Genomic DNA, 72089 nt, shown 5'->3' on the forward strand with positions numbered 1-72089 from the left:
CCATCCATAGGAAATCAACATTACATACTGTATCCAACAATGCAACTGGTCAAGGCAATCAGTGCAATTGTGTGGGTTTTCTTGTCATTGTGTGCCCCCTTCACTTTTCACTTACGTAGTGGCTCTCCACCTGCCTTAGCAACTTAATTGCCTATAACACAGAACCCCTGTGCCCCAATACCGAGTACAACCATTTTGCCAAAAGGCCTCCTCTTCCCCAGGCAGGCAACCTCGCTGGGGATAATAAAGGCGGGGATGTACAAAAGAGGAAAAAGCTGAGGGCTGAACTTTCGTGCGTATTTTGGTGACTAGTTTGCGTTTAAAGTCCAGAGGAAAGAAAGGGTTGTGAAGAAAATAGAGGAAAAACCACAGTTGAGACGAGCTTAAGGAGAATAAAGACAGCAAGTACCCTAGGACCCCGCCCCTCAGAGCCAATCCCGCGAGACTGTACCAAATTCCCGGGGATTCCTTCCAACCCCGGGACAACCCCGTAGAGGCGGAGCGAGGGGGGAAGAGTACACGACGGCGCTCTGCTGCTGGCCTTTTGGCGCTTCGGAATCTCCAGAGAGCTGGAAGTCTCGCGATCTTTCCGAAGCCGAACTTCCTCGCGGAGTCCCAGCGCGTGTACCAAGGCAGGAGGGCCGGGAGGGCGGAGACTGTGCGGGAGGGAGAAGCCCCTTGGCTTGCCCTTACAGACGCCTGCGAGGAAGAGTGGTGTCCACTCCCCGATTCAGTGTCTCGATGCCCAGCGCCAGCGCCAGTCGCAAGACTCAGGAGAAGCCGTGGGAGATCATGGACGCGGCGGAAGTGGGTTTCCTTCTCTGGGTTTGGGAGGGCAGAATCTGGGCCGGAACGTGCTGAGGGAGGGAATAGGGTAAGCGGGGCCCTGCTGTCGGGCTCCTTACTTGAGCACTTTGTCTGGATGCTGAGGGCCTAGCGTCCAGGCCTCTGGAACCTCCATGGGGCCGCCAGGGCCTGAGCATCGTGGCCAGACCGCATTTCTCACAGGATCGCCTGGGAGCCCTGGCCTACAAGGAGGGCGCTCCTGGGGTAGGGTGGACGTGAAGCACCCACTGCCATGGAAGGAGGAGCGGCGGTGTCACATTGAGCTAGTGTCTGGGTTAGGCACGTCCTACACGTCATGCACGCCTCACTCCACCCCCGCCTCGGGAATATTTGATGACCTCTAGTAATCGATACGTTCTCAGCTCTCATATTCCTAATGTTTTGCCAAATAATAACAGTACTAAGTAAAACCATTTGCTATTATGTTAAATGACCATTTTTCCATGTGACAGCATTAAAGAACACACGTTATTTTAATTTACTTTCTGTCAGTGACCCAATGAGGTAGGTAATGAAGTTTGTGGAAGATGCATTTGAGATAAACACTCGGCAGTCATTCAGGTTTTTCAGTATCAAAGTTTTAAACCATCCCAAACATCCAGTTATGTGTGCTGTAGTAATAATGAGCTTTAATCAATGCCTGTCTCTTAGTTTCTCTGTTGAGGAATTTTGAGGTTTTGGTAAGGAACATAATAAGGCATATCAGAATAATAAATTGAAGAACGGTTGTTGAAATATGAATAGAACTAATTAGAAGGGGTGACACCTTTATCTTCACTCTCATGTATTTTATGCTGCCTTTAGGCTTCATTGTGTGACAGCATCCTTCCACTGTGGTCCTAGTGATATTTGTCCTTGATGTGTATTTTTTAATATTAAAAAAAGCAGTTGTTCAATACCTTAACATATCTGTTTTGGTATAGACAGAGAATTCAGGATTCTCCAAATCTAAGAGGATTCCAACAAATAGCTGTTGAGTTACAAAAACGAATTGTTTCTTACAGATCTTAAGTTACCTTGCAAAAATCTAAGAAAATTATTTTTGTATTCTTGATCTGATTTATTATATAAACTAGTAGTGCCCCATTGCAAATAGCATGGATCTAGATGTAAGGTAAATATTTTGGAAGAGTTACAGCTAGAAGGATCTTTGAGATCATTTTAGAGGTAAAGTAAGATTAAGAGGACACTTATCTATTTAATGTTTAGTTTGTTAATCACCTGGACCCTTGGTCTGCTATTTTCTGTTCCTAACTCTACATCTACAAGAAATTTGATAAATTGTCACTGTCTAACCTTGTAACCTGTTGTCCTGAAGCTGAAACCAGGAAGCTGGTGAATTTTTTAATGATATTTCATTAAAAGGAAAGTTGTAGTTAGCTTATGTCTTACATCTCAGATTTCTGAAAACTGAAGACACCTGTTACTTGGAAAGCTTACCAAAGCATTGGTTGTCTTTGAACATCTCTTCCTGTAATAGGAAGTTAATAAAACTGGTACTTCATCTTATTCCCTTCACAGAGGAAGTTTATATTCTACTTTGAAGTAGTTTGATCTTTTTGAAGAAGGTAGTTAAGATGTGTTGTACATGTGTGTAAATTTTATCTGAAGGCTATTATATATGTTATTTCCATCCAGGATTGGTGGTCTCTGAAATAAACTAACCAGAAGCTAGATGCTTTTTTTTTCTTCTGTAGATACATATATAAATAAATAACAGATTTCTATATCTAAAAACTGCTGTACCTGAGTTAATGAAATGATTATGAAAGTTAAGACAAGTTCATTTTTTAATCTGTTTTTTTGTGTTTATGTGTTTAAATGAAAAGTCATGATGCAAAACTTTTTTTGTAGGATTATGCTAAAGAAAGATATGGAATATCTTCAATGATACAATCACAGGAAAAACCAGGTTAGTAGCTATGTGAAGTTTTAAGTAGGGTCAGCATAACACTGAAGAAATAATTTTGAAAAACTTTAATGGCATTCATAAACCAAATAGATGTCATGACTGTATGTAAACATTGTTAGTTTAGTGTTTCAAATCTAGATAAGAAAGAAAATATGTCCAATGAGTATTATAATTAGCTTTTATCCAACATGTTGGATTTCTAGAAATTGTGAATGGTGTATTTTATTTTTTTAAATATTTATTTTTTAGTTTTAGGTGGATACAATATCTTTTATTTTTATGAGGTGCTGAGGATCAAACCCAGTGCCTCAGGTGCAAGCAAGCACGCTACCTCTTGAGCCACAACCCAGCCCTGAATGGTGTATTTTAAATGATTTTATTTGATTTTATCAAATTCCTCAGTAATCCAATAAGATTTAACTCTGGACTAGGGGATAGGAGAAGAGTGGTTAATAACTGCTTTTATCACCTGGAGTTTTTGTATGTTTTCATGAAGCTACCTCTATTACTTTCTTCCTAACTTCTCTGTTTTTGTCTACTATTTATTAAATTCCTATTCTGCTTGATTCTTTCCAAGAATTTATTTTCTTAATCCTTAAAGACTCTAAGGAACTGAAGTTGAAAGATAAGGAACTTATCTCATGCAGCCATTATCTACCAGACCTGAGATTAAAACTGAGACCATCTGACCCTAGAGCTCATGATTCTTTCCATACCTAGATCCCTTGACAGTGTTGTAGTTTGAGCTTTAACACTTGTATAAAAATCCTAATACTTAGCTCAAAGTAATTTCCCATCTGCTTCAGTTTCTCCAAACTTCTTCTCTACTGCCAGTGTCTGTTAAACCATATAGAATAGATGGTAATTTTTGAACTGAAACCCTAATACTGTGGATCACTTCCACAGGTAGCCAGTTTTACTGGTGGAGTATAACTTGTGTCTCAAGTATGTTGCAGTATATTAAAAGTTGAAAACCCTCACGCTAATTAATGGGATGCCATAGGACATAGGGCTATTACCCTTTTTTCTTTTCCAAAATACTATTAAAATTATCCTAATTATCACATTCATGTATAAGTTCACTTTTTAAAATGTATGCTTTCTGTTTTGTTTAGTTTTGAGTTTTGTTGGCTAATTAGTCATGTGCTTTTTCAGTCTTGGCATTTTCACATCTGTCTTTTCAAATCTTATGCTGCTTTGTCTCTTGATTTTCTTTTACATGTTTTTTTGGTCTGAGTTTACACAGCAGATTTGGAAGTTGGCATATTCATAAAGACAGTGTTTTGCAGAAATCCTCTTATGATACCCAATGGCTTTGAAATTCCTCTTCCATTCTCTTTGCTTTTAGTCATGAGAACAATGTAAATCATGTTATATTTACAGCTGCATCTTTGCTTTAAGAGACAAATTATATTTAGATAAAACATAAGTAAAATACATTTGTGATTGGATTTTATTATAATGTCCTATAAGGTATTATCTTTGCTATTGTAGTGTCATCTATTACTGTGTTCTTACTTAATATCTCAGGTTTTTCCCCTAATCAATTGATTATATATTTAGAACGATTTCTGAATGTTGGTTTATATTGCTACCTTTATGTAATAGTTATTTTGTCACCATTTTTCTATTAGGGGGACTCTAGATGACTGTAGTTTTTTGTTTAATATCAGGGAGGCATAATAGTTGGGCATAATAGTAGCCAAGAGGTTCACATAACTGTAGGAAACAGTGTGAAATGACCATCAAACATGATTGTATTTCGGGGTTCAAGGATCTTCTCTCTCCATCTCTTGGCTCTCCTTTTTGTAAAATATTAGCTTCATTCTCTCCTCCTGCAAACTCATGCTAGTGAGAAAGCTACTGATGACAGCCTTGGGCCTACACCATCTCAGCTTAGAGAAGAGGGTTATAAGAGCTTTATTCTCAGCATGTGTATTTAAGTTCCAGAGAAATACTATGATTAGTTTGAATGACATATCCTTCCCTGTATCAGGCATTGTTGTAGGCCAGGTAGAGAATCCTCCCTGATGGCTAGCTGACTAACGTACTGTGTATGGTGGGCAGGCAAACTGCCATATTCACTTAGGCATAGGCAGATGAGGACAGGCTGTATTTGACCTTTGAAGTCATAAAGTATTCAGCAGATTTGCATTTTGAAATTATCTCTTTGACTGCAATGTAGAATGAATTAGAAGAGGACCAGTATAGAGGCTGCTACTGTAGTTTAAGCAAGAAATAATAACTTGATTTAGAATGGTGGCAGTAATGATGGTAGAAAATTGGATGGATTTTGGAGATTATTTAGAAAATACAATCACAAAACTTGAAGCAAATTTCATATTGAAGGTGATAAAAAAGGAATTGTTACCAAAGATTGAGAATTGTTTAATATGATACAAAATTTTTAGATTACCTGCCATACAAATAATTAAGATCTCTAAATTCTGAATTTAAAAATTGCTTTACCAATTTTTGCAGATCGAATTTTGGTTTTGGTTAGAGACTTGACAGTACAAAGAGCTGATGAAGTTGTTTGGGTACGTGCAAGAGTTCATACAAGTAGAGCTAAAGGTAAGATTGATATAATGAAAAGGACATTGAACTTTTTGTCTTTCAAATTCCTCACAGACCAAAATGAATTTATCAAAATAAAACTGAACAAAACAACATAATTAATCAGTTTTAAGTTCCTGTGAGCCATCCTTAAAATTAATTTGACCCTGAAGACTTCAATGAAATCTTAGGACTTTAAGTTTCTTCTCTAGCATCTTTCAGAAGTTTAATAATTTAAGTGAAAAGTGTATTTGAGAAGCTTCTCATTTGTTAGTACCCTTATATTTGTAATTATTTTGATGAGGAAAGAAGTAGAAGAGAGACAAGGCTAAGACAGCTGTCCTATATAGCAGCCACTGGCCACATGTAAATGTTCAAATTTAAATTCAGTAGCTTAGTCACACTAGCTGTGTTTTTTAAGTTATATTCCCTTTTGGACAGAAAGCACAAATAGAGTATTTTTATCATTTTAAAAAATTTATTTATTTTGGTGCCAGAGATTAAACCCAGGGTTGTTTAACCACTGAGCCATATCCCCGGCCCTTTTTATATATTTTTTTAAATTTAGAGACAGGGTCTAAAGTTGCTTAGAGCCTCACCAAGTTACTGAGGTTAAAATTGCAACTTTTTTTTTCTTTTTCTTTTTTTTGGTACCAGGGATTGAACCCCAAGGTACTTAACCATTGAGCCACATTCCCAGCTCTTTTAGTTGTACACAATACCTTTATTTTGTTTGTTTATTTTTTAATGTGGTGCTGAGGATCAAACCCAGGGCCTTGCACGTGCTAGGTAAGTGCTCTACTGCTGAGCCACAACCCGAGCCCTCTTTTTATTTTGAGACAAGGTCTTACTGAATTGCTGAGGCTGGTTTTGAACTTGCAATCCTCCTGCCTCTGCTTCCTGATTCATAGGGATTACAGCATATACCACGATGCCTGGTGAATTCTAACCTTTTATACATATATCTCACTCTCTAGGATCACTACTGTATTGTTTATTCTTTCACTGTATGGCTCCAAAACATATGAATACTTGTGAATTTTAAATAGGTACTAGGAGAATTTTAAGTTTTTTTAATAACGTTGATTTGCTTTTCTGAAAGTTTGGGCCATTTATTCTATAAGCAGATAATCACACTGTAATTTTTCATTTACATGTCTTTATCCCATTAGATTGAGATCCTTTTTCCTGTCCATATTGGACACTCTGTTTCCTAAACATAGTTATTTAGCAGTTGAAAAGAATACAGGACACATAATAAGCCTAAATCATGAATACTTTCTTTCTTACCAATATCTGTAATATTTCTCTTCTCCACGAGTTATATTTTCCAGAGATTATAACAGGGATTTTTGAATAAGACAGATCTGTGATTGAATCATGGATTGGTACGTATAATCTGTTACCCTAAGCAATTGCCTAATTCTTCTTCAATGTCTTCTCTTAAAATCAATATGTAATGGGGCTGGGATTGTGGCCCATCGGTAGAGCGCTTGCCTAGCACAGGCGGGACTCGGGTTCAATCCTCAGCACCACATACAAATAAAGGTATTGTGTTGTGTGCACCACATACAAATAAAGGTATTGTGTTGTGTTCATCTACATCTAAAAAAATAAATGTTTTTAAAACATCTGAATGTAATAACACCTAGCTTATAGATATTATACAACAATTTTTGTAAATCTTTTGCATTAAGAATAGCCTTACAGGGGCTGGGGATGTGGCTCAAGCGGTAGTGTGCTCGCCTGGCATGCATGCCGGGTTCGAACCTCAGCACCACATACAAACAAAAGATGTTGTGTCTGCCGATAACTAAAAAATAAATATTAAAATTCTCTCTCTCTCTATCTCTCTAAATATATATATATAGCCTTACAATAATTTGTGAGGACAATGAGTATGATAGTTACTTATTTGTCTTTCATTGTAAGTTTTTAGGTGTCTTATTTCCTCTTGTAAACTGCTGGAAGTTACTATTGCTTATTTTATTTCTTTGGTGCACAACACCTAATAAAACAGTAGTAAATTGGGCTGGGGTTGTAGATCAGTGGTAGAGCGCTTGCCTTGCACGTGTGAGGCACTGAGTTCAATCCTCAGCACCACATAAAAAAAATAAAATATATAAAACAAAAAATAAAGGTATTAAAAAACAGTAGTAAATAATAATTGAATAAATAAGTTCTAAGCTAGGTGTCCTATGCACACGTAATACAGTGTTGTCTTCTAGGTCTTGTGCTTACTGTCTAGTAATTTACTCTAGTTGAAAAGATCATAGTAGTGGCAGTGGTAGCGCATTCGTCTGGTGTGTGTGAGGCACTGGATTCCATCCTCAGCACCACATAAAAATAAATAAATAGGGGTATTATGTCCATCTATAACTAAAAAAATATTAAAAAAAAAGAAGAAAAGATCAAGCATGTATTTTAAGAAACTAAAAGACAATTACAAAGCATCACATAAGTGAAAAAATAGATCATCAGCTAATTTTTTTTTCCATTTGTAACAAACTATTTTGGTTTCCTAATTGATAGTCTCTGCCTAAAATCTAAAACAAATTGCAAGAACTTTGTAGTTGCGCTGTAAGATGATACAGGGAATGTAGTCTTGCCTGTGAATGTCAGTGTAGGAACAGACCAAAGAATTTAAAACTCCCTTGAAAAAGAATTTTCTTGTAGGAATTACTTGTGCAGTTTTTATTTGTGTATTGTCTATCTATATTATAATATATATCAGTAAATAAATCATGGGTAGTGGGAATTCTCCTTTTAATCGAAAACCACTGTATTTTAAAATTGAAACTTTAGAAGCTCAAGAGTAAAACAAGGTGTAATTCTTATTACTCTAAAGAGAATAAAGACACTATAAAGTTCAAAATGATATTTAGAAATCTTTTTAAAGTAAACCTGACATGTTTGTTTCTTTTACAAAAATGGATTTATACTCTATATCAGTTTTCATGTAGTTCTATATCATTCATATTAATTTTAATTCATAAAATAAAAATACTTGTTATTTTGGGTCAAAAAGTAGTAATTGTTATGAAATACTCCAACTATATGGAATTAAATCAGGACTATAGTAGAAAATCATTGTAAACCTTTCAAAAAAATTTTTTTTTTTTGAGAGAGAATTTTTTTAATATTTATTTTTTTAGTTTTTTGACAGACACAACATCTTTGTATGTGGTGCTGAGGATCGAACCCGGGCCGCATACATGCCAGGCGAGGGCGCTACCACTTGAGCCACATCCCCAGCCCTCAGATTTGTTTTCATGAGGTGGTGTGTATATGTGTTTGAGCCAAGAGTTTTATAATATTCAGTTTTATAACCTGCACTTTGTTTTTCATTTTATCTTGGATATCTTTCCATGTCTGTGTGTATATGGTTTTTCTCTGTGTTTTTCTTTGTGGTAGCGCTACCACTACCACAATCTTTTCAATTAAAGTAAATTATTAGACAGTAAGTATAAAACCTAGAAGACAACACTGTATTATATGTGCATAAACTAAACCACTAAAAAAGTGGTTTCACAGATTGTGTTTATTTATTTATTATCCCATTTGTGTAAGGTTTAGTTTTACTCATTGTTGTTCTAATTCGTATTTCACTTCCTGGTTAAATTAGATTTCTTTTCTTGATGTTAGGTGTTTTAATTTTCTTTTGTTTGTTATTTGTTCTTGCCTTGTTTGTATTTTTATTATATAAGAACAAATATTTTTCTGTAAGTCTGATTTGGTTTTTGTTTTTTATTTTAGGTGAGAAAAGCCTTGATAATGCCTACTTTAGAATTTTATATAAATGAATCATTTATTATTCACTCTTTGGTACAAATTATATGTATTGGTAGATTATTCTTTCTTTTTTGCCCAGTACCAGGGATTGAACCCAGGGGCACTTAAACACTGAGCTGCATCCCCATCCCTCATATTTTATTTTGAGATAGGGTCTGGCCAAATTGCTTAAGATCTCACTAAGTTGCTGAGGCTAGCTTTGAACTGGGATTCTCCTGCCTCAGCCTCCCAAGCTACTGGGATTGTAGGTACGCACCACCATGCCCGGCATGATGCGCACTTTAATTATAGAGTGACATCCATCATATGCCTATACTATACTTTATTTATCCAAACATGTATTAATGGACATTCTAGTTAAACATCTCCAAGTTTGGGCTGTTTTGAGTAAAGTTACTGTTATGTAAAATAATCATTGGGCTGGAACTGTAGCTCAGTGGCAGAGCACTTGCCTAGCATAAGTGAGGCACTGGATTCAATCCTTAGCACCACATAGAAAATAAACAAATAAACATTCTGTCCATCTACAACTACAAAAAAAAATTTTTTTTAATATTTATCTACATATATACTTCGATTTCTGTAGGGTGGAATTGTACTCATAGGATGGATAGATATTTGTTTAACTGTTTAAAAAGGTGTCACTTTTTGAAAGCAGTTGCATCATATTGTGATTTTGAAATGCCATCTTCCCCTAAAGGAAACTCAAACTACTTGGAGAAATAGCAGATTTTAGGTTTGAGGCAGGAATTGTACAAGGTAGGCCTGGAATATTTGTCATAATAGGTAGCACAGAAGCTAGAAAAGGTGATTTAGGTTATGTGAAAAGGAGTGGAGACCAACTTTAAGAGGCTACCATGTGCTAAAACTAGTATAATTTGAGTATCAATAAGGCTAATTTGGAATTGATACATGTTAGATATTAAATCCATAAGTTTATAATAATATCTGTAAGGGTCCGGCGAAGCGTCGGAGGAAGAGAACCACCAAGAGACTGACTATGCAATAAGCAAGAGGGAGTTTATTGAGGATCCGATTTCAGCGCGCTGAGTCTCCAGGCAGGCTCGCTCAAAAAGGGAGAGCAGCCCAGAGCCCAGAGCAGAGGTCAGGCAGTGCTTAAGTACACTTTTTGGGGAGGGTGGGGGCTTTGCATACATCAGAACAAATCATTATGAGGCACGGGAAAATTGAACAACAACTCTGAGACCTGATTAGTACATTCATTGGCGGGAACAGATTGGGCATGGGTGATTGGTCACTTCTAAGCCGGGTACACATTCAAACTGATTGGTTTTAGGGCCCAAATGCCTATGTGACATACTACACAGAGTCCCAAGTTATTAGGCAACCCGGGAGTCAGTGGAAATATTTACTGGGCAATTCGGGTATTGTCTTAACAACTACAGGGATTACAGTTTTGGGGGGTAGCAGGGGAACTTAATAATACTTGGTCTTTTACTCTTTAACCCAAGCCTTGTAGCTTTACAATGCCCGGTCTTTTACACTTTAACTCAGGCTTTGTGGCTCAGAAACAGCTTAGAAATTTGACCCTTACATATTAAGGCACACAAAAAAGTTTGGCACCAATGGAACAAGTTCATTGTTTTCAAAATTAACTAACCAGATAGTAGAATTAAGGAAGTTAAGGAAGTATCTGCTCAGAGAAATACTCCAGCTGATTAATAAAAAAAAGGAGTGTTAAAACATCATCATTTGACCCTATGATCTAAGCATTGGGTCATTAATGATTGCTAACATCACAAAAGAATACAATCAGGCATATTTCATGTCTATTCATGGAAGAATATACCACCAAGTAAATAATCGTGCCCCCTAAAAATATGCCCAAATCTCATTAAGCCTTTAAGTCTAGTTACCAACTTACATGAAAAACATAGAGAAAATATATATATATATGTTAAATGACAGTGAGATAAAATCAGTGAAACTCAGACTTACCGGAACCAACTGGGCAAAACCAACCTGAATTATTCAATAAATTGAAAGGGAGAACCTATGGATTAAAACACATCTGAGCCAATTATTCATTTAGATCTTGCTTTAAGTAGTACAGTAATAAACAAAATAGGGAAAGACACTATTGGAAATTTGAACATTGAATATTCGATGTTAAGGAACTTTTTTTGGAGGGCGGATACCGAGGATTGGACATGCGAGGTGGAATGTTCCAAATAAGGCAAAGAGTCAGTTTCAGGGGGTTGAGTCTAGCTTCTTGATGTCTTGTGGTCAGTAGATTGATTTACATCTTGGCAAGTCACACCCATCTCAGATGCTGTGTGGGAATACAGGCAGAGCAAGAGGAAAGTACACAGGTGTATTGTATGGCCCAAAGACCACTCAACATCAGGCCAGTCCTCCCATATGCACAAATGCTCATGGTTCACACACACAGCCCATGGCTGGCCCATGACACTCAGAGGGTACTCCGCCACTGAGTCACATCCCCAGCCCTATTTTGTATTTTATTTAGACACAGGATCTCACTGAGTTGCTTAGCACCTAGCTTTTGCTGAGGCTGGCTTTGAACTTGAGCCCCTGGGATTACTGGCGTGTGCCACCTCGCCCAGCAAGAACTAATTTTTTATTTGAGATAATACTGTGGTATCATTTTTTCCCCTAAAGATCTTATCTTTGGGGCTGGGGATATGGCTCAGCAGTAGAGTGCTCACCTCGCATGTGCAAGGCCCTGGGTTCGATCCTGAGCACCACATAAAAATAAATAAATAAATAAAATAAAGTTGTTATGTCTAACTACAACTACAAAAAATGAATGTTTTGGAAAAATGATCTGATCTTTTAGAGATGAATACTAAAATATGTACAGATGGAACAATATAACTTAGACTCTTTCAGAATAGTATAGGAATTGAAAGATGAGTGGGTTGGAATAAAGTTGAAACAAGAATGGCCATTGGGTGATAATTAGTGAAGAACATGGGATTTAGGTAGAGAGTGGTATCATTTACAAATATTGATTATTTTGTCCTTTTCTTTCAAATGTTTATATCTCATTTCTTGTTTCCTTTTGTAGTAATCAATAGATTCTTTAGTACTGCAGGGATTTACATAGTGAAACATTTTTCAAATAGAAATTTAACATCCTGGGGATTTCAAGAATTTAGGAATTCTACATAGAAAGTTGTTAGAGCTAAATGTGGTAGCACATGCCTGTAATTCCAGCTACTAAAGAGGCTAAGGCAGGAGAACTGCAAATTTCAAGGCCAGCCTGAGCAATTGAAGGAGACCCAGTAAAAATTGCTGGAGATGTAGCTCAGTGGTAAGGTGCTTACTTGCCTAGCATGCTTTAAGCCTGGGTTCAATCCCCCATGTGGCAAATAAAGAGAAGAAAATGTCATTAGAAAACAATGTCAAATTTAAAATACTTCTAAATTTTCTATTTATTGGGAGCAGATGTTTACTTTATCTGTCAGACCTTTGTCCAGAATTTTTTTTTTCAAAATATGTGTTGACTGATGTATATATATACACTCAACCTTCCATGTCTGTGAGTTCTGCATCTGTAGATTCAACCATAGATCAAAACTACTCAGAAAAAAAAAACAAAAATTGCATCTGTATTGAACATGTACATTTTTTTCTTGTCATCATTCCCTAAACAATACAGATTTAATAACTGTATGGCATGTACATTGTATTAGGTGTTATATTCTAGAGATGATTTGAAGTATATGGGAGGATGTACAAAAGGTTATATGCAAATACTGTATATGCCATTTTATGTAAGGGACTTATGCCTCTGTAGATACTCACTTTCACAAGGGTCCTGAAACCAATCGTTCACAGATAGGGAAGAATGACTATGTAGAGGGATGTTTTACTACTCACTCAGTTTTTGTGTTTGAAATTTCCACAAGGTTATTCTGTCTTTTTGTTTCAACTCTTATACTATAAAGTGTCCTTTTCAAAATCTATTTAAATAGATTAATGCCACATTTTTCATGTTCTTGTGCTTTTTAAAAGTTGGTGGTTTTGGGGTGTGGATGTGTATAATCTATATATTTATGATGGCTTTAATGGCAAAAATTTAGAAACACTAAAAACCCAGCAATATAAAAAATTAAATGAATATTGATGTCTCCATATAGTTGTTTGCAGGTTCGTTAGGTAAAATAAAATTTTTCAAAAATATTAAGAACCTGTGCATAATTAAAAGAATTGAAAATTGTATATCGTATGAATAACACAATTTTGTGGTATATACATACCATGGATTAAGAGATAACTAACACTGAATAGAAAAATACAGAATTATTTTTATGTTTTTTAATACTTTTCTGTAATTGTGAAGATTTTTCTTTTTATAATGGTCCCCAATTATACTGCTGAAGTATTTTGTGTGTGTGTGTGTGTCTTTGAGCACAAGAAGGCTATGCTATACCTTCCAAATAAAATACCTGTTAGAAAACTTTCTTCAGCCACGAGTTAAAGTGTTCTTGGCCCTGAGTTAAATGTTAGTGAACCAACAATACTGCTTGGAAGTCCTTCCATGAGCCAGACATGGTGACAGATGCCTATAATCCCAGGAATTTGGGAGGCTGAGGCAGTAGGATTCAAAGTTAAAGACCAGCCTCAGCAAATTAGCAAGGTCCTAAGCAACTTGGTGAGACCCTGTCTCGAAATAAAAAATAAAAAAGGCTGAGAATATGGCTAAGGAGTTAAGCACCCTGGGTTTAATCCCCAGTACCAGGAAAAAAAAAAAAGGAAATCCTTCCATGGTTCTAGTTGTAGATCTCCATGGTTAGCATTTCTCCAAGAAAGTTATCGAAAAGTGAAATTTCAAGGTTAAAGGATATACATATGCTTGATTTTTTCCCCCCTAATTGTGTGAAGAGTTCATTGGTATTTTGTTAAGAGATTGCACTGTAGATCACTTTTGGGAGTATTTTAATGATATTCTTCCAGGCCATGAATATGGAAGGTCTTTCCACCTTTTAGTGTTTTTCAGTTTCTTCCCTATTTTGTAATTTTCATTGAAAAGATCTTTCACTTGCTTAGTGTATTTCCAGGGTTTTATTTGGTTGGTGGGTGGAGTTTGGTGTGTTTTTTTTTTTTTTTGTAGCTGTGCTTTCATGATTTTTGTATGTAGATTTTATATCCTGATAGTTTACTGAATTTGTTTTTCAGTTCCACTAGTCTTTTGGTGAAGTCTTTAGGTTTTTCTTTGTATAGAATTAAGGGGTAATTTGACTTCTTCCTTTCCTATTTATATGCCTTTTGTTTCTTACATTGCCTAATTGCTGTGGTTAAAAATCCTTTTAAATGGACCCTTAAACACTAAAGCTCTAGTATTTGCAAGTGCTTGATGACCCTACCACTTGAATCACATGTAAATGTTTCAGTAATGAAGACTACAAATATATGAAGTGAGTAATAACAGAATTTCCATTCTAGTATATTAATAAAAATGTTACAAAATGTGTTACTATTCCAACTTGGATCTGAGCTGTCTCCCAGAAGAACTGGGTGGTAGATTGAGGGTGTGCCCTGGATAGGTAGGTGTATCTTCTCTAAGACCCCATACTCCCTGCCCTTTTCTCTCTGCTTCCTAGCTGCCCTGAGTGGAGCAGTGCTCTTCGACCTGGCCCTTCTATTTTGATATCCTGCCTCATCTTGGGCCCAGAGAATGGACTTGGCACCTATGGACTTAAACCCTGAGCCCCAAATAAACTTTTCCTCCTTTAGATTGTTGTCAAGGATGTTGGTCACAACAAAAAATGCTAACTAAATAGTAAGACTTTCCATGTTCAGTTACCTTTGTTGGGAAAAGTATAAACGGCAGCCATACCCCAGAGAAAAACAAACCCCAACATGGCGCCTAAGGACCTCTTCTTCCTACCTTCTTCTTCTCTGTAGTGGCGCCAAAAGTTCCCACCCATGTGAACTCTCCCGCCGGCTGCCAATTTCAAACCTCGCTGGCGCCAATTTCAAACCTCACTGGCAGGGAACCTTAGCTCCAATGAGAACTAATTCCTGAGCTTCAAAGCTGATATCTGGAAGAACTTGCCATTAAACGGGTTGTCTGGCACTTATCTAAGCCCTATTATCTCCCCCTTAGTTCTATATAAGCACACAGCTTTTTGCAATAAAATTGGAATTCTCCCGGCAAAGTGTCTTTGCGTGGGGAATTCTTTCACCTTAACATATATTTATAAATTTGTTATATTGAGTCAAGAGAGCGTTTTTAAGGCTTTTTGTTTTTATTTATTTATTTATAGTTGTAGATGCCTTTATTTTATTGGTAAATGTTTGTGTGGTAAGGATTGAATCCAGTGGTGAGGATCAAACCCAGTGCCTCACGCATGCCAGGCAAGCGCTTTGACATTAAGCTACAGACCCAGCCCCATTTTTAAGTCTTTTATGCTCATTGCTCAATTGTTCTCTAGAAGTGTTTTTCAAGTTTACCTTGCAATCAGCAAGTTATGATAGAATGTTTTTACTTAATTCTACCAAGTATTTAATATTATATTTTTAAAGAATCTTTGCTCATTTAAAAGGTAATTAATACAAAATAACTGTTTGCTTCAATTTACATTACTTTTATCACCAGTAACATTTTGTTCCTTTACACATTTACTTGCTATGATTTTCGTCTTTTTCCATCATATTGCCGATTCTGAACTATTGCCCGTTTATTTATTGGGATCTTAATGTTCTTTTGTCATCTTTAAGATCTTCTTATGTAGCTTATATGTCATTTATCAAATGTGTTTTCCAAGTGTTATTTTTCTTTTAACTGTTTTCTGCCTGGGGCCTGGAGATTGAGCCCAGGGCCTCTTATATCTAATAGAAACTATTCTCTGCTCTTTCTTATACTGCATTGACCTGGCTATTTTTTGTGTTTGTACATTTCTACATACTACATAGGCTTTTACTATTGTTACCGCTGTTGACCGGTGACGAGTCCTTGCTTCCCCAATGTTGAAGAATAACACCAAAGAAGCACGCCGAGGCAAGGTCAGAGTAGAAATTAGAAGTTTATTAAAGGACAGCAGAAAAGACTTCTCCCGGAGGAAGAAGGGGACCCAAGAGGTGGAATCCTTGGAAGTGTGGTTGTCTCCCCTTTTTATAGTTTTGGTGATGGAATGTAGGTTGGAAGGCCCGAGGGGTGGGACACAGGTGGGCCAAACAAGTAATCTGGGCAGGAAGGACTTCATTATCACTTCTTGGGATGGGCTATCTCCAAATCTGTTGGGGGCTGTTTCCTGGGTTCCATTAACATTTCTTTGGGGTGGACTTTGGCCTAGGGACTTCATTAACATTCCATGAGTTGTCCTGCATTTCCCAGAATCATTATCAGCATGGCCTCCATTTTAGATTTCACTCAATATGATATTAGACCCGATTTACTTAACTACACTAACTACCTAATTTTAAATCTGGCTTCACTATCATAGGCTCATGGGACTGATCTCAGCTACTTCACTCCCTTTCTCTCCAATACATTACCTTTTTCAAAAATTAATTTTTAGAATTACATGTAATAGACACATAAACATTTAAAGGGAACAGTGATCAGGCTGCACTTCATTCATAATAATTGATTTTATTATTTCTTTTCCCTAGCAGGCATGCTGAATTTGGGGACATTCATTTGTTTCTGCATTAAGCTTCCTAGGACTTCCCAGGTTCTACTTGTGTTGAATCCTGAATGTGGCCAAGATTTCTTGTCAACCCTTACTTTTCTTCTATACCTACTTCTCTGATCGAATAAACTACCAAAAAAAAAATAGAATTTTTGTTTTCTGATTAGGAAACTTTATGTTTATTGTGGAAAGGCCTCAAAATACAGAAAAAGACACACACATACACACACACAAAATAAGTTCCTATAACTTCACCATTAAGTAGATCCATTTTGGTGTTTTTTCCCCTAAATAATCAATCTTAATGTATTTTCTACACAGACAAAATTGGAATTATACTCTACATATGGTTTTGCTGTTGCTGTTGTTTGTTCGGGTATTTGACCGCTGAGCCACACCCCTAGCCCTATTTTGTATTAGACAGGGTCTCACTAAGTTACTTAGTGCCTCGCTAAATTGCTAAGGCTTGCTTTGAACTCACGATCCTCCTTCCCCCGCCTCCTAAGCCACTGGGATTATAGGTGTGCACCCCTGCGCCCTACGTATGGTTTTTATCACTTTTCATATGGTAGCCAGATATTTATTTTACCAGATATTTATTTACTTTTGTGTTCTCAGCATCCTGCATATTTGTGCATTATCCAACTACAAAATAGTGATACTCAATCCTTAAATAACTAACCAGTAGTAGTGATGCTATTAATAATATAACAAGAATTAATTGTTAACATTAATAGGGCTGTGTCTCAGCTTTAAACATACTATATAATCCTCCAAATGTAAAAAGAGACCCTGTGAGCAGTAGACTATTATTTTCTCCATTTTGGAAATGAGGACATTAAATGGTTTGTTTTTGTTTGTTTGTTTATTTATTTATTGTGGTTCTGGGGATTGAACCCAGGGCCTTATGCATGCGAGGCAAGCACCATACCAACTGAGCTATATCCCCAGGCCCAAGTGACTCAATTTTTCCCACAGGCCCTTCATAGGATGTGATAGGATATCCCAAGCCTTTTGATTTCAAAAACTTTATTCTCTACCAGACCATTAAACTAATTGTTACCCCCTTGTGCTAACCCAGAGACATTTTACTGTGCTTATGCCTTGTAAGTCCTATAGAGCTTTCCCCTCCATTCTCCAAAAGGAGGTCTTTTGTGCAGCATTAGAGTTTCTCACTGTATGGCTTTGTAGTGCGGCTAGGCCTGTGGTGGTTCAGTCTGAACCTGTAGAGCAGCTAAAATATTCTGATTAAATTCTGGCTTTGCTTAATAATGTTGTATTACCTGTTACCTTCCATTTTCACTAACATTCTATGCTAAGTGGAATAGTATCTGACTTTGGATTCTATTCTATTGGTTTTTAGTAAGTGTCACTCTAACCCACCCATAAGAGTCCCTGTGATAGTTTTTACTGTATAGTATCTTAAAATTCCTTTGAATTTATTTAAACAACTTTCTTCAAGATTTTGCTTTGTTAATTTTAGTTGCCCAGGAGGCTAAGGCAGGAGGATCATAAATTCAATCCCCAGTAGTGCAAGAGTGGGTGAGGGGGTGGTTGTGAAGATCTTACTTTGTGACTGGATCATACTCCAGAGGAAAAGGGAAAAATAATGTCTTTTTAGAGATAAAAACCTGTCAGTCATATATGACTCCAGAGTCAGTAGATTGTATCCATGTCAGCACTTTGTTTGCAACTTGTCATTTTTATTCATGATTGCTATCTGATTTGCATTTCAAAATACTGTGCAGTGAAAATAATAACTGTAAGTCTGCTTGCATTTTTGCTTTTTCTTTTTGCAAGGATAATTCTTAATGTGAAAGATAATTCTAAACTTAAAAATCAAAATCTTTTGATGTTTTGCAAGACAGTCTAATGAGAAAAGTGGTTTTGAAGAGATTTAACTCATTTTTATAAAAAAGGAGTTTTCTAGTATTTGATCAGAGACTTAAGAAGGATGTCACAAGGATACATAATGACTGAAACCTATTGTGAATAATATTTTTTTAGGTTCAAGATAAGGAATGACAGCTCTTTATGAAAGGAGGGAAAATCAAGAGTTACAGGATAAAAAAATAAATAAAACTGGTTATAGAGCTGGGCATGATAGTGCATGTCTCATCTCAGCTACTCAGGAGACTGAGGCAGGAGAATCACAAGTTTGAGGCCAGCCTGGGCAACCTAGCAAGACCCTGTCTCAAAAAAAAAAAAATAATGGAAAGATAATAAAGGAAATCAGAATATGAAAAATTAACCTATCAATCTAAATGTTCTTTAAAATGCAGATTGATTGGAAGAACTCTTTTAGACAGACCATCCTCGTGGAATGTTTGTATTCTTGTTATTACACACTTTATTAGCATTTTGGTGGTTGTGTCACTGAAGCTTCCATGGTAGTTTGTGCAGTGCCTTTGCTTATAGAATATATTAGCTATTGAATGAATGTTGAAAGTGATCTGAAGTTACTTGAAATTTGTGTAATATAACAAAATAATCTTGGAGATTTGTTTATTTTTTTAATTAGTGATTTGCCTATGTTCTTATAGAAAACATGTTAAAATCATTTTTTGTTACTCATTGGTGAGAACTTTGGTTTCTCTAAAGCTCATTGATTATTTTGACTGTGACTGGAAAACAGGGTGGATACTTATGTGTGTACATGCCTGATGAGTGTAGTAAATTTTGGCCCAATTTTAAAGTAGAGAAGCATTTTCCTTCTTTGTAAAACCTGAAGTAGTATGTCCTTAATGCACTTGTGTTTTTTTCTGTTTTATACAGGGAAGCAATGCTTCTTAGTTCTACGTCAGCAGCAGTTTAATGTCCAGGCTCTTGTGGCTGTGGGAGACCATGCAAGCAAGCAGATGGTTAAATTTGCTGCCAAGTAAGTAAGCAATTATATCCTGTTGTCAGAATAAACAATGGTGGGAACCAAGACTCCCAAGGGTTTGGACCATTTTCATACATTAACATCAATGCTTCGTTTGTTTAAAAATGTAGTTATTTAAATTGTCAGTTCAGTGTTGCTGAATACATTAAACTTACAAAAGAGAAAATATGGAGCACAGGCTTGAAATTCATTTGAAACTGCTGAAGCAGCACTCTTTACAGACAAGTCACATTTACTTTCAAGTAGAGTAACAAAAAGCCTGGCAGCCTCAACATAGCAGAGCAACTTTATTTTGTTGTGTTTGTTGAGCTTCCTTTCCTCCTCCCTCCCTCCCTCAGTTTGAGATGTGCCTACTGAGCAACAAGTTTCCTAACTGAATAATAAAAGTATATAAAATAAAAGAATGTTGTTTGCAAATGATTCCCTCCTGAAGGAAGTAAGCTAATGTCATAATGTGTTACAGCTTTTAACTTTGATACTCAAAGGATTTAGGGCAAAAAATGGTCTACAGGTCTGGCCTTCTTGCTCAGAGTTCCTGCAGAAGCACATTGTTTTTGTGCAAGAGACAGGATATAGAAAGAGAAAAGAATGGTGGTTGTGCATGCTGTGGCTCTGAGGTAATGAGAATAGTTTTATTTGTTATTGGTGACATGGTTAGTTTTGTTTGCATGCTTTTCTCAATTTCATTGGAATTTTATTCCCATGATAATGATCAAAGATGACAGAGGAAAATTGATGGTTGTTACTTTTAAATAGAGTACTTAATAGGTGTAAAAATGTTTTTTTAAAGAAAGAAATTAGGTTTAGAATAAATGCTATATGTTTCCTATTGATTTTTTTTTAAGATGGATGTTCTTTAGATGGATACTTTCAAAGGTGGGTTAATAATATAGATGAATTACAAATTCTAGAATTAGAAAGAAATTTAAAAATGATTTAACTTAGTATTCTAATTTTTGTTTGAGCCTTCCCTGATTCCCTACCATAGTGTTTTACACATAGTGGATGTGAACAACTGGTTGTGGTTTAAAGATTTATTTATCAGATTCAGTTTTATTGTTTCATAGTAATAGTTGCACTCGGGTTTTAAAATTTCAGTGCCATGAATTACATTAACTCACTGATGAATTTAGTAGTTTTAGTGTTACTAGTATGGCAGCTCTACCTGTCCCTTTCCTAGACCTGCTGCCCAGAGACTGCCTCTTCATGTCTTCTGGTCTTCTGCCTGTATTTTCTTGTGGTTAGGCTGGCTTGTTTTGATTTCTTTGTGTGTGTCCCTTTATTTTATTTATTTATTTTTTATGTGGTGCTGGGGATTGAACCCAGAGCCTCACAAGTGCTAGGCAAGTGCTCTACCACTGAGCCATAACCCCATCCCATTATTTTCATTTCTTAGATAGTAAGTGTGCTTGTGAAATCATTTGTCATTCTGACTTAAGATCAGTGTATTTCCTATGAAATAGGACATAAATGAGTTTGGTCACTAGAAATAAACTTTTATCTATAAAAAGAAAAAAAAAGATGGTCATGGAATTCACAGACATATATGCCAAATTATATTTAATATACTAGAAATTTTTAGGGAAAAGTTAACTTGGAACATATAATTTATTAACTTCAAACAAATAGTGTATGTTGGGGTGTGTATGCATGATAGGTACTACAGATTGAACCCAGGGCCCATGCCTGCTAGACAAGTACTGGATCACTGAGCTATATCCCTAGTTCTTCTTTTTAGTTTTGAGACAGAGTCTTACTAATTTGCACAGGCTGGCTTCAAATTTGTGATTCTCCTGCTCAGCTTCCCAAGTAGCAAGGATTACAGGAATGTGCTACCAGTCCCAGCCAAGCAAATAATTTTTGGTTTTTGTGTTTTTTATATATATATACAAGTTTTGAAATATGTGAAACTGGCATTTTACATAGAAGGTATTTTTTTAATTGAATTGAATTATAACCTCAATGTTACATTCATAGCATTCTAATTAAAAGTCTTGCCTCATTTATCATTAATGTTCACTAAGAGACATTCTACCAACAAGTGGTGAGTCTATATGATATCTTTAGAAGTAGACACATTAAGAGCTGGGGTTATAGCACATTGGTAGGGCACTTGCATGGCACTTGGTTTGATCCTCAGCACCACATAAAAATAAATAAATAAAATAAAGGCATTGTGTCCATCTGCAACTGAAAATATATATATTTTTTAAAAAAGTAGATATATTAAAGTAGTCCACAGAAAAGTTATTCTAATTAGTAACAACAGTTGTTCATATCAAACATCAACTACAACTTACTAACTGAAGAACTAGTTGTAGATGGTCTCCCAAACAGAATCTAGTTAACTGATGTCTTCACATGTAAGTTAAAAGAAAGACAGGCTTTCATCGATATGTGATGGTACAAGAATGATCTTACTTTTAAACAAAGGAAGAATTTAGATAATTTCTAAAGTGAAAATCAAAATCTAGTTGTAACTTAGGCTTAACAGTTAAGTTGTAACTTGGGTTTGTTTTTTAAACAAAAAGCTATTTTTAGTCCCCTAAAAATTGTACCTTATACAGTTGTATGTAACTTTAGCAGTAATATGCTAAGATATTAAACTAGAGTAATTAAGAATAGTCCTGTTAATGGCTTTTAATAACTTGGGAAAAGGGAAAAGTCTCATAACTAAAACTGTGATAAATGATGAGTTTTTAGTTTTTGGGGTTGGTTTATTGGTAAGATAATTTTCCAGCTCCGGATGCATCACTCACCTTGTCTTTTTTATATTTGGACTACTAAGGTAGCTCAGAAATCCTTATCCTTGGTGGTAGAAAACATCTTTTCTTACAGAAAGCTAGTAATCTGATCTTTGTATTCAAAGTACTAATTTTCAAAGAAAAAGTTTGTACTTTGAAAACTGTTACCTCCTCTGTTCATATATAATAATAAATCAAGTGACGCTGTAAATTCTTTTTTTTTAAATTTTTTTATTGGTTGTTCAAAACATTACAAAGCTCTTGACGTATCATATTTCATACATTAGATTCAAGTGGGTTATGAACTCCCATTTTTACCCCAAATACAGATTGCAGAATCACATCGGTTACACATCCACATTTTTACATAATACCATAATAGTAACTGTTGTATTCTGCTACCTTTCCTATCCTCTACTATCCCCCCTCCCCTCCCCTCCCATCTTCTCTCTCTACCCCATCTACTGTAATTCATTTCTCTCCTTGTTTTTTTCCCATTCCCCTCACAACCTCTTATATGTAATTTGGTATAACAATGAGGGTCTCCTTCCATTTCCATGCAATTTCCCTTTTCTCTCCCTTTCCCTCCAACTTCATGACTCTGCTTAATATTAATCTTTTCCTCCTGCTCTTCCTCCCTGCTCTGTTCTTGGTTGCTCTCATTATATCAAAGAAGACATTTGGCATTTGTTTTTTAGGGATTGGCCAGCTTCACTTAGCATAATCTGCTCTAATGCCATCCATTTCCCTGCAAATTCCATGATTTTGTCATTTCTTAGTGCTGCGTAGAACTCCATTGTGTGTAAATGCCACATTTTTTTTATCCATTCATCTTTTGAAGGACATCGGGGTTGGTTCCACAGTCTAGCTTGTGAATTGTGCTGCTATGAACATCGATGTGGCAGTATCCCTGTAGTACGCTCTTTTAAGGTCTTCAGGGAATAGTCCGAGAAGGGCAATAGCTGGGTCAAAAGGTGGTTCCATTCCGAGCTTTCCCAGGAATCTCCATACTGCTTTCCAAATTGGCCGAACCAATTTACAGTCCCATCAGCAATGAACAAGTGTACCCTTTTCCCCACATCCTCACCAGCACTTGTTGTTGTTTGACTTCAGAATGGCTGCCAATCTTACTCGAGTGAGATGGTATCTTAGGGTGGTTTTGATTTGCATTTCTCTGACTGCTAGAGATGGTGAGAATTTTTTCATGTACTTGTTGATTGTTTGTATGTCCTCCTCTGAGAAGTGTCTGTTCAGGTCCTTGGCCCATTTGTTGATTGGGTTATTTGTTATCTTATTGTCTAATTTTTTGAGTTCTTTGTATACTCTGGATATTAGGGCTCTATCTGAAGTGTGAGGAGTAAAAATTTGTTCCCATGATGTAGGCTCCCTATTTACCTCTCTTATTGTTTCTCTTGCTGAGAAAAAACTTTTAAGTTTAAGTAAGTTCCATTTGTTGATTCTTGTTATTAACTCTTGTGCTATGGGTGTCCTATTAAGGAATTTGGAGCCCTACCCCACAATATGTAGATCAGAGCCAACTTTTTCTTCCATAAGACACAGAGTCTCCGATTTGATATCAAGCTCCTTGAACCATTTTGAGTTAACTTTTGTGCATGGCGAGAGGAGGGGATTCAGTTTCATTTTGTTGCTTATGGATTTCCAGTTTTCCCAGCACCATTTGTTGAAGATGCTATCCTTCCTCCATTGCATGCTTTTAGCCCCTTTATCAAATATAAGATAGTTGTAACTTTGTGGATTAGTCTCTGTGTCCTCTATTCTGTACCATGGGTCCACCCGCCTGCTTTGGTACCAGTGCCATGCTGTTTTTGTTACTATTGCTCTGTAATATAGTTTGAAATCTGGTATCGCTATACCACCTGATTCACACTTCCTGCTTAGAGTTGCTTTTGCTATTCTGGGTCTTTTATTTTTCCATATGAATTTCATGATTGCTTTATCTATTTCTACAAGAATTGCCTTTGGGATTTTGATTGGCATTGCATTAAACTTATAGAGAACTTTTGGTAATATCGCCATTTTGATGATGTTAGTTCTGCCTGTCCATGAACAGGGTATATTTTTCCATCTTCTAAGATCTTCTTCTATTTCTCTCTTTAGGGTTCTGTAGTTTTCATTGTATAACTCTTTCACCTCTTTTGTTAGGTTGATTCCCAAGTATTTTATTTTTTTTGAGGATATTGTGAATGGAGTGTTTTTCAGTTTTGTCGCTGATATGCAGAAATGCCTTTGATTTATGCGTGTTGATTTTATATGCTGCCACTTTGCTGAATTCATTTATTAGTTCTAGTAGTTTTTTTGTAGACCCTTTTGGGTCTTCTAGGTATAGAATCATGTTGTCCACAAATAGTGATAATTTAAGTTCTTCTTTTCCTATTTTTATGCCTTTAATTTCTTTCGTCTGTTTAATTGCTCTGGCCAGTGTTTTGAGAACCATATTGAATAGAAGTGGTGATAGAGGGCATCCCTGTCTTGTTCCAGATTTTAGAGGGAATGCCTTCAATTTTTCTCCACTCAGAATGATGCTAGCCTGAGGCTTAGCATAGATAGCTTTTACAATGTTGAGGTAAGTTCCTGTTATCCCTAGTTTTTCTAATGTTTTGAACATAAAGGGGTGCTGTACTTTGTCGAATGCTTTTTCTGCATCTATCGAGATGATCATATGGTTCTTATCTTTAAGTCTATTGATGTGGTGAATAACATTTATTGATTTCTGTATATTGAACCATCCTTGCATCCCAGGGATGAATCCTACTTGATCATGGTGCACACTTTTTTTGATGTGTTTTTGTATTCGATTCGCCAGAATTTTATTGAGGATTTTTGCATCTAGGTTCATTAGAGATATTGGTCTGTAGTTTTCTTTCTTTGAGGTGTCTTTGTCTGGTTTCGGAATCAGGGTGATGTTGGCCTCATAGAATGAATTTGGAAGAGCTCCCTCTTTTTCTATTTCCTGAAATAACTTGAAAAGTATTGGTATTAATTCTTCTTTAAAGGTTTTGTAAAACTCCGCTGTATACCCATCCGGTCCTGGGCTTTTCTTGGTTGGTAGTCTTTTGATTGCTTCTTCTATTTCATCCATTGACATTGGTCTGTTCAAATTGTGTGTATCCTCCTGACTCAGTCTGGGCAAATCATATGACTTAAGAAATTTTTTTGATGTCTTCACTATCTTCTATTTTATTGGAATATAGGTTTTCAAAATAATTTCTAATTCTCTTCTGTATTTCTGTAGCATCTGTTGTGATATTGCCTTTTTCATCCCGTATGTTAGTAATTTGAGTTCTCTCTCTTCTCTTCGTTAGCATGGCTAAGGGTCTGTCGATCTTATTTATTTTTTCGAAGAACCAACTTTTAGTTTTGTTAATTTTTTCAAGTTTCTTTGGTTTCAATTTCGTTGATTTCCACTCTGATTTTAATTATTTCTTGCCTTCTGCTACATTTGCTGTTGTTTTGCTCTTCCTTTTCTAGGGCTTTGAGATGAAGTGTGAGCTCATTTATTTGTTGGTTTTTTCTTTTTTTTTTTGAGGAATGACCTCCAGGCGATGAATTTCCCTCTTAAAACTGCTTTCATTGTGTCCCATAGATTCCGATATGTTGTGTCTGTATTTTCATTTATCTCTAAGAATTTTTTCATTTTCTCCTTTATGTCTTCTGTAACCCATTGATCATTCAGTAACATATTGTTCATTTTCCATGTGATGTAGGATTTTTCCTTCCTTCTTTTATCATTGATTTCCAGTTTCATTCCATTATTATCAGATAAAATGCATGGTATTATTTCCACCACTTTATATTTACTGAGGGTTGCCCTATGGCATAATATATGGTCTGTTTTTGAGAAGGATCCATGTGCTGCTGAGAAAAAAGTATATCCACTTGATGATGATTGATATATTCTATATATGTCATTTAAGTCTAGGTTATTTATTGTGATATTGAGTTCTATAGTTTCTTTATTCAACTTTTGTTTGGAGGATCTGTCCAATGGTGAGAGAGGTGTGTTGAAGTCACCCATAATTATTGTGTTGTGGTCTATTTGATTCTTGAACTTGAGGAGAATTTGTTTTATGAACATCGCAGCACCATTATTTGGTGCATAAATATTGATAATTGTTATGTCTTCTTGGTGAATGGTTCCTTTTAACGGTATATAATGTCCTTTCTTATCCCTTTTGATTAACTTAGTCTAGAAGTCATTTTATTCGATATGAGGATAGCTACCCCTGCTTGCTTATGTGGACCATGTGCATGGTATATTTTTGCCCAACCTTTCACCTTCAGCCTGTGTATGTCTTTTCCAATCAGATGTGTCTCCTGGAGGCAGCATATTATTGGATTTGTTTTTTTAATTCATGTTACCAGCCTATGTCGCTTTATTGGAGAGTTTAAGCCATTAACGTTTAGAGTTACTATTGATATATGGTTTGTACTTCCAGCCATGTTTGATTATTTATCTTTTTTTTTTTAATTTAGTTTGTTTCTCCATGATTAGCTCCCCCCCCCCCCCGCCACCCTCTGTCTTTACCGAGGCACTTCCCACTGATGGTTTTGGTTATTGTTTTTCATTTCTTCCTCGTGTAGTGTTTTGCTCAAGATGCTTTGCAATGCTGGTTTTCTGGCTGCAAATTCTTTTAACTTTTGTTTATCATGAAAGATTTTTATTTTGTTGTCGTACCTGAAGCTTAATTTTGATGGATACAGAATTCTTGGTTGGCATTCATTGTATTTCAGTGTTTGAAATACGTTGTTCCAGGATCTTCTCGCTTTCAGCGTCTGTGATGAAAAATCCATTGTTAACCTTATTGGTTTACCCCTGAATGTAATCTGCCTCCTTTCTCTTGTAGCTTTTAATATTTTCTCTTTGTTCTGTATATTGGATATCTTCATAACAATGTGTCTTGGCATTGGTCTACTGTGATTTTGTATGCTAGGTGTCCTGTATGCATCTACAATTTGTATATTCATTTCCTTTTCTATTTCTGGAAAGCTTTCTGTAATTATTTCATTCAGCAGGTTACTCATTCCCTTGGTTTGAACCTCTATATCTTCCTGTATCCCGATGACTCTTAAGTTTTTTTTTTTTTGTTATCCCATATCTCTTGGATGTTTTTCTTGTGATTTTTTTACCAGCCTTCTGAGTTGGGTAGACTCTTTTCAAGATGATATATTTCGTCTTCATTATCTGACGTTCTGGCTTCTACTTGCTCCACTCTGTTAGTGATACTCTCATTTGAGTTTTTAATTTGGTTTATAGTTTCCTTCATTTCTAGAATTATTGTTTTTTTTGTTTTGTTTTTATAATCTCTATCTTTTATCTGTTTATGTAATTCATTTTCAATGAGTTCTTTCACTGTTCGAATTTGCTGTCTCATATCCTCTTTAAGGTTCCATTCCATCTGTCTAAGGTATTCCTTGAGTTCTTTATTTGACCATTTTTCTGATGACTCTAGGTCCTCCTGAATATTTAGGCTGTCCTGCATTGTTTGTACTTCTTTTCTGCCTTGCTTTTTCATGCTGCTCATGTTACTTCTTGTTCTGTTTGACTGCTGAGTTACTGTTTACTCCTATAAATTTATTTGATGCTTGGGAGGAAAGGTATTAGAAGGGAAGGGAAGAAGTCACGAAAGAGAATGAGAGTAAGCAGGTAGAATTCAAGGAAGGGGGAATAAGAAAATTGAAAAGAAATGAAAAGACAAAAGAAAAATAATAGAAAATTAAAAAAAAGAAAAATAATAAAATAATTAAAAGTAAAAAATTTTAAAAACAACAAAAAGATGAAAATAAAAAAAACAGATTAAAAAAATTAATAAATGCAGTCTTAGAATTTGATTAACTTCTCTTCCAGTAGGTGGAGTTGTGCCCACCGGGCCAAGCTTCTCCTCTCAATATGTGGGAACCAATCACTGTGTAGCAGCTCCTCCTCCCAGACTGGGCAGGTCTCCAATCCTGAGTGCCTAGGGCCTTCTCTTGTGTCTAGTCCCTTCCCCACTTTTCCTCAAGCCAGGCCCCGCTCACCGGTGACGCTCACTACAATACTGGCTACATGCCAGGTCTGCTGCTCCTGGGAGCCCTGTTTTCATGAATGACTGGGAACACTCTCACTGTTTGCCATTCCCTCAGACCCTAAGTTTGTAGAGCTTGGGGCTGAGAACCCTCAGCGAATTTTGCTAGCCCTCTGGTAGCCACGCTCCCGGTAGCTGGTGCAAGAGACCTCAGTTGTCAGCACTGGTGGGAGCAGTAGCTGGGAGTTCCACGCGGCGGTCCTGCGCCATTCCTGATTCCCTCTGTCTGGCTATCGCACTCACGGGAGAGTGGGATGGGCCCTTAAGGTTTCGCTGTGTGGAGAGGGAGGGCTAGGGGGTTACACACCTGTCGCCGCTGGTTTCAATGAAGTTATCTCCTCCGCCGCATTCTGGTGACGTCAGTTCTCTGCCATGGTGGTATCCCATGCAAATGGCGACAGTTCGTTCCCTTTGCCAGGTGACCAATGCAACAGGTAGGTCCTGACTGTCTCTCCCAAACCCCGTTTCAATCCTGTGGCCACTGGCTATGAAAGCTCAGTTGGCATTAACCTCTGTAGGGTCAGAAGGGCCGACCAGATGTTTCAGCGGGTTCGTTTAGTGCTGAGTCACAGCAGTTTGTCTGCGAGAAGCAGGCAAACGGGAGCTTAAATTCAGCCGATCCGGGCTCCGTGTGTGTTCTGAGAGGCCCAGACTGTTCGCCCCAGATCCACGTCAGCTCAGCATTACCTAGTGATTCTGAGCAAACAGCATTTCAATAGTTTACGACTCCCTATGCTCGCGCAGCTGAAGAGGTCAGAGACTTGATCTCTCCGCGCCCACTGCCATGTTGGATCTCTCGATGCTGTAAATTCTTAAGAACTTTTTTAAAATATTTTTTTTAGTTGTAGATGGATACAATATCTTTATTTTATTTATTCATTTTTATGTAGTGCTGAAGACCAAACCTAGTGCCTCACACATGTGAGGCAAGTATTCTACCCCTGAGTTACAACCCCAGCCCAGAAGAACTTTTAGAATTTAAGATGTATCTTTTTTGCCTGCTGCCTGCTGGTTCCTTCTCTACAATGGCTGGTTCCCTCTCTACAATGTTGTTTTCCAGTACACTCTTCAGATTGGGCAGAATCTCCATGCCTACAATCTCCATCTCTTGTGATTTTCTTTTTGGGGAAGGGAGTATGGGGGGCGGGGGGCATATAACTCAGGGACTCTGGACCACTGAGCCACATCCCCAGCCCTATTTTTGTATTTTATTTAGAGAGAGACAGGGTCTCACTGAGTTGCTTAGTGCCCTGCTGAGGCTGGCTTTGAACTCCTGGTCCACCTGTCTCAGCCTTCCGAGTCACTGGGATTATAGGCCTGTGCCACTGCGCCTGGCCCCTTGTGATGGTTATTGATTCCTTGGGGATCCACACAGGATGGTGGAAATTTTTTATATATACTTTTTATATTTTACTATACACTTCAATAGTAGTCTTAAAATTATGGAAGGGTATTTTTCCAGGTTAAATGCAGCCAAGAACTTCAGTGTGAACTTAGTTCCTCCAATAGAATTTAATTTCACATTCACAATTCAAGGATATCTGTGTTCAGTACAGGTGAAGATTTCAAAGCAATTTGAATACAGACTTTGAACACCGCTGGGTTACCAGGTGGTACTTGATAGTAAAAAGACATTCTGAACTCAAAAAAACCTGTACCATTTAAGCAGTTGGTATTCAATCATATTTTTTGTCTGATAGGGGCAGCAGATCATTAATAGTATAGTAGCAAGGAAAAATATTCTGTTTTCGGTTTCAGTAGTTTATCAGATTAGATATTTGATAATCCATTTAAAATGATACAAATTTCAATAGTGCTGCATTATGAATTTTCACATGAACAACATAGTTTTATAAAATTATCCACTGATACTTTATTTAAGTTGTCATTGTTAGATTGTTCTTTGAAGAATTTTAGTTAATTATGAGGCAAAATTTTTCTGAATCAACCTCAAAGTTTCATGTAATTATGAACAGGCATTCTTCACATTACTAACGTTGAAATCAAATATAGAAACACATTAAATAAAGAACTGACACTAAGGCTAAGGTCTATATAGTAAACCAATGTCAGCAATTTAGTTTTAGTAAAACTTTAAAGTTTGAATTGTTTTTATCTTCTTTAAAAATTAATTTTAAAGGTAAGAGCTATAATAATAATAAGCATTTACACTAGTTTTATACTTGTAGAGTTTGGGAGTTTTTGTTTGTTTGTTTGTTTTGGGTTTTGGCACTCTGTTGAACTCAGGTTCTCACTAGGCAAGTGCTATACCATCAGCTACATCCCCCACCCTTTTTTTTTCATTTTCATTTTAGTTTGAAACCATCTCACTAAGTTACCCAAATTGGCTTTATCAGACTTGTAATTCTTTCTTTAGCCTCCCAAGTAGCTTGGGTTACAGGCCTGGGTCCCCAGCTACTTGTAAGTATTTAAGTAAAGTGATAAAAAATTAATTTAAGTGATCACTGAAGGTCCCTTATATCTTTTGTTCTACTAAAGAGAGCCCATATAGTATTTTCAGAGTCAGTTCTTGGTCTGTGCCATATTGAATAGGGAATATACTTCTCACCTATCTTATTTTAAACTTACTGTTCTTGAGATTTTGGTAAAGAAAAATGAGTTCATAAAATAATTCATCATAGAACCACTAGGATGATCGAAATCTTTCGTTTTTGCCAAGCACCAATGAGAGCTGGTTTAATAGAGGACCAGAGAACCCAGAGACTTGGCTTACCCACTAAATGGTTACAAAAATTCAGGCTTCTTCTGAACTCTGCTCAACCAAACCTCCACTTCTAGACTTTGATGTTTTTATTATATGTGAAATGCTATTAATATTTAAGAAACTAAATAAATCTACAATTAAAATTTAGTAATGACTGCTGTTGATATATCATGCCAAGCTTTCTGGTGTCTAGCATGAATTTTTATACTTATTTGGGTTTTCTTCCTTGATAGTACCTGTACCAAGCCATAGTACAATGATCACCAGCATCTTCCCCATCTAATATACCAAGAAATAAGAGGTTTGCTCATAATAGCAATAATAGCTGACTATTCTTATGTACTAAATATAGACCTGTGAAGTGCCATACTTTCATTTTCTCACCCATTCCTCATAGCAACTCTGTAAGGTGTAGAGTGTTTTGTTTGGGTTTTTGGTTTTTGGTTTGGTTGGGATTTTGGTTTTTATTCTTTTCTATTTATTTAAAAAGTATCATTGAAGCTAGGAGCAGTGAGATATGCTTGTAATCCAGTGGCTCAGGAGACTGAATCAGGAAGATTGCAAGTTGAGGCCAGCCTCAGAAACTTAGGGAGGCCCTAAGCAACTTAGTGAGACCCTGTCTCTAAGAAATTGTAAGAAAGGGCTAGGGATATGGTTCAATGGTTAAGTGCTGAGTACCCCCAAATAAATAAAAATATACAACAGATTTTAAATTAGTATAAAATATTTTATGTTTGAATTATAAGTTGATGCTAAAAATAATTTCAAAAGAGAGATTTAAGTTTTCTAAACATTAAGTTATGAAACTCATACTGAGTTTGTCTCTATTCCTATAAAGCAGTAGTTGCTTTCCTAAGGAATCACCCCATTGTTTAAAAGCATGCTATAAAAATAATGGGGAACAAAATTGGAACTGAGTTCCATGTTGCAGTGGCAGTTATTTCAGTAATTTAAAATTTTTGGTGTTTATAAACATAAAATCTAGACATCACTAGGCATATCTACTAATTGATTACATCTAGTTTTATTTAGCGCCCCCCCTTTCCTTATCAGCACTGCCATCAGATATAGACCATCTTACACATTATAAGGCACAAAGCAAAGCACCTGTGTGGTATATTGAAGACAAGTTTCAACTTTTAAGTTAAAATAATTGATGTGGAAAATACAACCACAGACTAAAAATTTAAAATAGGGAGTTATCATTTGCCAAGGTTCTGGAAGATGATGAAAGAGTTTTTCTGGATAAATTGCAAGTTCTTTGTTAAACAATTGCACAAACTGAAATCCTCCATATAGTTCCATCTTCAGCAAGGGATAAGAGATCTTGAAACATTTGGGTATGGGTATTCTTTCAGATTACTTTTTTGTAGAATAGTGCTAATACACTGTTGATTCTCTGTTATATGGCATATACATTCCAATTTGTACTGTGCCAATTTGTACAGTAAAAATCACAGGATTTATGGAGAAATGACTTAATGGTATGATACTGAGAAACTTAATCGGTGGCACTTTCTTTAAAGGCAAGAACTCAACATTTTAAACGTAGGTTGAATAGTTTTATACATGGTGGATACTTGAAAAATACATAAATACTATAATAAATATAATATTTTGCCTTTAAAAAAAAGATCTGCAGTTTGCTTGTGGAAATACAAAAAAATGCAGCCTGTGAGCTATTGTGAAATAATAGAAGACTGACTGAAATTGGAGGGAAAGTAGTAACACCAGATGTAGGTGATTGTGGCTTATAACATAGGCCACAGGTAGATGTTTTGAGATAGATGTGTGTATTTTGAATATTCCTGTGTGACTGAGGGCACCCAAGCACTATTGTCTTCCCTGGCCTATTGTTTCTTACTAATGAAATCTGACTTAGGCAAATACAGAATTCTCTGCTTATGTTGTTCCTAATTTATCAACTGTGTTCACACTTTCAGAACAAGTTTATACCAAAATTGATTTGTCTCTTGAAAGAGATAATGGTGTTTGCCCAATGATTGGGTTAAAAACATGGGTATTATCTGTTTGGTTACTGCTTGTGTGGGGAAGAGGAAAATAACAAAGTAGACGATAACTTCAAAGTTTCTAGTTTGAAGAAACTAAGTAAATATGACAATATTAATCTAAAGTAAATTGCCAAGATGGGCTGTACTAAACAAGATCCGCTCTCTGGAACTGGGCTGAGCTCACCTTTCCTTAGAGCACTGGCCAAATAAAGGAAAGATAAGAACAGGACTGAAACTCTGCTTGGATGGGCAGTCCACAGGATTTCCAAAGCTTTAATTGTGTTGAGTAAATTGAAGACAAGTTTCAACTTTTAAGTTAAAAAAAGCCAAGACTGAAACAGGTAGTTTTACTGAAAACCATCATTTTTTTTCTTACTGATAATATTCTGTTCCTCTCATCCTGAGTCTTCTCTCCATTCTAAGTATTTCCTCCATTGTCTTCACCATCACTCCATTTTAACACATCACTCCTATGGCCATAGTGTGGGTTTTGTCCCTCAGGACTTCACCATTTTTAACTCCAGTGACCACCATTTCTAATGACAGTTTCTACCAATCTCCCTTTCCCAAGCCTACTAATTTTCTAATGGACTTCGTCAAGACTTCTAGTCTTTTTATCTGTCTTCTCATTTTCTCCCAGTATATTCAACCTCCTTCTGACCTCATGCAACCCCATGTTTCATTCCTAGAACTGCATGATTATCCACCACTTTATCCACCTATTTTGTTGTCTTGTCCTGTAAATACTGTTCAAACTACCCTGTCCTATGGACTCCTCTGACTCCATAATCACACTGAGGTTTGAGTATTGTGTAGGATTTGTGGCATAATGATTGATTTCCACTGATCAGCTGTGCCCAGTAATATATATTCTACTTTATAATAAAAATTGAAGATTATAAGCTGCCTGTATTTGAAGTCATCAGGATCCTTCCTCTTTATCCCTTAGTTTCTAAGTATACTTACAAATGAAAAATTTGGAAAACTGAGTTTTATTGCTTACTATTTCAGCAGCCTTCTTTTATGATTTAAAAGAAATTCTGGTGGATTCTGTTTTTTTAAGTGAAGTGAAAAATCCTTTTTTACAAGTGTTTTTGGCTTATATTAGAAATTTGAGGACCAATGAAGCATGAAGTGAGTCAAAAAATTTTTTAACACATTCTACTTGGAAAATCAGCTGCTTAGTGATCTAGCTAACCATTCTACCAGAATCTAGTTTGGAAAATAGTATGCACAGAAAATGTCTATGAGGAAAAAGCCATTTCAGTTTCTCACCTATTTATCATTCTGTTTGGGGTCATTTTTTCCCTCTACTGCTAAGATTGAACCTAGGAATGCTTTACCACTAAGCTACATCCCATCCTTTTTTTTTTCTTTTTTCTTTTTTAATTTTGAGACAGTGTCTCACTAAGTTTCTGAGGCTGACTTTGAACTTACAATCCTCCTGCCTGCCTCAGCCTCTCTCGAATCAGTCTTTATATATAAAATGCCTGAGATTATCTTTACTACTAGGGAGTGCCTAAGGACTGTTTATTCTCAAGATGTCTCCATTCTTAATGTTACTACCCAAGGACACTAGACATCAAGACATGTGAACTCATATACAACAAAGTGGGAGAAATAATGGTATTTATATGTTAATTGCTTAGGCCCTACATTGAACTCTATTCCCTCTGGCCGCATACCAGGTGGGCAAAAGCTGGGAGTCTACTATTAAAAATATCAAATCAGATAGTTCCAGATGGGGTTTCCTCATCGTTTAAAAGGCAAAATATGAGGTCACTTTTAATATCTTAAGTAGATAACGATCTTAGCATTTACTTTTGACATTAAATTTGAGGTGTTTATCTTTTACCTTATTAGACTACATATACTGCTAGCAGTTTTGAGGTTTTTCCTTAAAAAAAAAAAAACATTGGGGGCTGAGGTTGTGGCTCAGTGGTAGAGCACTTGCCTAGCATGTTTGAGGCTCTGGTTTCGATTCTCAGCACCACATACAAATAAATAAAAAAAAACGTCCGTTGACACCCCCAAAAAAAGAAAGGTGGCTGGAACTGTGGCTCAGTGGTAATACATTGCCTTGCATGTGTGAGGCACTGGGTTCGATTCTCAGCACTACGTATAAATAAGTAAAATAAAGATCTATCAACAATTAAGGGAAAAAATATTTTTAAAAAGAAAAGAAAAGAAAGAAAGAAACATTGGAGTTTAATACAGAGTAAACTGTTTTCCCCAAATTATCTCTCCTTCGAATGCTAATCTGAAAAGTTGACTCACTAATTGGATTTAAGTACCATAGGACTCTTTATCACATTATTTTAATCAATTCTTTGAAAAGATCAATTTTGTTGTAACTAAATGAATATAAAAATGAAGCAACTGAGGGGCTTGGGGTTGTAGCTCAGTGCTAGAGCACTCGCCTAGCACGTGCAAAGACGCTGAGTTTGATCCTCAGCACCACATAAAAATAAATAAAGATATTGTGTCCAGCTACAACTAAAAAATATATTTAAAAAAAATTAAGCAACTGAATGAGTTACATAAAGTTGTTGGCACATCTTGTTCCTTAGAATTTTAAGAACAAATACTTTATTGTATATCTGAAATGATTCGAAGGCTTTAAATGAAATTTGTCTGGAAACAGGAAGATACAATACCTATCCAAATCTGTATTTCTGGACTTTCCTCTAATGTTGACTTTAATAATCTGATTTAGTAGCTAATGCTGGAGTTGAGGCAAGGAATGATCCCCTTTTTTTATCTTTCTATTTATTGTTTTCATTCATTGTTTCTCTAGCTAGACCTAGGCAGAATGTCTTTGACCACATTTCAGCTTTTTTCTGGAAGGAAACTAGTATGAAATTCAGTCCATAAGAGTAGATAAATTTAGCTTGAGTCAGCTTAAAGAAGACTGTCTGGTAATGGAAGGTCCAGGAGACCGTCAAGGGTCTTTTGCAAAGCCCAAAGGGGTAAAGTAAGAGAATCAAGATGTTTGGAACATAATAAAAAGATAGCCAGGTGGGGCAGGGCAGGTGACTTGGTAAAGCAGAACTACACTAACCAATGAGGAGGAGAAAACTTTCCTAATATAGACATGTGAAACAGCAACAAAATTCTCATAAGGCCTGAATCATATACTCAGACATCAAGTTTACTTGTGTAAACAGATGAGGCAGCTAGTAAGTGGCAGTCACATTAAGACAGATTCAGTGCTAGTATTGGAAAAGGTTTTAAACAGTAAACTGAAACCTCTTTGTTCTTTCAGGTCTTAGAAGAGCCTTATCTTAGTTCACCAACTACTTTTGCCTTAATAAATTGAGCTGCTTCAAAACTCGAAATTTTAATTAGCTATTATATCATAACTCTAGAACAGGAGAAAATGTAAGAAATATATTTACTCTTGTTTATTTATTTTTTATTTTTTGGTACCAAGGATTAAACCCAGAAGCACTTAGCCACTGAGCCACATCCTCAGCCCCTTTTTCTTATTTTTTATTTTGTGACAGGGTCTCACTAAGTTGCTGAGGCTGGCTTTGAACTTGTGATTCTCCTGCCTTATCCTCCTCAGCTGCTGGAATTATAGGTGTGTGCCATCACACCCAGCTAATTTTTTTTTTTTGAGAGTTAATAACAGGCATAGAATCCTAGGCAGTATAGCAAAGTAAAATGAAAATTTTTCTTTCTTATTATTCTGAATCTGTTATCCTCATTTTGATCTCTTCTCTAAGCAAATGTTCATGAACTGGATTGGGGTGGTGGTGTGTGTAAAATAAGCACTGTTGGGTTTCTGAAATGTTTGATAGCACCACAACTTTACTAAAGACCCAGTTCTTCATCAGAATGAATAGAACTTTTCCATGAACATTAGATCTTATTGTTTTCAACAACTGTATTGTGGTACATTCTACTGGTATAAGAATATGCACAAATAAGGGCTGGGGTTGTGGCTCAGTAATAGAGTGTTTGAATAGCATGCTTGAGGCACTGAGTTCGATCCTCAGTACCACATAAATGTAAAATAAACATATTGTGTCCACTTAAAACTAAAAAATAAATATTTTAAATAAATTAATTAATTAAATAAAGGCATTTCCACCTACAACTAAAAAAATTTCTTTTAAATATACACAATAGTAAAACTAGTACATTTTGTATGGGAATCACTATTTCCTCCTTGGTTATGTACTAGAGATTTTTAAAATACATCAAGTGTTTTAATAACTTCATAAAGGTTTTATTTCAGAATTTGAGTGTCTCATTCAAGATTAAAGTTTCTTAAAGAATAAACTACCTAGGAGTACATTTATTTTATCGTCATCATATATTAAGTTTTATTCATAAAGACATTCTTTTAGTAGGAATACACAATCCAGTAGGCTGTCTGTCATAAATCCAGTGGCAAAGTTTACTCAGAAACTATAGGCAATGAAGATTTAATTTCAAAATAGCACCCTAATGTCCTCTTGAAATCTTTTCAGTTGACCTTCTTCTATTATTTAATACCATTACATACCAGTAATTGCATTTATTGAAGCCAGTGTTTCTCATTATAGGAAATGCTGATCATACTGAATCTCAAGTATGGGGAGCAAAATGTTCTTTAATAAATAATTGAAAACCTTTTGCTACTTTTCACAATTTACTTGGCCCTATTGCCTTTTATGCCCAGAGTATCTTATAAATGATAACTAAACTATGGCATCTAAAAAAAATCTCTTAATGTCACAAAGTGTGCAACATAATAGGTTATTTTAAGTAGGTTATATAGACTGGTTTTATCTCAAGTGGCTACTGTTTTAAAGAGAGTTTAACATGTTCAACTTTGTTCCTTAAACACCAAATGAATCCTGACACCTCTAATGAGTTGATTAAAGTTGGGAATTTTATCTCTTGACAGCATCAACAAGGAAAGCATCGTAGATGTAGAAGGCGTTGTGAGAAAAGTGAATCAGAAAGTTGGAAGCGGTACACAGCAGGATGTTGAGTTACATGTTCAGAAGGTAACCCTTTTCAAAATACGAAATTGTGAGGGCTGGGGAGCACTTTCTAGCATGTCTGAGACCCTCGGTTTGATCCCCAGCACCTAAACAAACACACACACACACACACACACACACACACAAAATATGTAAAAATATTTATGTATATAAATGGTATCTAGACATAAATTACAGCTTTTCATGTCACATCTACATTTTTTAAAGCTATTTTTTAATTTATTTTTTAGAAGTAGCTGGACATAATACCTTTATTTTGTTTATTTATTTTTTATGTGGTGCTGAGGATTAAACCCAGGACCTCGCACATGCTTGACGAGAGCTCTACCACTGAGCCACTATCCCAGCCCCAACATCTACATTTTTTTTAATAGTTTTTTTAGTTACAGATGGACACAATGTCTTTATCTATTTTTATGTGGTGCTGGGGATCAAACCCAGTGCTTCACACGGCCAAGGCAGGTGCTCTACCACTGAGCTACAGCCTCAACAGTTTGTGTTATATAACAGATTATCTCAGGTTTGTTTGTTTTGTTTTTTAATTACCTCAGGATTTAATGACATAGAACAACAAACATTTGCTCATGATTCTGTGAGCAAATTAGGATAGGCCGGTCTGGAATGGGTCACCTGCTCCACATGGCATTGACTGGTTCACTGATGTATCTGGAGCATCGCTTCTTATGGCCTCTCCTAATCAAGGATCACCTAGATGTGTTGATATGGTACTAGGGTAGTTCCCAGAGGCAAGTAAGGAGAGCCCCTCGCACAAGCACTTTTTTCAAAATTTCAGCTTGTGTCATGTTTATTAAATATCTTTTGTTCAAAGTCATTAGTCAAAACTCAATTCTAAGCAGTAGTGAAATAGATTCCAATTTTTGGAGGAGGAGCAGCAAGAACATACATACAGGAACAAGAGGAATTATTGCAGCCATTTTTGTACTTAGTCACATAGGAAAAATATAAAACACATCTTAAAAATTTATTTACAATTATGAATCGGTCTTACTATGAATTTTCTTCTGATGATGCTTTTAAAGTTTGATTAATTATGCCAATCTTTAATCATTTTGTTTCATTGAATTAATATTTTCACAACATAGAAAAGTCAAAAGAGATGACCCCACATTGGTCTCAGGTTACAAATAGTAATTTTTTTTTTTTTTTTTTGTGATGCTAGGGATTGAACCCAGGGCCTTGTGCATGGGAAGCAAGCACTCTACCAACTGAGCTATATCCCCAGCCCATTACCTTTTTCTTTTTTTTTAACATAACTTTATCCTTCATCTATTTTTCTTCTCAAGCATAGAAACTGAGAATGCTCATTTTCATTGACTTGGTAACCAGCTACTTAGGAGGATCACAATTTTGAGGCCAGCCTGGGCAATCTAGCAAGATTCTGACTCAGAATTTTTTAAAAGAGGATTGGGAGTGGGGGTGTAACTCCATGGTGGGGCACTTGCCTAACATGCACAGCCCTGAGTTCAGCCCCTATTTCTACAAAAAAAAAAGTAAATTCACACACATTTAGTACTATTGAAATAACCTTTCAATTTTGAACCTATATCTCTGCAATTGAGGCCTAGATTATGTCTACAATATGCATCATTAATATCTCTTTAAGAAGGTATCTTCAGGGTTGGGGTTGTGGCTCAGCGGTAGAGTGCTTGCCTAACACATGCAAGGCCCTGGATTCAATTATCAACACCACATAAAAATAAATAAATAAACATATTGTGTATTGTGTCCAACTACAACTAAAAAAAATATTTTTTTTTAAAGAAGGTGTCTTCAAAACAAGATGGTTTCTTTCACCTTCACCTTATCTCTGTATGTGTATATTTATATGTTCATGAGTATATATTAAAAAAATGAGGCAGACTGATTCAGAAAGACTAATAACACATACATACTCACTAATTTGAGAGTAAGATTGTACTTAACAGAAATTGATTATCATGGAATTCTCTTGAGACATAGAAAATCTTGTATTTTTACTGACCTAACTTGATAGAATTCTTTCTATGTGTCTTATTTTGATTCAATCCCATCAGGCAGTCTGTAACCTAGTAAAGAAGTCCGTTGATGCTGACTTCTAAGAAAGATAGCTCTTGTCTTCTAACTAAATCTTTTTCAATTCTTTACTGAAGAAAACTTTTAGTGACTAGAGCAAACAAATGTATTTTTAAGAAATTCTTAACTGCACTAGGCATATAGGTCATTGATAGAGCTCATGTCATACACAGGGCCCTGGGTTCAATCTGTAGCACCAGGAATAAAAGAAGATATTCTTAAAATGTAGCAGGCAACTTAAATAAGGGTTAATAATAAATATAAAGCCTAAAGAACTTACAGACAAGTTTTGCCTTAATAAAAATAGTTATAAAGTATTTCACAAAGCATAGTTTTACAGACTAAGTAGAATTTTATCATAAGCAATAACTTTTCCTAATCATGTATATATTTATTCAACCAGCATTCACTGATACTATATACTTTGTACCAAGTATTATGTGAAGGTCTGTAGCTCAAAATACTCAAAAACCTAATAAAGATGATGATGGATTTCTACTAATTATAAAAGTAAAAGAAGGAGCTCTTTAGGTCTACTTTGTATTGGAAATCAAATTTGTTATCAAAGGAAACCCTAAAACTTGGGTATAGGAAATAGTGACAAATAACTCTGCTTTACTGTGAGGAAGACTGAAATGTCCTTTTGACACTTTTTTTCTTGAAGTGTCTGAGCTAAATGCTAAATGTGATCTGCCAACTGGAAGAATATAATTCGCTTTCCTGAATTAACTAAATAAAGGCATTTCCCTTTGTGCTTCAGCAAGTTTTCCAGCCACAGTTGGGAATATAATATAGTAATTTTTAAGAGTATTCATAAAATCTTAACCCAGTCTTTATGATCTAATTGTTTTTTACCACTGAAATGTGAAATTAGTGAGTGGATATTGAAGAATTTTAACAGTGTAAAGGAACATTCTGTATGGCAGCTTCCAACCAGAAAGCATCAGGAAATTACATGTTAATATTTGATGAGAGGAGGCAATTAAGGGAAAAAAAGAAAAGAAAGGAGAGGTGTAAGCAGAGCTAGACTGAATCAGATCCTAGTAATATCAATGGTCAAATGCTGTTAATAGTAGTAGCAATTCTTATATTAATGGATTGATTCTTATGTAAACCTCATTTTAATTAAAGCTCTGAGATTAAATGATTTCCCTAACAACAGCTTTTGTATGACAAATCTAGGCCTTAGTTATTTATTACATTGGTGTTTACCCTAGGGATAACAAAATATTTGTTACACCTTTTCCTATCTGATTATTTTAACAACCCATTGAAGTATGCAAAAATACCTCCATTTTATAAAGCAAAATATATATATAAAATCTTCTTTGAGTTTAGCAAGCATTTTCCGTTAAGAATGTATGCAAACATTGCTTCATGTTAAAAGCAAATGCAGATTTTTTTTTCTATTTAAGCAAAAGATACCAGGTTTTGTGTGCCTTTGCTATTTTTGGCCATTTCTCACTTTCAGATTTATGTGATCAGTTTGGCTGAACCCCGCTTGCCCCTGCAGCTGGATGATGCCATTCGGCCTGAGGTGGAAGGAGAAGAGGTATTTTATATTTATGAAATACACTTCCTCTGTATATTTAGTTTGTAAAACATTGAAAACCTGATGTCCTAGTTTTGTACTGAGTACCTGTAAATTGATTTGGGCTCACTTTTCATTTAAATTTATGGGGTCTGGGAATGTGCTTGCTTACTATGCACAAGGACCTGGGTCTAATCCCTAGCACCATAAGAATATATAGGTATATAAATAAATTTTACAGTTCTAACATTTTTATCTCAAAATCCCTTTTACACTTTTTTGTTTGTTTTCTTTGAGGTGCCAGGGATTGAACCCAAGCATTACACATGCTAGGGCTAGTCCTTTGGGCTGGGTATATAGCTCAGTGGTAAAGTACTAGCCTAGCATGCACAAGATGTACAAGGCCCTGGCCTCCTGGCCTAATTCCCAGTACCACCAAAGAAAAGAGAAAAAAAATTGAAAATTCCTACCTACTCCCAACTTTTATTTTTTGGGTTTACCTATCAATATTTACAGTAGTAGAAGTTAAGACAAATTTGAAAGAATTAATTTGTTTAAAACAATACGAATGTATTTTAAACTTGTGTATGTTTCATATGAATAATAAAATTAGCAGTAAAAAGCATTTTATATTTTCCAAAACAAAAAGTAATTTAGTGTCAAGTGACATTGTAAAAAATAATAATAAAAATAATTTTTAAAAAAGTGATATTGTGTTACGTATGCATAAATCTTTAATGTCTTGTCTTTTTTTTCCATTTTAAATTGTTGTCTTTTTATTATTGAGTTTTTTTATTTAGTACAGATACAAGTGTTTTATTAAATACATGTTTCACAGATCTTTTTTCCCATTCAGTGAGTTGTCTTCTCACTTTTCCCACCCTTTGGTACCAGGAATTTAACCCAGGGGCACTTAACCACTGAGCCACATCCCAGCCCTTTTTATATTTTTTATTTTAAGGCAAGGTCTCACTAAGTTGCCTAGGGGCTTGATCTGTTGCTGAGGCTGGTTTTAAACTTGTGTTCCTCCTGCCTCAGCCTCTTGAGCCACTGGGATTACAAACAGGCCACTGTGCTTGGCTTCACTTTCTTGATGGTATTATATGCCGCACAAAAGTTTTTCTTTTTTTCTTTTTTTTTTTTAATGTCTGTCTTAATATACAACTAGATTCTCATTGCTTCTGAATTTACTCTGCTTTACCTTCATATAATCTTTGGAAAGCTCTTTGGTACACTCATTATGAGTGAGAGTGAAAAAGTATTATTATGCAAAAAAATGGGTTTGACTTCATGAACTACCTGAAAGAATCTCAAGAACCTTTAGTGGTTCCCAGACCACACTTTTGAGGACTACTATTTTTAACTTTTATCTGTTCCATCAATGTAGGCCTAACAGCTTAAATCCAGGAATCAATAAAGTTGCAGGTGGTTAATTCTTCTAATGTTCCAATAATGAGACAGAGTTGGGGGGTGGAAAAAGGAAAGAAAGCCTCAGCATCTGTTCATGCACATTTCTTTCTCTTTAACACTAACTTCTCCGATCCTGCCTCTTATTTCTACCATGACTTTAGATCCCTGTTTTTTGTACATAATATTATTAACACACAGCCATTCTTACTTAAAAGTGAGCAGCTTTTGAAAGGTTTTTGTGTTCTTCAAAATTTGGTGTTGTAGGTTTTTTTGTTTTCTGTTTTTGATTTTGTTTTTGTTTTTTAGGAAGGAAGAGCTACTGTTAACCAAGATACAAGATTAGACAACAGAGTCATTGATCTCCGGGTATGCCTCATTTATTTATTAAGGTGATATGATTATGTCAAAATTGAGATGGGCAGGAATACCATAACTATTTTAAGTTTATAAAGCTAACTGGCATTTGCCTATGTATAATAATTCAGGAAACAGTTACCTTTCAGATTGACCCTTCCTCTAACAGGAACTGCTGGCAACAAGAACAGTCAAGTATTGATTCACAAGATGTCGACTCACTTTGTTTTAAAATGATAGTGTTCATAAATCCAATAAATAGAGTCAGTTCCAGGTGATAACTGTTTTGAAAAGTTTAGTCAACAAGAAAATATAACTACTAATATTACTACAAAATTGTGAAAGAGGTTATATGCACATTTTTAGAACAAAAAAGTGCTGATGAGTAATTAATGCTTCAATCTTGTGAATTTGATCTGGACACAATTAATAATACAGAAGTATTTGGCCCTAGTGGTTTATACAGCAGTTTCGTGGGTCTTTTGTTTCCCTTTTGGTTTGGTTGCAAGTGAAAGATTTCAGGGGTTTCATCATTATAGTAAAACCAGTGTCATCTTTCTTTTTTAATGTTTCACCACATCTTCCTCCTTAAATATTCCACCTAATGTCAGATTCTTTGTCACCTTAAAAGTTATTTCCAACTCTTCTGCAATCATGCCAATTTAATTTGCACTTATAATACATTCAGTGTTGTTCCTAATTATTTGCTTTTTGTTTGCTTTTACCGTTTCCATTTTGATTTATGTAGAAAAATCCAGCAGTAATCAAAAGTCCTCTTTTTATTTATTTATTTATTTTTGTAGGGGCACTCCACCATTGAGCTATATCCTCAGTTTCTTTGCTTTTTTGTTTTGTTGTTGTTGTTATTTTGAGACAGGGTTTAAGTCCCTGAGGCTGGCCTCCAGCTTGTAATCCTCCTGTCCTAGCCTGCAAAGTCAGTAGAACATGCACAACCCCCACCCAACCCACCCTTTGCTAGACCTCTTGATATTGCCTAGAAATCTCAGGTTTTTGCATATTTGTCCCTGCTATTTGTTCACACAGTTTTGATTACTTTGTGCCTCTGGAATTTGGCCCAAAGATTTTATTATTTTTGTTTTGTTTTGTTTTAATTCATTGCCACCATTGAAGCAAAGGAATTTTGTCAGGTGCAGTGGCACATGCACCTGTAGTCAGTTCAGTCACTTGTGAGGACAAAAAACAGGAGACTCACTTGAGCACAGAAGTTTGGAATTACCCAGTACCAAAAAGAAAAGAAAGACTAGAGGAGAGACAGTAGTTTTGTATTAAAATTTAAGTGGCTTTTCTTAAAATGTTGGAGAAGAATCTGGCAATACTGGGTCCACATGAGCTTGCATACTATGGGGCATGCTTTGTCCTGTACCACTAAGGATCTTTCTGTTATTTAATTCATTTTATTTGGTCCTCAGAAGCATTCACATTTATTTTTTAATATTTTTAAAATTGTAGATAGACACAATACCTTTATTTTATTTTATTTATTTTTATGTGGTGTTAAGGATCAAACCCATTTCTTCACACATGCTAGTAGGCAAGTGCTCTACCACTGAGCCATACCCCTAGCCCCAGCATTCTCATTTTTAACCTGTACTTTGACATTTAGGGAGGCATGTGCATTAATAACTTTAAATCTTTAAGCACCTTAGTTTACAAAAGCAGCTGTTTTATTCTTAACTTAGCAAAGGCAGGGGTCAGAAGGCTGGGGTTGTAGCTCAGAGTATTTGCCTAGCATGTGTGAGTCACTGGATTCAATCCTCAATACAATAAATAAATGAATGAATGAATGAATGAATCAATCAATCAGTTGTGTCTATCTACAACTTAAAAAAAAATCAAGGGTTGGAGAAGCTGCAAGTCAAAGGCAAAATTAACATTCTCCAATAATATAAAACATTCCAGGATATATCTTCATGTTCATTCTACTGTAGCCTAATGTTTCTGTTAGATAATGAATTGTTTTCTCTAGAAACTTTCTAGGCAGGCAGTCTGAATAAAACATATTTCGTCTCCTGGCCCCATACATCTAAATAAAATACAAAATAGGGCTGGGGATGTGGCTCAGTGGCAGAGTGCCCCTGAGTTCCATCCCAAGTACCCCAAAAATGGGGAGGGGGTTTATTAGGTTGACTTACTTGACCAGAAGCTAGATAGTCCAACAATGGCCGACTACAGGCTGGAAAACTGGGAGAACCAGTACCTGAAGGCTGAAGCCCCAGAGCAAAAGGTATGAATGGTGCTACCCTAGTCAGACCTAAGGCTTCTGAAAATTCCTTGGTGGATCACTGGCAGAGTCCACTTTGGAAGAGTGAAAAAGTGAAAATCGAATATCCTCAGATATTGTAGCAGCAATAAAGAACCCATTCAATAAGAATAGAGCTTTCATGTGCTGTTGCTTCCTTGTTCTTCCAACTTTTATTCCATCCACACATAGGGAGGGTCTCCACTTGAGTTGGCTGTTCCCACATGCCAATCATTCCTTGGCAAACCCAGAAGTCTCTTAATCATGGGTATCTCTTAATCCAATCAAGTTGACAGTTCAAATTGACCATTACAAATTAACCATACCTAGCCAATTGAAATAAGGTTTAATTATACTTTCAAATTACACAGTATACTTTACATTAACTTATGTGCCATAATATTTTAGTTGCATTTTATTTGAAATAGGTTTACACGAATACTTTATTAAATATATATTTCTTTTGTTACTCTAAACTTACTGAAGATCATTTTTAATTTTAACCCTAAACCATAAATTTTTTATGTAGATGGAAAAGTCAGTTATAGTAATCAACATGTAATAAGGTAACAGTTTTTCTTTTTTTAATTATTTTTCTTTTTTAAATTTTTTCTTCATGCTGTTTAATTATATTCTACCCAGAACAACCTGATTTGGCTGAAAGGGGAGAAATTTCCTTTACCATTTTTTAAATTTTAAATTCTCTGAGTTGTCCTCTTATGATAATGATTTTTGAAGGAGGAAAAAATATTGAAAGATGAACCAGTAGTGGATACAAAATGATTTGTATCTACTTTGATTTCATCCACTGTGAACAATTTCTCTAGCAGATTAACTGTACAATCCAGAATTTTGGACAGTGTTTGCCTCTGGACAAATTGCCTTAGAGTGATATTCAAATCTCCTAATACTAAATTTTATTTTTTAGTTTGGGGGCAGGGAATTTTGTTCGGTTTGGGATTTGTCTCTTCTTTTGATACTAGGGACTGAACCCAGGGGCACTATACCATGAATCTACATGCATAGCCCTTTTTATTTTTCATTTTGAGACAGGGAATTGCTAAATTGCCCAGGCTGGTCTCAAACTTGTGATCCTCCTGCCTCAATCTCCTGAGTACCTGGGATTGCAGATGTGTACCAACATACCCAGCTTCTTGGTAGTAATTTCTGTTAATATGATAAATAATTTAAAAAGTTCAGGATTTATTTTGGAATACTTTATTTTTCTTGTTTTTTCCCCCACCCTCATTCTCAATTTAAACTATTAAAAATAGTAAATATTTTCCAGTATGTAAGGGTTAGTAGAAATTAGAAAATAGTAGACAAATTAAAATCAGACACAGTGGCACATGCCTATAATTTAGCAACTCTTGAGACAAAGACAGGAGGATAACAAATTCAAGGACAGCCTGGTCAATTTAGCAAGACCCTGTCTCAAAAAATAAAAAAGTGGCTTAGTGGTAGGGCATTCCTGAATTTAGTCCCCAGTACCAAAAAAAAAAAAAAAAAAAAGAAAGAAAGAAAGAAACAAACAAATTAGGACATTGAAATTATTATCTAAATAACTGTTCACTGTCTATTCTAAGTACCCATCTTTCTGATGGTTAGCAAGTGTCTTGAAGAATCTAATGAGGAAAAACACTATATATATATGAATAAATGAGACATAATTCCAGTTTCCTGGATCTGTGTTCTGCACTAACATTCTTGTTTATGTAATCAGGACGTCAAGAATGGTAGCCCTGGTTTCAATCCCCAGTACCAAAAAAAAAAAAAAATACATTCAACTACATTACCACTAAGAACAGGATTAAGTTTAAATCCCAAATCACAGAAAATGGCCAGATAAATTCAGATACATAAAGTTAAATAACACTGAAAATATACTATCAAATGTACTTCAAAAAGGTTGAAATAATTAATACTTCAACTAGCATTGTAGTACCCAGTTTCCCTAGTCTTCAGCACTATATATTCATTCTTTTTTTTAAGTTGTAGTTGGACACAGTACCTTTATTTCACTTATTTATTTTTATGTGTTGCTGAGGATCGAAACCCAGGATCTCATAAGTGCAAGGCAAGCACTCTACTGCTGAGCCACAACCCCAGCCCCTACATTTATTCTTTTTTGAGATATTCTACTCCTGGGAATTTGAAAAGGAAATCAATAATCAGAAACATATGTGAAATTAATAATTAAGGATACCTACTTCAAAGTAGCCTATAATTTTGAAATGTTAAATAAGATTTTAATCTTCACACAGGACATGAAGACTGTAGGTTACTATATTTTTGAAAGCAAAAGATTTTATAATTGTGATTGAATGAACCCTGTTTCCCTAAACCACATATTATAAAAGAAAAGCCACAAGTCTTTCTCTAGTTTAAGTGTAGACATCTTGCAAATGAGTAAGTAAATAGTCCAAAAAATTATATGAGTCTTTTATATGTTTTCAGTTGTTTTGTGGGAAATTATTGATTTGTATCTTTGACTTTGAATTATAGAATACTATTACTTAAGTATGTCCTGGTTTACATGAATTTTTTCACTCCACCTACAGAAAGTCGAGGTTATTAAGTAGCATTTTTTGTGGTGAAGGAAATGTAGATTGGCCATCTCATCATTAACAGCGTTTTCAAAGGGTGCTACTGTCTACATTCAGAATGAATGCTGTATGCACTGATTTAAGAGTAAAGTCCTTTGACATGGGGTAAATAATTGAAATTCCTGAATACCATCTCAGCTTTCCATAGCTATCAATGTTTTAAGGTCAGGTGTTTTTTGCTAAATGTCTATCTAGTCACAGAATAACTTCTTCATGCCTTTTCCCCCTCCTTCTAATGTCTTAGGCAAGACTTTCAGATAAGAAACCTTCTTTTGACCAAATGATCAAAAGTTAGTATAGAACAGAGACAATTACTTCTAGAGCTTTCTGGCAACTATTAGATTTGGTTGAGGCTGAAAGTAAATTGGGGGACCAAAGAAACTGAGAAAAAAAGTAGGGGAAGGGAGAAAAAATACAAAAGGTGACTGGTGGACAGTGCTTTAGATGCCATTTGAGAAGTAAGTGTCATAGGATATCTACCCCTTTTATTTTTTCTTAATTTCTTAATTTAATTGAAACAAACACATGATTGTCTGCAATTCAAGTATTATTGATAATAATTAAAAGTATATGGTTGCTTTATTCATTTATTATTCAGTGCTAAAATCTTCCCTTAGAGGATTTGTATGCTGCACAAACATCGGTAAGCTCACTTAATGGGTTGCCTTTAGAAAAAAAAAAGAATAGAATTTATAAGTAAGGTATTTCATTAGTTAAGAAATATTTTTTCTTTTATGGAATTCTTACAATTAAAACATCTGCTCATAGCATTTCTATGATCATATATAGTCATTGCATTCCAGCATCCTTATCACCTTCTGTGTTGTTACATTTGTGTGCTTTTAGGTTTCTAGCAGTGCTGAGCACACATGGTGAATGAAATTGATTTTATTACATTTTTTGTTGTCTTATAGACATCAACTAGTCAGGCAATCTTCCGTCTCCAGTCTGGCATCTGCCATCTTTTCCGAGAAACTTTAATTAACAAAGATTTTGTGGAAATCCAGACTCCTAAAATTATTTCAGGTAAGCTTCAAAATATTTATATTAATTTTTACTTTAATACTGGAGAATCACAACTGTCCCTTAAGATTTATTATCAAGAAGCTTTTTTTCCCCAAAGCTTATGCTATATATTAGCAGACATTTATCACCACTATCAGTAATTTTACATCCCTCATTCCATTTTTGTGATGATGATTTTAAAATGAGACAGTAACACAAAAAGCACAATTCTTGTTTCTAAAATTAAACCAGGAGCTATTCATTGTTTAAGTATCTTTTGAAATTGGTATAATAATTTTGTTTTGTACAAACTGTATTGTAAAATCTCTGAATATCCATTAATGGGAAAATTACATTGATTCCTATTCTTTTTGTTTAATATTTATTTTTCGGTTTAGGTGGACACGATATCTTTATTTTACATTTATGTGGTGCTGAGGATTGAACCCAGGGCCTTGCATGTTCTAGGCAAGCAATCTACCACAGAGCCACAACCCCAGCCCTAATTCTTATTCTTACATAAAAACCTTGTCTTAATTATTTTGCCTTTTTGAGAATTGCTAAAAAAGAGTGTTATGAATGTTGTTTAGTTAAAATTTTAAAATGAAGTTTTGAGTTTTATGTTGTTTTTTGGGCTTGCAGGGGGTACTTTACCATTGAGCTACATGCCCAATCATTTTATTTTTCCATTTGAGACAGGGTTTCACTTAGTTGCTGAGGTTAGCTTTGTACTTAGAATCCTCCTGCTTCAGCCACCCAATTTACTGGAATTACCAGTGTATGTCAGTGCCTGGCCTTGCATTCTTGATAATTAGAAAATGGTTATCTTTTTCCTTTCTGTGTTTTGTTTTTACAGTTACAAAGGAGCTTTAATAGATTTGAAATTGGTACAGAAAAGAGGCATTTGTAGCCAAAGAAGTCAATGTGGTTTAAATATAAACTACATAGAATCACATATATATAAGAATACTATATAGACTGTGATTTATCTGCAGCTCTTGATTTTCTAGTTTTTCTTTTTTGAACTACATTATTCAAATTTAAAGGATAAATTGTTTTTACTAAAGGATTACATTGATAAACTTATAACTCATTATAATATATAAATGTTTACATTTCAGCTGCCAGTGAAGGAGGAGCCAATGTATTTACTGTATCATATTTTAAAAATAATGCATACCTAACTCAGTCTCCACAGCTGTATAAGCAAATGTGCATTTGTGCTGATTTTGAGAAGGTGTTCTGTATTGGACCAGGTAAGATTTTTGTCAGTTATGATTTTTTTTCCAAGTTCATTAATGATATAATAATAATAGTGTTAGAAACACATTTTGTGTGTGTGTTTGATGTACAGGCGCTTTTAAAAATTTAAATTATTTTATCTGCTCACTATTAGACTTTGAGGTAGAAATCAGAATGTGTTTGAGTAGACATTTTAGGGGGAAACTAGACTATTTAGAATACATATATACTCACTAGTTCATTAAACATTTGAACATCATTCATGTCAATAGGATCATAAGCATTATATATTCTTACTAAAGAATGCTGAAGAAATTTTTATTATCAGAATATTTCATTTTAAAGATGCATGCTTTGAAAATATTCAGTCTGAAATATACCTAAGTATATTAATTATTTTACCTATATGCAACTAAAGCAAATCATAATTCACGTTTGAACTATTCTTTCAAGCCCCCCCAGTACTAAAACCCAGCTAGGTGCAATCTGTCAGATATTATAGTTTGTTGTCTTTAATAACCTCTTCTTTTATAAGTTTCCAGTGTTGTTCTTTTTATTCCAGATGGGTATGGTGGTACACGTCTATAATCGCAACAATTTAGCAAGATGTAAGCAATTTAGCAAGACCCTGTCTCAATATTTTTAAAAATAAATAGAAGGGCTGGGCATACAGCTCAGTGGTAAAGTACTCCTAGGTTTGTCCCCAGTGCCCCTAAAAAACAAAAATTATTTTATTCCAGAGCCATTCTGTTTATTATTATTTATATGCTTAATTTTGGTGTTATGCTGAAGTCTCTTAGAAATTACTGAGAAATGTCTATATCTAATATCATTTTTTAAATACTTTTGCTATAAGTACAGGCGTGTAATCATATGGCATATTTTTTATGAAGCTAATTATAAGAAAAACATCAGATTTCCTTCATTCTTTTAAAACTTAACAAGTTATATATAATTTTTGATAGCTTAATAAAAATTAGGTGCTTGATAATAGAGAAACTGGCAAGATCATTAAGTGTCTTTAATTTTCTGAATTTATTAACCAGTTATTTGTTTTAACACATGCTGCATATATAGTCTTATGTTAGGTACTGTGTACATAAAAGAAGAATCAACCAGCATTTCTCAAATGTTAATGCATATGAATCACCTGGAGATGTTGTTAAAATGCAGATTCTAGTCAGTTAGATCTGGCATAAGGCCTGATATTCTGCAGTTCTTAAAAGCACATAGGTACTAGATGCTTGATGCTGCCGATTTGTAATCATGCTCTGAGTGACAAGGGAATAAACATTGTACCTGCTCCCAAGACTTAATAAGATGTGCATACAGGGCTGGGGTTGTGGCTCAGTGGTAGAGCGCTTTCCTAGCACGCATGAGGCACTGGGTTCGATCCTTAGCACCACATACAAATAAAATAAAGGTACTATGTTCACCCACAACTAAAAAAATATTTAAAAAAAAGGATGTGCAGTCACAGGGAATAATCAAATGATTTTTAAAATGAATAATCAGACTCTGCTGTACTGTCAGCAGATTGGTGTTAATTGTGTACCAAGGAAAAACTAAGGGAAAAGGTTGGAATTTGCTAGTCACCATAAAAGAAAATTCACACCGAAATGGGCTTTAAGGACAAACTAGAATATATAAACAACAAAGATGACATTTTAGAGGAAACAGGGTAAGTAAAGAGCATGGAGAAAACAAAAGAATAGTTAATATTAAGAAGAAATGGGGCCTGGGGATGTGGCTCAGTGGTAGAGCACTTGCCTCGCACATGTGAAGCACTGGGCTTGATCCTCAGCACCACATGAAAATAAGTAAATAAAATAAAGGTACTTTAAAAAAGAAGAAGAAATGGAATATACAAGGTAAGATTAAGTTGTGAACGAATAAAGGTTTTAGACTTTTGTCATTTTATGTCTTATTACATTAGTCCTTTGGGAACCACTGCAAAGTACTGAGCAAGGATGTGTTTATAGGAATATTAATCTGGCAGCGATGTGAAAGAAGAGCTAAGCTACACTTAGAAAGCCTGGGAAGGAAGAAAATGCAGTGAGGCTAGTGAGCACTGAACTGAAGTAATGACTAGAATATGTATAATGTTACCTCATTTGTACAGGTTTCATTTTGCCTGAGTCATGTTTTAATAAAATTGAGAAGCACTTACTGTATTGGTCATAATTGAATCTGTTTGTTATTATTGAGAAGGCACCTTAGGATCTTGCATTCCCTTGGGGTTCTCAATGAGCCTGATTTATTAATTCACATTTGGTATAGCTTTTACTATAGGACTGTAGGAGTTTGTAATGAACTTGGTATCCAAGAGAATGCTGAAACAGATGATTTATCAAATTTCATTCCAGCCCTGTATGATATGAAAATAGTATAGCTCGAGCACTACTGAACGGAGTTTTATATTTAAATCCAATTTATCTAAAACTTAAAATACTATTTGCTGTTCATTACTTTTCTTAATTCAGTTTTCAGAGCTGAAGACTCCAATACCCACAGACATCTGACTGAATTTGTTGGTCTGGACATTGAAATGGCTTTTAATTATCATTATCATGAAGTTTTAGAAGAAATTGCTGACACCTTGGTACAAATATTCAAAGGACTTCAAGAAAGGTAAAAAATATTTTATATCCTTAACTGGCCTTAATTTCAAATCAACATGGGTTCTTCTTTAAAAAATAATATCAATTCTTGGGTTAGGGATGTGACTTAGTGGTAGAACACTTGCCTGGCATATATGAGACCCTGGGTTCAATCTCAGCACTATGGAAATGATAACAATGATAATAATAATTCTTGAAAATATGTAGACTAAATTTCCCTTAATCTATTAAATATAGTTATATGCTACATGAAGATGGTTTAGTCAACAAAGGACCACATATATCACAGTGGTCCCATAAGATTATAACACCTAATGACATCATAATCATCTTTGTATAAGTACACTTTGAGATGTTCACAGTGACAGAAGCACAGGAAGTGGCCCTGTCCTTAACTAGTGACAGAAATTAGAAGAATGCAGACTCAGTATCTATGGATCCAAGTCAGTTGGGACCTCAACTAGTTAATATCTTTTTAGTGGTGAAGTTTACCAGATTGTGAACAATTTGGCTGAATTTTTTTTTGTTTTTGTTTGATTTTTACTGACATCCTGAATGTCTGAAGAAATTAGAGTGTCTATTACCTTTAGAGCAGTTTATTATTTGAGAAGTTGAATGGAATAACTTGACACTGAGCGTGGTGGTGCATGCCCATACTCCCAGTGACTAAGGGGGCTGAGCAGGAGAATCGCAAGTTCGTGGAATAAAAAATGAAAAGGACTGAGAGTACAGTTCAGTGTTAAAGCATTTCTGGGTTCACTCCCCACTACCACCCAAAAAAATTTGTATTGAGCTACATCTAGGTAGCACAAGTTCAAATCCCATCTTTGCTACTTTTCTATGTAGGCCTTGTACATCTCTGTGCCTCAGTTTCCTCAGCTATTAGATCAAAATAATATTACATCAGACCTTAAGGCGCAGTTGCATATGCCTGTCTTAATGTAAATTAAGCCTATATCAAGTCACTTTAAATTTTGTGCTCAGTAAAGACTAGAAACTAGGGCTGAGGTTGTGGCTCAATGGTACAGTGCTTCTCAGCACTGCATATAAATAAATAAAATGAAGGTCCATCAAAACCTAAAAACTAAAAAAGAAAAAAAAAATAAATTTTTTTTAAAAAAATTAGAAACTAGTAGACTGAAGGAAGTTTTTACCCGATTAGGTCTGGGTGAATTGGCATTTATAGAAAAATAGGTGTGTTCTAGATGTTCTCAAAATTTAATTTTATAAAATGTCCACTTTAGGTATACATGCTAAACTGACAAATAAGATCATTGAAAGACCATTGAAATTTGTTTACTTGTGATGATGTTTAACATGAAGAAAACAGGAAAAGAAAATCAGAAACAAGTTGATCAAGAGAATCTCTTTTGGGGATTGGGAATATGATGATGTTTAAAATGGAGAAAACAGGAAAAAAAATCAGAACAAGTTGGTCAAGAGAATTTCTTTTGGGGGTTTGGGAATATCTATCACTTGCCAGACCCTGCACCAAAGAGAAAAGAAACCAAGAAAGTCTCTTTTTCCTTTCTCCATCCTGGTGACTATACTTCAATTATTAGGTGGGTAATAACAGACTTAATCTAGCATTTTAAAGCTGATGAAGGACCATATTTGAGATTTTTTTTAAGAGAGTTCAAAAATATGAATTTTACTTAAACATTGCAGGGATAATGAATAAATTCAAGAATGCAGAAATTAATCATTGATCTTATATTAAAATACTGTAGCATATGCACTAGTGTTTTCTAGGCAGTCTCTGCATTGCTTTGTGAAGTTAGTATGTTTAACTTTTGTCCTCTGAAATATTTTGATACTGTTTATTTTAAGCAACTTCAATTCAGATAGCCATGGAACAACTAATAATATTGTCTTATAAAATAATAGCCTTTGAAACCCTGAAGCAGGAATGCAGTTTTTCTCATTTTCTTTTCACATATATAATTCAAGAAAGTTTCTAAAATCAATTTTAGATAGTTATAGCATCTCCATTTAATATTAGTGAAATTTTTACTTTGATTCTAAATAACAGAGCAAGCATGAATCAGGCCCTTTGGATTAATCCAATCTCCACTTATTACACACTGAGACGCCATTATTACTGAACTTATTCAGTACTCTTAAGGTGGCAATTTGAAAATAAGTCTTCTTTATGTATTATATGACTCATATAGAAATTTTAAGATTCTGTGTCACTTGTAAATTGGGTTATTGGGGTACATCTTGTTCCTTTCAGATTAGTTTTTACCTAATAGAAGAATAATATACAAATGAATTTTTAAGCATTGATAGTCATATTTTTGTACTACCATTGTTAGACATGAGTGAGGATTACTATTCAAAGCAAGCTAGTCTTGGTGGCTCATGCCTGTAATCCCAGCAGCTCTGGAGGCTGAGGCAGAGGAGGATCCTGAGTTCAAAGCAAGTCTCAGCAACAGCAAGGCACTAAGCAACTAATTGAGACCATATCTCTAAATAAAATACAAAATAGGGCTGAGGACATGGCTTGGTGGTTAAGTGCCCCTGCGTTAATCCTGGTACCAAAAAGAAATTATTAGGGTCTTCCTAATCCTTCTTCGTTAGAGTCTGTGGACTGCGGCACTTCTTCTATTAAGATTTGAATAAATCTGTGACCAAATTTTTTTGTTCCTATGAAAGTCTCTAAGACAATAAAAAGAAAGTGTTTTAAACCGAGCGCAGTCGGGCATGCCTATAATCTCAACAGCTCCAGAAGCTGAGACAGGAGGATCGAGAATTCAAAGCCAGCCTCAGCAAAAATGAAGCACTAAACAACTCAGTGAGACCCTGATTCTAAATAAAATACAAAATAGGGCTGGGGATGTGGCTTAGTGGGTGAGTACCCCTGAGTTCAATCCCTGGTACCCGCCAAGAAAGGAAGTATTTTTTAAGGTACAAATGCTATATAAAGAATACTAGAATGTAATATGCTAAGCAAAGTAAGCCAATCCCAAAAAACCAAGGCCAAATATTCTCTCTGATAAGTGGATGCTGATCCATAATGGAAGGGGGCATAGGGAGAATGGAGGAACTTTGGGCAAAGGGGAGGGGAGGGTGCAAGTCTATTAATTAAGAAAGTTTTCAAAATAAATACTGAAGTATGGCTATTAGCCTAATGAACAACCCTGTATGCATCACCTGATTTCAACTGTTGTCAACCCATGACCAATTTTATTTTACCTATTTCCTTTACCCCATATTTTATTTTGAAGCAAAACAAATTCCCACTTATCATTTCATCCATAAGTACTTTAGCAAAAGTTTGTTTTTTGTTTGTTTGTAGTTTGGTATTGAAGGTTAAACCCTGGGGCACATTACCACTGAGCTATATCCCCAACTGTTTTAATTGTTTAATTTGAGACAGGTCTTGCTAAATTGCTGAGACTGATCTCCAACTGCAATCTTCCTGCCTCAGCCTCCTGAGTTGCTGGGATTACAGGCAAGCACCATCACACCTGGCTTGCTTTTTTAATCTTTTTTTGAACCAGGAATTGAACTCAGGGTACTCTACCACTGAACATCACATCCCCATCCCTGTTTTGTATTTTATTTAGAGAGAGTCTCACTGAGTTAGTTGGTTAGCGCCTCACTGTTGCTGAGGTTGGCTTTGAACTCATGATCCTCCTGATCCTCCTGCCTCAGCATCCTGAGCTGCTAGGATTACAGGTGTGTGCTATTGTGCCTGGCGCTTTTTAAATCTTAATGAAATATCATCTTGCACATCAGAAATTCAGTTAACATTTGTCTTGGGCCTATGGTATATAGGGTAGGCATATACTATGGGAATTATCAAAATAGAAAAGAAATTAGCACTGTCCTAAATGAATTTGCAATATTATAATGGGAATTGAGGCAGGGTATAGGTGGAACAAGTATGCATTAATTTGGTCTTCCTTGAAGATAAAGGTCTTGTTAAAGGGTTTTAAAAGTCAGTTTTTTAAATGCTTCATAAAAATAGATATTTTATGTTCTAACAATACTTAATATTATTGAGTCACAAAAGAAAATTTGAATCCTTTAATGCTTCTCTGCTTACAAAAATATGAGACCAAGAAGTGTTACTAAGTATTTTAAGTATTAATTTATTATTTAATAATTTGATAATGATTTTCCTGGTGTGTATACTGATACAAATAATGATTTTTTTTATATTGCCACAGTGACCTCTTGTGGGGAAAACATTTATCTCACAAGCTTTATTAACTAAATCATTGTACATTTAGGTTTCAGACTGAAATTCAAACCGTGAATAAACAGTTCCTTGTGAACCCTTCAAATTTTTGGAACCAACTTTAAGACTAGAGTATTGTGAAGCTTTGGCTATGCTTAGAGAAGCTGGAGTTGAAATGGGAGATGAAGAAGATCTGAGGTTTGTTTTTATGAATTTTCAAAATCTTTAATAATTAGTTTTAATATATAAGAGAATGAACATATTAACAAATTATTTTTCTCACCTGATAAATTTTATTAACTTTGGTATTATAGTATGATACTATTTTATGAATGTATAATCTGAAATTAAATATTATGTTTAAACTATAATATAGAAAGCATAAGCTTCTTAAATTTTGTTCATAAACATCATTTCCCCCCACTCATATTTATATCCCTTTCAAGAGATAGGGAGTTTTGCTTTTGATCTTATCACCTAATATGTTAGTTTTCTGTCCCAGTCTACCCTCATACAAAATCAGGGCATAAAAATGTTAACATCTCCCAAAGTTATAGAAATTATTATTTTTATCTGGGCTTGGTGGTGCACATCTGTAATCCCAGCTGCTCAAGAGAATGAGACAGGAGAATTGCAATTTGAAGCCAGCCTGGGCAATTTAGTAATCCCCTGTCTCAAAGTCAAAAATAAAATAGGCAGAGATGTAGCTCATCTCTGTGGTAGAGAACTCCTGGATCAATACCTAGTATTGGAATTTGGGAGGGAGATACTGTTTTTTATTTGATTGCATGATATTATGTAATCTAAATCCAGATCACACAACTTGTAATTTAGAAACAAATTATGTAGTTTAGTAAAAATTAAAAATTACTATCAGCTTATCACAACCAATATCACATGTGGGAGGGAAAGGATACTATTGGCATTTTTTATTTTTATTTTTTTTAAAGTAAATTGTACTTAAAACCCATTATTTATTTTTGTTCCTTTACAAGAAATATGCATTTAATTATAGACAATGTATTTGTATATTATGTGTGTATCTATAATTATTATATGTATTGTGTGTGTGTGTGTGTGTGTGTGTGTGTGTGTGTGTGTGTGTGTTTGGGCATCCCCTATACTGCTTGATGACATTTAAAGGCAAACCATATGTTTTATAATTATTCTAAATTGGCAATATTAAGGATTTTGGAAATTGCCCTTAAATTAGACACTAAAGAAACTGCTTCTTGACTTTAGAAATTTAATGTATCTGTGTAGATACTATTACATTTTAAATACTTTTAAATATTGAGTTTTATTTTACAGACCTTTGATAAAGAATACCAAAAAGTGGAGACACGGGTCCTCAACATGTCTGAGGTCCTGGGTTCAATTTCCCACCACCAGGGGGGAAAAAGGCAGAGGGGACCATTTAAGGTCAAGATTAGTTTACGTTGGTCTAGTGAAGTTTTATTATATGTAATTGTAGAAAATTATTCCATGATGCTTCTTAATTAATTAATTTCTAAAATCTCTTTGGTTCTAATTATTGGAGCAGCACCTATAAATGCTAAGTTTCATTCATAAACGGTTTTCTGTAGTACTTGCCTTTTGAAAAGCAACATGATAAACAACTGTTTGGGCCATATTTTTTGTCCTTTAAGGACTTACAGGAAGGAGTGCCATATTAATTTTAAATTGAACCAAAGGATGCTGAACCTTTGAGCCACATCTCCAGCCTACTTTATTTTTAATTTTGAGAGAGGCTTTTGCTGAGTTGCTTAGGGCCTCTCTGGCACTGAACTTGATCTCCTCCTACCTCTGCCTCTGGAGCCACTGCGTTTAAAGACATGTACTCTCCTATGCCTGGCTAGTTTAAAATCTTTTTAAGTTGCTGTTTAATCTTCAAATACCTGACTTCATCTTTCATTTTCAGTACACCAAATGAAAAACTATTGGGTCGTTTGGTAAAGGAAAAGGTAAGACTCTCTTATGCATGCTGCACTTTTTTTTCTGTCTGAAATATCTTTGTACAAGAGGATAGTTGCAGAAGGTTCTAAAACTCTTCTACAGTGGTAACCTTCCAGAATAAATAAAAGGGGAATGGTACTTTTTAAAAAAAATTCTTCTAAGTCATTGTTAGATTAGTTAGAAAGGACTTCAAAATTATTTGCATTTGTTTTTTTAAAGTCTTCCTGAGTATCCCTACTCTCTTATGAGATTTGAAGATAAATGAGCTTTCTTCTGCTACTTTACTATCTCATCTTCTAAAACTAAAAGCAACAAATGGAATAAAAGTTAAAACTTACTATGGTCTTTCTAAAAGAATTAAGACAATGATTTAATGAAATGAAACAGTCCTTGAACTCCTCTTGATAATAGCACTTAACATGGTTAACCTTACTAAAGAACTCAGATATTTCTGAAACCATACAATATTGAATTTATACCTTTAAAATGCTTTTTCAGCAGGGCAAATTCTTCTAGCTTGTTAACTCTGTAGACATTTTCTCTATTCTTCAGTTTTAGCAAAAATGTTTAAAGTCAAAAATAATTGATTTTTAATGGGTTCCTTTAAAATTAAATCTAAGTCACATAGTAAATATTCTAACAAAAATGTCATCATTTTATGTTAATAATTATTTATTCCTTTCTATTGTAGTTTTCATGTGAAGAAAACTACTAAACTTTACTTAAATATCTTTTAAAAATTGAGAAGGTAACCAAAGTTTATAAAAAAAGATTAATACTGTAAGAGATGTCAGTTTTTTCCCAAAATAATCCATAGATTTAACTTGTTTTCTGTAAAACCTAACAATTTATATAATGTATCTGAAATGTTGAGATAAGCTAGAATAACAAAGGGAAAGTACTGAAAATCAAAGATGTTTATTCAAATATATTTTATGATGGGGGAGCAATTAGAGATTACATGTTCAAAAAAGCAATAAATTGGACTTTGATTCAAATTTTGAACCATGGCTCAAATTTTAGCTGGTAAATAGCTTCCAAAGATTAGGTACTGCAGTTATTTATAACACATGACAAAATGCTGTAGGATGTAAATGTTACTTCAAAAAAGCAGGATATTTATAATGTAAATATAGTAATTTTGAAGAGCAAAAATATACATGTTTAAAAATATTAATTTAACAAAAAAGTTTATTTTAAAAACGTATTTTAATTGCCTTTATTCTTTTTATAGTATGGTACATATTTTTATATTCTTGATAAATATCCATTGGCTGTAAGACCTTTCTATACCATGCCTGACCCAAGAAATCCTGTAAGTAATTTAGTTTTAAATGGCCTGTTTGTGGGAAGAAAATAACTTTATTATCACCATGTCAAATTGCTGGTCACAGTGGCACACGCCTGTTCTTCCAGCAGCTCAGGAGCCTGAGGCAGGAGGATTGTGAGTTGAAAGCCAGCCTCAGCAACTTATCAAAGCCCTAAGCAACTCAGTAAGACCCTGTCTCTAAATAAAATACAAAAAAATGGTTGGGAATGTGGCTCGGTAGTTGAGTGCCCCTGAGTTCAAATCCCAGTACCCACCCTACCCCACCCCTCCAAAATATCTGTACCATTTCTTAATTTTAGATGTGGAACTCCAATTTGTTGCTGGGGTATGTGGAAGGAGAAGGCTAAGTCTGATACAAGTAAGAAAGAAATTACTTAGCCTTCAGCACCTCTACGTTAAAAGAAGCTCATTATATTTTATTTATTAAAGAAAGTTGCATCATTAATTGTAGAAAATGATGGACTTTTCATGCAGTGTAGTTTTTTTTCTACATACTTATAATGGAAAAAATGATAATATTTTTAAGAGTGGTTTGCTTTTCCTACAGAAACAGTCCAACTCTTATGATATGTTCATGAGAGGAGAAGAAATATTGTCAGGAGCTCAAAGAATACATGATCCTCAGCTGCTAACAGAGAGAGCCTTACATCATGGAATTGTTAAATAATTTAAAATGTATTTAGCAGAATATTTATTCTGAAACAAATCCTTGTAAAAGACTTTTCAAAGTTTTTTTTAAGTCTTCCTTGAACAGCATTTTTAATTTTTCAAGATAAATAAGATGATAAATTTTGTTTTATTTATTTTTATAGATTTGGAGAAAATCAAGGCTTACATTGATTCCTTCCGTTTTGGAGCCGCTCCTCATGCTGGTGGAGGCATTGGTAATACTGTTATTGCTTACAAATAAGTCTATAAATACTAAGTGTAATATAAATTTGAACCATAAGAATATTTTTAAGTGAGTTATGACTGAGTAAAAATTTGATTTCCAAAGTAGGAAATGAACAGCTAACTTTTATATTTCTAAAACATTATAGGGATGGGGATAGAGTAAAAAGGTACAACTCACATAATAGGTACACATATTTGCAGATTCTTTGCTAAGAGATGACTATCCTGAAGAAATATAAAATTACTAAAACTCAACATTTTTAAAAAAACTCAATCAGAAAATTTTGGGGTGCTGCAGGATTCTCAAAGTCTCAGAATTTTGAGAATTTTGAACTTTCAGAATAGGGATGCTCTGTGTGTGTGTGTATGTGTGTGTGAGAGAGAGGTATTTTTTTTTAGCTTTAATCATTTCCCAATGTTTTCATATCTCAAAATATTACATTGTATTCTAAAAATACAGACAATTTTTGGTCATTTATAACCCAGTAAAGCTAGAAAAAATTTTTAAATTAAAAATAATTAAATAGCATTAATAAAGATCATAAGAATTTTTTAAAAAAGAGAAAATCCTGGAGCAGTGGCACTCACCTTTAATCCCAGTGACTTGGGAAACAGGCAGGAAAATCAAGAGTTCAAAGCTAAGCTCCACAACTTGGTGAGACCTTCTCTCAAAATAAAAGGACTAATGATATAGTTCAGTGGTAGAGCACACTTGGATTCAATCCCCAGTACCACCAAAAAAAAAAAAAATTGTTATAGAGATGATGGTGGTTATACAATGTGATAAATGTATTTATTTAACCCATTAAATCTCAGATTTTCAGTTCTGTGAATATTTGAATGAAATTAACACAGATAAATTCAGACATGTTCAAAATCATAAGCTAGAGATTATATATATTATTAATAAATATTATAATTATACTATAATTGTATATTATTGTTATGTGATTATATTGTATAATTAGGTTACATATTACAGACTAAATATTTAAGTTTTTATGTTGTTTCACATCTAGGTGATGGAACAAGAGCATTAATACCACTGAACTGTATACTTAAAAAGGAAGAAAGACACAAAATAGTGTACATTCACCTCCCTACGGGAAACCATTGTTTCTAGTTTTCAGCTGACCTTTGCAAAGATATTCTTTGCATATGCAAACAAACACATACACTTTTTTCATAACATACTGCATACACCATTCAGTAATTTGCATCTTTTACATAATAATATTTTATAGCTGTTCCTTATCAATTAAGAGATTTTCATTGTTTTAAAATCTCTATATAGAATGTATTGAAAGGTTATACCATAATCTTGTTAACCAGCTTTGTATTGACAAACTTGTAGGTTTGTTACCAGACTTTTCTTATTATAAACAATGCTACATTGAATATATAGTCTAAATTTTAATGGGAAAATTATGGCTATTTTCTCTCATTCAGTAATGTGCATTTTGAATGAATTTTTTCAGACTTCTACAATGATAAGCAATGTAAATTTTAACCTAAATTATGTAAAAGGATGCTTGATGGGGCTGGGGTTGTAGCTCAGTGGTAGAGCACTTGCCTAGAATGTGTGAAGCACTGAGTTCGAATCTCAGCACCCCATATAAATAAACAAAATAAAGATCAATTGACAACTAAAAGTATTTTTTAAAAAGAAGATGCTTGATGATTATCAAAATATCACCTGTTTTTTAGCCAGGCATGTGGCACACATGCCTGTAATCCCAAAGTCTCAGGCGGCTGAGACAGGAGGATTACAAGTTCAAGAGCACCCTCAGCAACTTTAGTGTGACCCTAATCATGTTAGAAAGACCCTGTCTCAGCTTAAAATGTAGGCCTGGGGATATAGCTCAGTGGTAGAACACCCCTAAGTTCTATCTCCAGTACCCTCCTCCTGCCAAAAAAAAAAAAAAACTTAACATTTGAGAAGGAAAAGGAATATGTTGTTTCATGTTTGAGGTTAATCTGTATCACTATAATATAAGGCTCAAATTTTTGTCTACAGGTGTTTTTTGGTAAAGAATATGACTAGAAACATTAGTTCTCTCATTTATGTTTATAATTTTTGGGGTGTACCTAGTCCTGGGAATTGAACCCGGGGGTGCCCTGTCACTGAACTAATCCCCATACCTTTTTTGTTGTTGTTTTTCTTTTTTTTTTTGTAGTTGTAAACAGAATGCCTTTATTTGTTGATTGAACCCAGTTCCTTGCACATGCTAGGCAATGCTCTGCCACTGAGCTACAGCCCCAACCCCCTTTGTTATTTTTTATTTTGAGACAGAGCCTTCCTGCTGACCTGGAACTTGATCCTCCTGCCTCAGCTTCCCAGGTTGTTGGGATTACATACATGTGCATCACATCCAGCTATATTTATGATATTTATTTAAAATCTTTGAAAAGTCATTGCCACATAAAAATAATTTTTGACTTTTGCTTTGTGTGTGTGCTATGTTAATCTTTAATAGTAATAGTTAAATAATGAATCAAAATGCACTCAAGAAGTTGTTTTTGTTTTTTTAAAGAGAGAGAGAGAATTTTAATATTTATTTTTAGTTTTTGACAGACACAACATCTTCATTTGTATGTGGTGCTGAGGATCAAACCCAGGCCGCACGCATGCCAGGCGAGCACGCTACCACTTGAGCCACATCCCCAGCCCTCAGAAGTTTTATGTGCTGGTTTTTCTCTGCTTCAGAGTTTGTACTTGATCTTAACTTGTGTCAGTAATATTTAAGCCAATGTCTGTTAACTACAGTAGCATATGCCCATAATTACAACTAGACAACTTAAGCAAGACCCTGTCTCAAAATAAATTAAAAATGGTTCAGGAAATAAAGCATACCTGGATTCAATCCCCAGTATCAAATTTTAAAAATTAAGTCATAGACCAAAAATCAGTATCTTTTCTACACTCAGTTGTGTACTCTGTTCCCTTCTATGCTAAGTACCACCATGTTAAATGACTATAAAATCACAATAAATATTTTAGTACTTCCGTTGATATGCTTCTTTGAACAGGTTTATGACTCTTATACTCATTGCCTAAACTGCAGAATCAGAATCTGATATCATTGAAACATATTGGCTTATTAAGTGGTTTGCTTAAGTGTTTATATTATTAAATCATAGATTCTGTTCATTTATGTATGAACTTGTTAAACTTCATGCCACTTAAGGATATCTCATTTAGTCTTTCACCCATATTGCAGCATCTTTATTTCTTTTTTTTTTTCCCCATGTTTTTTCTTGGTACATTGTATTCAACATAATAGTGGAATTTACTACATAGTCACACATAGAGATTATATAACAATATAATTTGGTCCATATTGTTCCCCAGTTATTTCCCCTTTCCTCTCCCTCCCCCTGGTCTCTTTCCTCTCCTCTATTGGTCTCCTTTTCATTTCCATGAGACTATCACCCCAAGCAACATTTCTGTTTCTGAATTAATACCCAAAACATTCAGTTTTGTATAAACTCAAATTAACATATTATTTTCTTTCCTTATAAGAAAAAGCACTTAGTTGAACAGTGATATTATATTTATAGTTAAGTAAGTAAGACCCTGAGAGGTCTTTCAGGAAAGAAATTAACCATAATATTGTTTTCCTCAGGATTGGAACGCGTGACTATGCTGTTTTTGGGACTGCATAATGTGCGTCAGACCTCAATGTTCCCTCGTGACCCTAAACGACTCACTCCTTAAAGCCACCATTCTCCTTACTCTTTTCAGGAAGTTACTATTGATCAGGTTGTACCTTAGGTACTTAAAATATGCAATAGAATAATTGTCTTATCTAAAGTGCCACAGTTGTTTTTTAATTAATTCAGTATAGGTTACTTTAGAACAGAAGATTTTTATAACTTCAGACATACTTCAGTAGGAAATGCTTGAATGTTTTAAAAAGAAATTCATATAGTTTATTAAAAATCATATTCCATTACTACAATAAATGTTAACAAGAGTTTTAAACAGTTATGATTGTGAACATTTTTTTCTGTTCTATATTACGGTGGCCCCAGTATTAACATCTTAAATTTTCAGTATTTGAACTTACTTTTTTAACTTTTGACATTAAGAACAATTAGAAAAATACCCAAGATTTTAACAAGTATATAATTGGCATCTCATGAAAAATTAGTATCAATTCTTAAAAGGTATATCCAGAAATCATGTAAAGTGGGTAAAAATACTAGCTAGAAAATAATTAAAATAATGCTATATTAAATTGTTAAATGCTAAGCCTGAATTTCAATAAATTTTAAAGCTAATTAAAGTTTGTATTTGTGTAACTTTGTAGCATTCTGATTTATAACTTGTTCCTGGCATTTTTACTTCGGTGAAAGAAAAAAATACTCCATAAGTTTAAGTGAATGCTTAGAAACCAATGAGAAGTGATTTTTTTGTTTGCAATATATAAAATGCACTTCCATCTTGCCCACCAAAAAGAAATCGCTGTGTAAATATTACAATTAGGAACAGTTATCTTCTAGGTTATTATATGTATCAGTGCTAATATTAATTTTACCATAAACGAAAGGAAAACAATGTAATACAAGTATTTCTTATAAAGAAAAAAATAATATGCAAGTAAAAAAGAAGGCCAAAAAGATGGGAAGTTTCCACTAGCCCATAAACAACTGCCCATTACATTGTTTTTCACCATCTAGATCAAGAACTCTTTGAAAAATAGAAACTCAATTTTTTTTTTTGAGAGAGAGAATTTTAATATTTATTTATTTTTTTAGTTTTTGGTGGACACAACATCTTTGTTTGTATGTGGTGCTGAGGATCGAACCTGGGCTGCACACGTGCCAGGCGTGCTACTGCTTGAACCACATCCCCAGCCCAAAACTCAATTTTTATATCTTTTTTTCATATCATACCAGGGTGTCCTGAGTATAGTAAACACCTCACAGTGTTTCATAAATTAATTGGCACCAAAAATAAAATGTACTGCTACCCGCTGATTTTTATATTTTTCAGACCCTAAAATAATACAATAATAATAGCCCTAACGCCAGTGTTTTCAATTTCATATAATTACAGCTTCTTTCAAAATAAATTATTTGTGAAGTATTAAAATAATAACTTTTTATGTATTTATATTATGAAGTATTTCAAACTTGCCAGCCAGGTTATAACATGATAAAATACCCTATTCTCAACATCCAGCCTCGTTGAATATTAACACTGTCTTATTTGCCTCAAATATTTTCAGTTTTTTGAAAAAGGAAAAGAAATTATGTATACAGTTAAGGCTTCTTATGTTTCCTCCTACCATATAGGTAACTACTAAAAGAATTCAATGGCTTCACCAAGTTTTTAGATTTTTTAACAAAATGTGTTTCTGTAAGCGTCTAGTATTGTTTTGCGGGTTTGTTTTATATGTTGATTCTGGGATTTTTATTCGAATTATCAAGAGGAAAGGTTATTGTAAGTATGGTGAAATCAGGTAATTATAAGAAAGGTGACAAGACTTGAAATTTTCTTCTTTTTAGTCTCCCAGAATGTGGTATATACCTCTTCATTTTTTGGTTTTCTTTCCTTTTCTTAATTGTAGTCCCAGTTGTGTCCAAATTGAAGAATCTTTATTTAGCCGGCTAGCTGGCTACTGCTCCCCACAGGATTCATAACTGTCTCTGCAAGGAACAGCCCAAGCTTGAGCATTTTAGGATATTTAAAGACAAAAACCACATCAGGGTTGACATAGCTGCAAGCAAGCAGGTAGGGAAGCTGAATTGGTTGTAGCGGGACAATGCAATGGTTACATTGGTATTTCCCATGGAACTTTCCAGGATGGCATAGCAGCAAGCAAGCAGAAGGGAAGTGGGTCAGAATGACCCTAGTTCAGCACAAGTTAGAGAATGGTTACTAACCTCTAGACAGTCAATCTCTGACAAGGTACATTGCCCAAGAAAAATGGAAACCAAAGAGACCAATTTAACATTGTATAAAAGAATTGCTATTTTGTGTTGCCAAGTATGCTATGCTAAGTAACTATTAATGGGTACAGAGGCAGGACTTTCCCATGGGAAAAGCATTTCTTACATGATATGGAGTCTCAGAGTAAAATGGAGTCTGTTGGTCATTGCCCGTATAGCCTGGTCCATAACAGTAGTAAAACATTTTGGTATTTTATATCCCTCAAAATTGTTTATTTTTTTCTGTTTATTTACTTATTGTTTGTTATTTACTCCCTTATGGATTTAATTGGCATTTTATTTTCAAAATTATGAAAGAATTCCGTGTTGCTGGGCATAGTGGCACACACCTTTAATACCAGCAAACTGAAGAAAAAAAAATTAGTTCTGTTAATGCTAAAGTCAAGCATCCAACTGAAGCATATTTAAGTAATTATTCAAATGAGGGACATAGCATGAATTATGAACTTGTTAAAAATTTCACAGTTATTGAAAGGATAAAGAAATTGGGTTTTGGTCCAATCTGGCTGCTTCCAACTGAGAATAGGAAAAATGGGGGCAACCCTCCTTACAGAGTTTTGTAATAGAGCATGGAGACCTTGGTGGAGAGAGGTGTGGGGGAGGGCACCTTGAGGTCATCTAAAGCCAAGTTCTTTAGATGGTCTCAGTGAGTCAGAAGGTGAGTAGGGGAATAGCATCTGTCCATGTGTTTGGGAAGCAGCTGGAGCTGGGCATATTGTTCCTATGTGAAATCAATAATAGGCAGAGGAAAGGTTATTGTAAGTTTGGTGAAATCAGGTAATTATAAGAAAGGTGACAATTAATTGATTTGACATTACTAAGAAAATAGTTCCAGCAGGTAATACAATTGGGACCCTATTGTCCTTAGTTAGGGACATGAACCCTACTCAGATTTATGATTCCAGAAGTGTAGGTTATTCGGAGCATAGCAAGCATGATTAACTGTGGAATCCTAGTTTCTGGTTCTTTAATCTCCAATCTTCTTGACAAATTATGCAAAATAAGAACAGAAACAAAATTTAACAGTATAGTTATAGGTAATAATTCAGTTACATGTATAGAAAAGTATTTAAAAGGGTTCAAAGAAAAAAATTACTTAAGTTAAATTGTCCCAAACTTCATTCAGCCATCTTTGTTTCCACTGTTTCTGGTCCGGGATCACTGTTTGTGAAATTAAAGATGATATGCAAAAACACTGAAGAAGGAGATTTGGGTGGGGGTTAAGTCAATGAATATCCCTTGAAGCCAAAGATCCCAAATGAGGTCTAATGCTTGAGGAGGACAGAATTGAAGGAGGAGTGAATATAATAAATTTAATTAGTCTCTGATTGCTATTAAGAAAAGTGAAAAGGAGGCCTGATAAAGTATTGTTAGGAACTTAAGGTGTAAGGCTCAGCAGCTTCCTTGGGAATGGCTGGAAGTTGGGTGGGGCCTGTTAGAACTTAGGGGGGATTTGGGGACCGGTCTGGGCCAGAATGTACTAGCAGGAATGAGTTTTAAATTGCTTAGGTGGACCCAGGAGGAGTGGCCTTCTAATTTGGCTGCTGTGGGAGTGCTTAAAATGACCTTGAAGTGGGTGGGGAGAGCTGTCCACTTTTCTTATAAGGGGGCTACAGGTTGGGAAAGGGAGAGGTAAACTAAATCTGCAGTAATAGGAGGGGAGGCCTGAAGATTAGGGCTGGGGAAGATGGATGTGGGCATACTTCCAGAGGGTAGTCCTGAGGTGAGCTATGAGGGGTTTCTGGACATCAGGAGGAATGCTAGGTGACTGTAGTTGAATGGTGGGTGGGAGGAGGGGTCATCCATAGAGAAGTTCAAAGGGGCTGATCATAAGGGGCTTCTTGGGCAATGCTCAGATCCAGAAAGCAAAAGGGAGGAGCTTAATCCAATACAAGTGATTGTCTATAGATAATTTGGTTAAGGTTGCCTTCAGGGTCCTACTTGTCTTTTCAACTTTTCCTGAGGGCTATGGATGATAGAGAATGGGGGAGTTATGAGGCAATTGAGTTGGTATGAGGATTTTGGCCTGTAATAAACAATGGGCTTTAAATCTTTGAGGGTTAAAGGGGTTAAAGGATATTGGGGGAGGATTACATAATGAGTGGAGTCTTTCAGTTGGATATGAACTTGAGAATGGTGACTTGCTATTTTGGGTTGAGAAGAATTCCATACTGTGGGGTTAGTCACAGCAAGTAAGATGCATTTTAGGAGGCTTAGGGGGACGCCGGGACAGGTCTGGGCCAGAATGTACTAAAAAGATGGTAGTGGACTTTAAAGGAGGATTGATAATGGAGGCTTTTAATTTGTGAAGGAGATCTCCATCCAATAGGGGGACAGGGCAACTTGGTAAAACTATAAAGGAATGGGATAATTAAAGGCATCCAAATATACAAAAAGGAGGGGGGTCTGCAGTGGGTATGTCAGGGTTCCTGAGACTCCCATAATTGGGATTTTTTTGAATTTATTTTTTAGTTATATGTGGACACAATACCTTTATTTTATTTTTTATGTGGTGCTGAGGATCAAACCCAGTGCCTCACATGCTACACGAGCGCCCTACCTCTGAGCCACAACCCCAGCCCCCATAATTGGGATATTTGATTTAAAAGTAAATCCATGCCATTTATTCAGGAGCAAAAGACTTGCCCCACTATCAACCACAAATGAGACTGCATGGCCATTCACCATCTATGTGACCCTGGGCTCCTCAAATGTGCCATCTGAGGTGGCAGGGGCAATAGAGCCCAGCCCCTCCATTCCAACAACTCAGTGAAAGGGACTTGGGGATTAGGTGGCTGTACTGGGGGGAGGTGTTAGAGTCTGTAAACAAGTCTGGATGGCACCTGGCAAAATGCCAGAGGGAGTGGTTTGTGAAGTAACAAAAGCGAGCCATTAAGTGTGGAGATACCTTATTGGTTCACTGCTGTATCTAGTTTATGCTAATTAAGATAGGCTGTGTGGAATGTATATATACTGCTCCTGTCCTACAATAAACGGCTTCCACCCCTGCTGTATCAACGAACACAAGTTATTCGTCACCACCCCCACCCCCACCCCCCACCACCCCTGTGGAAACATACAAACAGACCCCCGACTCCAGACAATCACTGAGTCAGGACCTTAGTTAATCTCTGTGGAATCCAAATTGGCTGCTGTTCTCCCTGTGGAAACACCCAAACAGACCCCCAACTCCAGACAATTACTGGGTCAGGACCTTTACATTGTCCTGTTAGAATATCCTTCCAAAGTACCTTGGGTTTATGTACATTTTTTGGACACATATGCCTTTCCGCAGCACTAAGTCCTGATGAATCCAAATTTTAAAAGTTTAGAGTAAAAAGGGTTATTTTAAGTTTATCTGGGGAATATATACCCCTTCCCAGTTACCTCTTTTTGCTTTAATAAGTACATTTTAATAGTTTGATGAGCTCTTTCAACTATGCCTTGTCCCTGTGGATTGTATGGGATTCCTGTTATATGAGTAATGCCAAATGATGAGCAAAATTGTTTAAAAGATGTAGAAGTATAACCAGGGGCATTATCTGTTTTTAACTGTTTTGGAACGCCCACAGTGGCAAAATTTTGCAGGCAATGAGCTATAATATCTTTAGTTCTTTCTCCGGCATGAAGCGAGCCCATCAAAAATCCAGAAGAAGTATCAACTGTCAACTGTAACATGCAAATATTTTAATTTTCCATATTCTGGCAAGTGTGTGATGTCCATCTGCCAAATATGGTTAGGTATCAGTCCTCTAGGATTGACTCCAAGATTAACGTGTGGTAAAAAGGTCACACAATTTTGACATTGTTTTATTATTTGTCTAGCTTTTTCCTTAGTTATTTTAAAACGCTTTTGTAAAGTATTAACATTGACATGGAACTTTTTATGAAAATTTGTAGCTTCTTCTAGTGTAGAGAAAATATGTATGTCATGTGTAGTTTTATCTGCTAAATCATTGCCCAAACTAAGGGCCCCAGGCAATCCTGTATGTGCCCTGATATGTCCTATAAAGAACGGATCATTTCTGTCCCAGATTAGACTTTGTATATTGGAAAGCAAAGAGAAAATAGTAGCGGAAGGGGAAATCCTACCAGCATCTTCAAGGGATACTATAGCATTAACTATATACTGACTATCGGAAAATAAATTAAATACAGAATCTTTAAACATCGCAAAAGCTTGTAATACTGCATTAAGCTCTACCTTTTGAGCTGATTGTTTGGGTACTAAAAATGTAAAAGTTTGATCAGGTGTAACTATTGCTGCTGTACCATTATTTGAACTATCAGTGAATATATTTGGAGCATTCATGATAGGTGTTTTTCCTGTCATTTTTGGAAAAATTACAGGATGTGATGACCAAAAAGACAATAAAGGATTAGATGGTAAGTGGTTATCAAATGAAACATTAGATTTGCACGTGATTATTGCTCAAGTATTTAACTCATTAGCTAACTCATCAAATTGATTCATAGTATATGGA

The 72089-nt window shown here is 35.2% G+C and overlaps 1 long non-coding RNA gene and 1 pseudogene across 1 annotated transcript; both read left to right on the forward strand.

Annotated features, from left to right (window-relative positions):
• The first annotated feature begins 741 nt into the window (after positions 1 to 741).
• LOC143640149 (aspartate--tRNA ligase, cytoplasmic-like) lies at positions 742 to 59473 on the forward strand (annotated as a pseudogene).
• Positions 59474 to 61561: 2088 nt separating this feature from the next.
• Positions 61562 to 65634, forward strand: LOC143640148 (uncharacterized). Its single transcript, XR_013154886.1, has 2 exons — positions 61562 to 61637; positions 65274 to 65634. It is a non-coding gene; the product is annotated as an uncharacterized LOC143640148 (long non-coding RNA).
• Positions 65635 to 72089: the final 6455 nt, after the last annotated feature.

This window comes from Callospermophilus lateralis, unplaced genomic scaffold (assembly GCF_048772815.1).
Source record: "Callospermophilus lateralis isolate mCalLat2 unplaced genomic scaffold, mCalLat2.hap1 Scaffold_124, whole genome shotgun sequence".
Lineage (NCBI taxonomy): Eukaryota > Metazoa > Chordata > Mammalia > Rodentia > Sciuridae > Callospermophilus > Callospermophilus lateralis.